General features: G+C 38.8%; 9 protein-coding genes across 13 annotated transcripts in view; 4 read left to right on the top strand and 5 right to left on the bottom strand.

The window, feature by feature from the left end:
• Positions 1-183: 183 nt before the first annotated feature.
• Positions 184-3,518, top strand: LOC144648207 (uncharacterized). Its single transcript, XM_078507828.1, has 5 exons — positions 184-191; positions 494-1,557; positions 1,679-1,785; positions 2,148-2,365; positions 3,382-3,518. The coding sequence occupies exons 1-2, from the start codon at positions 184-186 to the stop codon at positions 1,422-1,424; spliced, it is 939 nt and encodes a 312-aa protein (XP_078363954.1). The 3' UTR covers positions 1,425-1,557; positions 1,679-1,785; positions 2,148-2,365; positions 3,382-3,518.
• LOC144649815 (uncharacterized) lies at positions 3,280-11,368 on the top strand. Its single transcript, XM_078509409.1, has 3 exons — positions 3,280-3,570; positions 6,391-6,457; positions 11,235-11,368. The coding sequence occupies exons 1-3, from the start codon at positions 3,456-3,458 to the stop codon at positions 11,248-11,250; spliced, it is 198 nt and encodes a 65-aa protein (XP_078365535.1). The 5' UTR covers positions 3,280-3,455; the 3' UTR covers positions 11,251-11,368.
• A 9,338-nt stretch (positions 11,369-20,706) lies between these two features.
• Positions 20,707-23,599, bottom strand: LOC144649731 (ras-related protein Rab-35-like). Its single transcript, XM_078509293.1, has 2 exons — positions 23,280-23,599; positions 20,707-22,128 (listed from the first exon to the last, which is right to left on the bottom strand). The coding sequence occupies exons 1-2, from the start codon at positions 23,460-23,462 to the stop codon at positions 21,700-21,702; spliced, it is 612 nt and encodes a 203-aa protein (XP_078365419.1). The 5' UTR covers positions 23,463-23,599; the 3' UTR covers positions 20,707-21,699.
• A 136-nt stretch (positions 23,600-23,735) lies between these two features.
• Positions 23,736-26,605, top strand: LOC144649730 (ras-related protein Rab-30-like). The gene is made up of 2 exons (XM_078509292.1): positions 23,736-23,961; positions 25,892-26,605. Exons 1-2 carry the CDS (start codon positions 23,782-23,784, stop codon positions 26,333-26,335), a joined length of 624 nt encoding a protein of 207 aa, XP_078365418.1. The 5' UTR covers positions 23,736-23,781; the 3' UTR covers positions 26,336-26,605.
• Positions 26,606-28,980: 2,375 nt separating this feature from the next.
• Positions 28,981-35,403, bottom strand: LOC144649800 (uncharacterized). The gene is made up of 3 exons (XM_078509393.1): positions 35,321-35,403; positions 33,155-33,467; positions 28,981-31,966 (listed from the first exon to the last, which is right to left on the bottom strand). Exons 2-3 carry the CDS (start codon positions 33,323-33,325, stop codon positions 31,475-31,477), a joined length of 663 nt encoding a protein of 220 aa, XP_078365519.1. The 5' UTR covers positions 33,326-33,467; positions 35,321-35,403; the 3' UTR covers positions 28,981-31,474.
• Positions 35,404-35,454: 51 nt separating this feature from the next.
• Positions 35,455-39,277, top strand: LOC144649801 (ras-related protein Rab-18-like). Its single transcript, XM_078509394.1, has 2 exons — positions 35,455-35,741; positions 36,900-39,277. The coding sequence occupies exons 1-2, from the start codon at positions 35,559-35,561 to the stop codon at positions 37,362-37,364; spliced, it is 648 nt and encodes a 215-aa protein (XP_078365520.1). The 5' UTR covers positions 35,455-35,558; the 3' UTR covers positions 37,365-39,277.
• A 2,429-nt stretch (positions 39,278-41,706) lies between these two features.
• LOC144649796 (NADH dehydrogenase [ubiquinone] iron-sulfur protein 3, mitochondrial-like) lies at positions 41,707-47,306 on the bottom strand. Its single transcript, XM_078509387.1, has 6 exons — positions 47,218-47,306; positions 46,792-46,878; positions 44,999-45,228; positions 43,281-43,406; positions 42,728-42,847; positions 41,707-42,111 (listed from the first exon to the last, which is right to left on the bottom strand). The coding sequence occupies exons 1-6, from the start codon at positions 47,285-47,287 to the stop codon at positions 41,941-41,943; spliced, it is 804 nt and encodes a 267-aa protein (XP_078365513.1). The 5' UTR covers positions 47,288-47,306; the 3' UTR covers positions 41,707-41,940.
• Positions 47,307-50,136: 2,830 nt separating this feature from the next.
• On the bottom strand, positions 50,137-56,421 carry LOC144649732 (opsin-3-like). 3 transcript variants are annotated; one of them, XM_078509294.1, is made up of 3 exons: positions 56,152-56,170; positions 52,481-52,607; positions 50,137-51,592 (listed from the first exon to the last, which is right to left on the bottom strand). In XM_078509294.1, exon 3 carries the CDS (start codon positions 51,491-51,493, stop codon positions 50,579-50,581), a length of 915 nt encoding a protein of 304 aa, XP_078365420.1. In that variant the 5' UTR covers positions 51,494-51,592; positions 52,481-52,607; positions 56,152-56,170; the 3' UTR covers positions 50,137-50,578. The 3 variants fall into 3 exon arrangements, with proteins under 3 accessions (XP_078365420.1, XP_078365421.1, XP_078365422.1); XM_078509295.1 differs by lacking the exons at positions 52,481-52,607; positions 56,152-56,170 and adding an exon at positions 56,311-56,421; XM_078509296.1 differs by lacking the exon at positions 52,481-52,607.
• Positions 56,422-59,258: 2,837 nt separating this feature from the next.
• LOC144649734 (beta,beta-carotene 15,15'-dioxygenase-like) overlaps positions 59,259-70,212 on the bottom strand; it is a 16,575-nt gene continuing 5,621 nt past the window's right edge. For 2 of the 3 annotated variants that reach the window (XM_078509298.1, XM_078509299.1), the window contains exons 2-3: positions 67,392-67,953; positions 59,259-61,565 (exon numbers count right to left, since the gene is read on the bottom strand). In XM_078509298.1, coding sequence (XP_078365424.1) covers positions 60,490-61,565; positions 67,392-67,878 — 1,563 coding nt within the window. In that variant the 5' untranslated portion in view covers positions 67,879-67,953 and the 3' untranslated portion in view covers positions 59,259-60,489. Of the gene's footprint in view, positions 61,566-67,391; positions 67,954-68,207; positions 68,444-70,212 lie in introns of those variants that run through there. The other variant, XM_078509297.1, reaches the window with a different exon arrangement.

Raw genomic sequence — 70,212 nt, forward strand, 5'->3', positions numbered from 1 at the left:
CATTTTTGACAAAATTATATGGCTGCATTTCCTCCGCGAAGATAGGAAATTGTTAAACTAAACTACAAAGAAACTGTAATGATAAGTTCGAAGAACAATGCACAGGATAAACCTTCGACTCATATTTCATGCAAAAACGTCGATATCTCGAAGAGACTTTGATTTAATTTCCATGTTATTCACATGGTCCAGTCTTTTTATAAGCACCAGGTGTAAAAGTTTTAACATGTTTTTTCCATGTTTTTTTTTTCACAGTGTTTATTCGATGAATTGACATGTTATTTACATGGACCGTGGTTTTTGTTACAGGATTTTCTGTGTTTTTTTTTTTTTTTTTTTTTTTTTTTTGGCGTTTTACTTCAAATATTCACGTGTTTTTTACAGTTTTTGAGAAGAACATGCGAAAGGGAAACAACTGCTGTAAATTATCGTTTACAGTGACTTTACATGTTACATGTTATTTATATACTTTGTAAATTTTCAACTTTTCCAGTGTATGCAGTAGGATCCGGAGAAGGATCCGGAGCAATTACCTCAGACGATGTAGAAGGATCCGGAGCAACTACCACAGTAGATGTAGAAGGAGCAACTACCACAGCAAATGCAGTAGGAGCAACTACCACAGCAGATGCAGTAGGAGCGACTACCACAGCAGATGTGGAGGATCCGGAGCAACGACAACTGTAGATTCAATAGCAGAAATTACCACAGCAGATGCTGTAGGAGCGACTACCACAGCAGATGCTGTAGGAGCGACTACCACAGCAGATGTAGAAGGATCTGGAGCGACTACTACAGTAGATGTAGAAGGATCGGGAGCAACTACCACAGCAGATGCAGAAGGATCCGGAGCAACGACAACTGTAGATGCAGTAGGAGCAACTACCACAGCAGATGCTGTAGGAGCGACTACCACAGCAGATGTAGAAGGATCTGGAGCAACTACCACAGTAGATGTAGAAGGATCGGGAGCAACTACCACAGCAGATGTGGAAGGATCTGGAGCGACTACTACAGTAGATGTAGAAGGATCGGGAGCAACTACCACAGCAGATGCAGAAGGATCCGGAGCAACGACAACTGTAGATGCAGTAGGAGCAACTACCACAGCAGATGCTGTAGGAGCGACTACCTCAGCAGATGTAGAAGGATCTGGAGCGACTACCACAGTAGATGTAGAAGGATCGGGAGCAACTACCACAGCAGATGCAGTTGGAGCGACTTCTACTGCAGATGTAGAAAGAGCAACTACCACTGAAGATGCTGTGGGAGTGACTACAACAGCAGTTTCAGCGGAAGCAACTACCACAGCAGGCGCAGCGGGAGCAACTACTACTGCTGGGGGAAGAACAGTTGTTGCTGAGAGAACAATAATTACACCATCAACCATCGCAGTTTCAGAAGGCTCAGCACAGAGCTCTTAAGCTACTTCTTCCTTGACAGAAAAGATAACCACAACCACAACACGTATTGAGAACGAAGACAGTTCAACAAAGGCTGATCCCTCTTCTACTAAAGTATCATCAACTACAAACACCATTATGCCTAACGGATTAGGTAAGAAAGGTTTTGGTGTTTTTTATTTCTAGATCCTGCGTGTTGGACGGGTTAGTGTGTAGTGTTTGTGAACTTTTTTTATTAAAATTACTTTCAATACATGTTCCAATAACTTTTCCAGGTCCAGAGGTAATCATAACCTTGAATGTTAAGAAAGCTTGTGTTTCCAACTCGTTTGTACCATCTTCACAACAATACAAGACTTTGGGAACAGGGCTCTCGAACAGTGTAAGTAAATGGTACATTAACACAAAAATAATGTGCCATGGCCATTTTTAGCAGCCAATAGGTCAAGATTAAATAAATTTGAAGTCGGATTTATTTCGCCCAAGTTTCTTTAATAAGTTGATAGGCCTACATCAGTTATTCCATGATTAACGAGCTTCAATGAGCTTCAATATTTTGACTCAGGGGTATATTATAATGCCTCAAAAATGCAGTTGTTTTATAATAACTAAAAAACAGCTCTTCTAAGGTAATGTAGCGACGATCATCTATACGTAGCTATTAAATTCTCCAAAGTTGAACTCTATTCCCTATTGCATGAAACATTGTTACTTTTCTTTTAATCTTTGGTTTCCTTTAAAAAGGTACGTCGTTTGTACAAGACACTTCGACTCAAGAATGCCCATGTTACAAGTCTTAACTGTGCATCCCCAAACAACATTCGCGCAATTGTGAACGTTACGTTTGGCACTGGACATCCAGCAGGCACAGACATCGAGAAAATGCTGGAAAACGAAATAAAAGACGGCTCACTTTTTGACATTCCAGTTGACAGGCTCAGAATACAACGTCACGTTTAATTGTAAGTATTTTGTCTCCTTCACTTTTTTTGATGTAGTACTATACTGTTTCTGCTTAATAAATTTCGTGTGTCTTCATTGGTTTCCACTCAAGAAGAAAGCACACATGCAGACCAATTGGCATACATACCAGGCGCTCTTTACACACTACAAACCCAGTGTTGCAGGATTAACTAAAGGGATTAACCTGCTTTGACCTGACTGACTGACTGACTGACTGACTGACTGACTGACTGACTGACTGACTGACTGACTGACTGACTGACTGACTGGCTGGCTGGCTGGCTGGCTTGCTGGCTAGCTGGCTGGCTGGCATACTGGTTTCCAAACCTCTAAACCACTCAAAAAGCAGGCGCAAAAAGACCAATTGGCAGACATACCAGGCTCTCTTTACACACTAAAAACCCAATGTTGCAATGGATTGACAGGATTAACCTGCTTTCACCTGACTGACCGACTGACGGTCGCAACGGCATTTTGAAACCACTTACAACCATAAGGACTGGCCCCACGTAAAACAGAATGTCCTGTTTCCTCGAGACCTTTCATGTTCCCCAAGCCAGCGAATATTAATGCTAGGACATTGCTCATTAATTGCTTATCGGAGGCAAGCGTGGCCGAGTGGTTAAGGGCGCTGTTGTTGTAATCCGGAGGTCACCGGTTCAAGGCCTGCCCTTGCCACTAACTGGATTTGTTTCTCGGTTGTCCCGAGTTCAAATCCTCGACCACGCTTTGTATATAGCCAACTGGTCTGCCTCCTGCCAGTTGGGATTTTTAACCTTGTTATGTTCATTTATGAATTATTTGTTTCCTCTGTTTCAGTGGCATGCCTGTAAACTAGCTATCTCGTTGAGATATGAAGCTAAGTGCATGACCACTATAAACACATATTCATTTATTTTTTTTATTTTTATTATTCACATGCCAGTTCATTGTTTATAACTTCAATTGCACATGCGTTATCACCTTCCTCCTTCCAGAAGACTACACATTATTTAATAAGCCTGTTTTCTTTTAGTCGTGATTTTAGGTTTTGAGATCGAAGCTGGAGAATGCGAAAGAGTGTGCTGCGGTGCAGGTGGTCCTGTTGTTATGGTTCAAACGTGCACTCCGCCAAACCGGTGTGAAGGAATTGGAAATTCCACGAAGGAGGAGAACGGTCACTGTCCAGGAGAAGGAAAAGATACTTGCCAAGAACAAAAATGCGGTAAGACTTCATAGGCTTGATTGTCCACAGCGTACTTGCGGGGCCTATCATAGATTGGTTTTTATTCCAGTGGCCCTAAAATACAATATAAAATTGATCTTAAGAAGCGTTTTGGAGGGATTCAATTAGATGGAACAGCCTGGCCAATGTAGTCCATGAGCCAAATTTAAAAAGGGGCCTAAAAATAGGTTTTCGTAGCACCCCCCTTAATACCTAGTGAAATTGGTATCAAATTAAAGCTGAAGGTCAGAATTTTCTCAATCCACTTGTTACCAGGACGGAAAGTGGTGCATAAGGGAGATATGACATGCTTTTTACGGGGGGAAAGTGGAGATAAATTTTGCTTTGTAAATACAAGTAATGTCAAATCTCCAATACAAATCGCAAAAAACACACCTAAAAGTGATAAAGATTTTTTACAAACATTTAAAATTAGTATTTTGTCACATTTCACACTTTTCATTTTTTTGCTTTCCACCCGTTGCCATGGAAACCGTAAATAAACCCATTCCTGCTATTTTCTTGATTATAAAAGTCGTTTTCTTATGTTTACAACCCAATTATTACGAAAAAATCAATTGTTTTTGTGTTTTCCCCTTTTATTCGCCTAAGCTTGTTTGTACCACAATGTATTTTAAGCCTTTGTCCCGTCATGCACTTAGCAACAACATGGCAGGGTCCGCCATCTTGGAAATTTGCTGAATCAGCAGAAGGTGAGAAATTGCCTCTTTTTTGCAAAAATAGCCTCCTAGCTATTGGCCGCGGCCGCATTCGAGAGTTAACTGGGTTAATTTTTTAGAAACCCGGTTAAAAAATTCCACAAAACTTAACTAGGTTAAATTATGGTTACCAAAACTAACTCGGTTAAATATTTTTAGCGGCCGCCAGCTCCACAGGCTGTGATGGAATTAGTTTGCTGTGGGTTCCGCGGCAACTGCCAAACAAGGCTTGCCTTGCTTGGTTAAGGCTTGCCTTGCACAGAAGCTTGTACTTGCTCTGAAAATTGCATGAACAGTGCAACCGGCTTTAAAGATGGAGATGACGATGTTAATGACGACGACGAGGGTGAGGACAAGTAGATAAGCACTGGACTCAGGCTATGACTAAAACATATGGCATAAACGGACTCTTGCATGTAGAAAAATCCCTTTTAAGACAAATATCGGTGTTGGCTATTTCTTGTTGTTAAATACTGAAATTTGTAATTTGTTTGCAACATTTAAAATAAAAGTTATCAAGAACATGTATTGCCAAATAACAGAATAAAATGTAGTTATCTAGAAACTCAGCTTAACTTATTTCGAAACTTGCTTTGTTCCTTTGCTCCTCTTTAGTGTAACCTTAGTTTGACATTACATGCATTCTGGTGTTGCAAAAACAATTTTTATAAGCCATTAAGTAGAAAGTGAAGTTTTAAATATGACAAGAGGCGCCTTAAGAAATCATGTGAGCCTATCTACGTCCACAATTAGTGGCCATTTTGCGAAAAAGAGACAATTCCTTACCTTCTGCTAATTCATCAAATTTCCAGCATGAAGGACGCTGCCGTGTGTTTGCTAATTGCATGATGGAACAAAGGCGTATCATGTATTGTGTTATCAAACAAACTAATGAAATTACAAGGAAAAAAAACACAAAAAGAAGTATTTTTGGGGCTAACGGGCTAGTAATCATAAGAAACAGCATTTGCAATTAACGAGATAGTAGCAATGGGATATATTCATGGTTTCCATGGCAACGGGTGCAAAAAAGGCTGGTCACAAAATTACGAAAGTATAAAATATGTCAAAATACTAATTTTAAGTGTATCTGAAAAAGATTGAGACAACTTTAGGCGGGTATTTCGTGATTTGTATTAGAGTTTTTACATCACGTGTATTTACAATGTAAAAAGTATCCCCACCTCCCCCTCGAAAAAAACTTGCCCTATCTCCCTTATGCACCATTTACCATCCTGGTAACAAGTAGTTTTAGAAACTTCACACCTTTAGCTTTAATTTGATACCAATTTCACTAGGTATTAAGGGGGGTGCTACGAAAATCCATTTTTGGGGTCTTGGCTTATGGACTAATGAAACAGTTAATGCACCAAACTTGACGGCCTTTAAGAAAAGCCTGCCGTCTGACCAAGCACTTAGCAAACGATGCTAACTTTGACTTTTTTTGTATCTATTTTTATCCATAGCATTTAAGCCTTACTTTAATTTGAATAGTATTTATTTATTTTGTTAAGTACGGTAGTTATTTATTTTAACACTCACGAGAATCTTCAGTATTGAAGAAATATGATATTGCTGTTCAGAAAATCATTTCCGTATTTACTCGATTTAGCGCTGCGGCGCTCTTTAAATTTTAGTGTTTTTTTCGAGGGCAGCGCTTATTTGAGGGAGGCGATCTCTTAAAAATTACAACATTTGCAAATGATATCAAGAGAGAGCCATGAAATATAGCCACTTGGAATAATAATAATAATAATAATAATAATAATAATAATAATAATAATAATAATAATAATCTTTTATTAGGAAGCCTTCATTCACTATTCACTAAATTTCGTTAGTTGGTTAAGATTGAGTTGTACCGTCCTTGTTTTTCTTAGTTTGTCTCCTTAAACAATTCAGTCTGAGGCGTTTATTCGAGGGCAGCGCTCTTAAATATTTTTGCTTTCATATGCTGCGTTTTATCGATTAAATACGGTATCTAAATACATAATTCTTGTCAAGAAGAGTTCCAGAAGTCCTTTGGTTTTCTTAGAAGTAACTGTAAACAGTACTTCATGTAGCTCAACTTAGTCTGTAACATTTTATAAATATCTTTCAGGTGGTACCGGCGGCAACTCGCCAAGCTTCGCAATAATTGCTTTGTTGACGATCGTGTCTTTCTTCAGGTGAGAAAAACTGCTATTATTAAAGAAAGAACGTTTATCGTAGTGTCACAGGAATGTTACAAATGGAAAGGCAAAATGGAGTTCAATACACAATTTTGCAGAACACGGAATATGCATGGCTTCGTCTTTAGTTGCATGTCAGTTAAGTATACACACCAGGGACGTAGCTAGCCTATAGGCCCGTAGGTCCGGACCTACAAATTTGTTAGCCCACTCATATTTTCATGTACAATGGAGAGCAATTCAGGCTGAAGCACTTTCAAGATGAAATAGAAAGCAATGTGCATTGTAAATATCGCAAATAAACTTTCACGATGGGTCAAGTCTCAAGCAAGTAGAAAGTCGGAAGACCTCTAGAGTAGCCAAGTGATAGGGTATGTGTCGTCAAAGACAAGTGCGTTTATATATTTGGCAATGAGTGAAAGTTGGCCCATTCTTTGTAGTAAAATATAAAAATTTAGCTAGTGCTGTGAAATTGCAATTTTGAGGGTCTTTATCGGTAGGATGCCCTCGAACACCCCCCCCCCCCCCTCCCCACCTGCCGCATCCCCCACCTACATCACATACATACATACATACATACATACATACATACATACATACATACATACATACATACATACATACATACATACATACATACATACATACATACATACATACATACATACATACATACATACATACATACATACATACATACATACATACATACATATACTTTATTTATACACGGTAAAAACATCAGTTACAAAGATTAAAACACACACAAAAAAACTGATTTACATGTTTGCCGTGTGGGAGCACGAGGGAGACATCAGGCAATTGATAAATCTTTTAAATTGGCTAGGGGAACTAGCAGCTCTGACATCGTGGGGAAGACTATTCCACAACTTTGCCCCACTGTAACAGAAACTTCGTTTTAAAAAAACAGTACGGGGCTTAGGTAGAGCTAACTTGTTTTCCTTGTCTCTAAGGTTATATTCTGTGCTGAATGGTGTAAATAGGTCTTGTAAGTACTCCGGAGCTTGTTTATTGATAGTATTAAACATTAGTTTCGCTTTAAGCTTTTTCCTTCTGGTAAAGAGGGTATCCCATCCTAGCTTTGATCGTAAGGCGGTAGCACTAGAAAAGAAATCCGACTTCGTAATGATTCTTAAGGCGCGATTTTGTAACTTTTGTAATTTATCAGCTAGTTCATTGCTTAGACCATCCCACACAGGATAGCAATAGTCGAAATACGGTTCGATGAGAGCTCTATATAGCAAAATAGCTGTCTCTTCGCAAATGAATGGCCGTAGCCTTTTAAGAGCACCTATACCAGAGGAAACAACCCTGGCAATCTCATTGACATGTTTGGTCCATGACAAATGTTGGTCAATGTGGATTCCCAGCGATTTAGTGTGGCAGACTCTATTAATCTGTTGGCCTTCTATATGTATATTTGCTGAATGGTCGGCGGTATTTGCAAGCCTCTGACGCGAGCCAATAAACATAAGCTCGGTTTTAGCAATATTTAAACTTAATTTATTTACCGTCAGCCATTCGTGAAGGTTGACAAGTTCGTTATTTATTGAATGTTCTAGTTCGGGTAAGCTATTGGCGGCAATGCTATAATGCTGGTATCATCAGCATACATCCAAGGGGAGGCTTTACTCAGACAATTCGGCAGATCGTTGATATATATCAAGAAAAGGAGAGGCCCAATTAAGCTTCCCTGTGGGACGCCACAGGTAACAGGGCGCGCGCCAGATAGCTCACCATTAACTAGACACTTTTGTTGGCGGTCACTGAGATAAGAGTCAAACCACCTTAGGGACTTTTGATCAATTCCATAGCAAGCTAACTTTCGCAAAAGAATCTTGTGGTCTATTGTGTCAAAAGCCTTTTTTAAATCTATAAATACCACACCATTAATAAAACCGTTGTCTATATTAACAGACCAGCTGTTAGTGGCTTCAAGCAAGGATGTAAGGGTGCTATGCATTGATCTAAAGCCGGATTGACAGTTAGCTAGCAGATCGTTAACGTTAAGATACTCATAAAGTTGTTTGTACATTAATCTTTCAAAAATCTTAGCAACAGCAGGAATAATCGAAATCGGTCGGTAATTCTAGAAGCGGCCAAGAAGAAGCGGCCTAGAAGCGGCCAAGCCTACAACTCTTCAGAAAGCTGGCTACGCCCCTGCACACAGTGTTATGTTAGGAGCAGAAGGAACGAAAGTTTAGTTTGATTTGAGGAATGTTGACTTTTTAGTGGGATATGGAATCCTGGGTTGTTTTTCCCCTGAGGAAGGCAGTAATATAAATAAAACCGGATCGAGGTCAATAAGGTCACCTTACAAAATTTTAGAGGATTTAAAAACATAAAGAAATATATAAAGAAACATTCAAATTGACTGGTGAAGGGTTTATGACCAAAGCCTCTCAGCGAAATGGATGGCCGTGTGGTAAACTTTATTTAAAACACACCCTTTCCCTGACAAGGGGCGTGTGGAGTACAATAAGAATTGAAGTAAAAAAAAAAATTAAAAACTATTTGTTTCTTGAATAATTTAATGTATATTACTTATAACTAGACTAAGGTGCTAATTACTTAAACAAAGCTAGAAAGCTAGATAAAAAGAGATATCGAAAAACTTAAAGGGAATTTTGATTTTTATGGAGGCAGACAAGACTGATCCTACCACCACATTTCTCGGGGCTTACCGCTGTATACACATAGCACATAGCCAGAAATTCCGAACCATAGTAGGCGTGACATACGTCATTATATCCAATGCGCTGATTGGCTCACGGCTGTCAAGAAAACAAGTCACGCCAGCGCCGGCGCTGACACGCCAACTTTCAGCCGAGAAAATAAAGATTATCTGGCAAATATTTTCACTTGTCTAAGAAGATTTCCCTGAAATAAGCTCTGTAGAAACTCTACTGACACGTTTCTGTTTTCTCCGGTCCGATTTCGTACAATGAGAAGCCTTTTCAAGCGGTTTTGAGCCGCCGTAAATCAGATCAAAAATCATTTTCGATCCGTGACCGATATGTCACGCAGCACGAAAACCCTCAGGGGAATTCAAGTCCCAGGCTCTTACTCTTCCCTAAAAACGCCGAAAAGAGCCTGGAGAACAGCTTGAACTATTTTTGTGTCTAGTGCGAAGCGCAGACACTAAGCTATAACGCTAAAATTTTTCAGTAAGTACTTCATATACGGCAAATTATGACGTCATACTAACCAAATTCCACTGAGATTTCTAATACGTGACAGCGTACACGAAGTATTTTACAGAAATGCTTCTCTGCGTAATAGTAATCGATAATCACTCGTTTTGCCTTCGTTACCCCTTCGTTATTCCTTCGTGAACAACTGATAAAAACGTAGAACAAACGGAACAAGTCTAATTTGAGATAATTAAGACATTAATTACGTCAACAAACGCCAACACAATGTATTGCGCTAAAAATAATAAATTCTCGGACGTTTGAAGACTTTCGTCTCTTCATTAACGTTAAAACTGCCGTTAACAGACAGCACGCGCAAGACCCTGCATTCAAATGGGATGAACGTTGACTTTGATTTCTTGTGACAGTGCAAGCGCGCGCTTGCGGCGAAGATGCATTTTAAATTAATTTAAATGTACACGTGCGTGCTGCCTGTTAACCGAATTAGAATTCTCTACAACTATAGTCTATGCCGACAAAAACCTAATAAATGCACTACCGTGACCGAGCAATACAGTAATGCACAAAGCTCAATAAAGCTCAGCACTAGACACATGTACGCAGTGCGGACCTATTTTTCAAAATGGTGGCTAGATTTGGTGATGAAAACAACACATACGGTGAAGAAAACAGCTCGCGTTCGTCAAGAGTTTCATCCGAGCGATTTTGAAAGTGTGCAGTCAAAGATGGACAATTTTTGGGAGATTTCGGGAGTTTTATAAAGCAAAAACCGCAATGAATTCAACTCGAAGAGAACCAAAAATTATCGAAAACAAAAGTAATGGATGTGGTCTTCAAGTTCTGCATTGGAATGGAGATTCTAATCTTCAGCAAGAGAGAGCATCCCAAAGCAAAGATCAGTGGTTTGCATAAACAAGACATAATATACAAAGGTTAGTATGGCGGATCCTTGTTAGCATTCGTAAATTTTCAAGTGGAAAAAGCCGCAAGAATTTTACTTCGCTAAGCTACAAAACCCTTTCCAATTCTAAACTATTACCACATCTGAAAAAATTTTCATCGGAACAGTGAAATTCAAGCACCTCGTTCTTTGCAGCGATCGACTGAAATACGATATCTATATATTTTTCTTTTAGAAACCTGAGAGCACATGCAAACACAATTGTCACGCTTCGTGGGGGGTCGCGGTTCGGTCGTGGTTCGGAATTTCTGGCTATGAGAGGACCATCAACGTCATAGTTTTACTACTTATAGAGGTACGCACCATCATAGGTCTACATTCATAGCCTTGCTTATCACCTTCATGTCACATCAAAGGCCAAAAATTGACTAATCATCATCATCATCATTTTCATCATCATCCTCACTATGCTATCAAGCCAGGCCAGGACTGAGTTGTGCGTCGGTGCACACAAGCTATAGTCGATAGATCTGGAAGTTTTGTCCACGTGGCCTAGGCCAAGAATTGTTCATGGGCTTCTTAAAATAACACAGCCAGTGGTTCAACTTTACTTGGTGGAGCTTCACCTCCGACAGCAACAGAAAAGCTAATTACCATAAAACTAAATACACTTGTTATTCTCTTTTTTTCTCTTCAGAATGGCAGTCCATTAAGTGCCAAAAACAAAAGTATAAGTGATGGTGAAGATTTCAGCTGATCTCGGCTGATTATTGCTGAATGTACACAACTGGGATCTCAACTAGTAGAGATAGCTTCGTTTATAGATAAACTCTGTGTAACCTCCCTTATTTTTGACGACGAGTACTGACCTAGGAGGGTCTCAATGGGGTGGTGGCTTTTACGGTTAACGGTTAAAATTTGGCTGTTTTACGGCTAACGGTTAATTTATTTCGATTACGGTTAACAGAAGTTAAAAATTAATTTCCATTGTTTTAAAAAGTTAAAAATTAATTTCCATTATTGAAAAACATATTTTTGGTCTTAGGACCATTCTGGGACGATGAAGTGACCTAGTCTGTTTTATTTAAAATTACTGACCGTTTTTTGCGGTAAACATATTTTACGGCTAACGGTTAAAACGTTCCGATTTTTACGCCTAACGGCTAAATTTTTGGCCGTTTTACGGCTAACGGTTAACCCCATTGAGACCCTCACCTAGAGGATACAAAATGTAATTCTCTACTGTAAGCTGTCGCGTGTGAACGGTATATACTAAATAAATAGATCGGGATTGCAGAGATGTGTGTTCAAAAAAGATGCTTATGTCCTGCAGCCTCGATGAGCCAGTGATTTCTGAACTCAGTGCCCACGGTCAAGTAGGATATTTTTGTACTGAATTCCGTTTCTTGATGCCTCTGTAACAGTCTAAATTGATTCATTTAATTACTCACGAGTGTGCTGTATTTGTCCGCTGCGTAACATATTATATTTTGATCGCTAGATAAAGCAAATCAGTTCAGATTAAATCGGTTCCGTTAAAGAATATAGCCTGTAGTCGATTAAAATCTCATGCATTTGTCTCAAGTTTTCAATAGTTTACTATTAAAACAATTTTATACCCTGTAGTCCTTTATTGAAGCGATTTTTCTTTCACAATTTCATGGCCTCGACAGAAACTGGTTTCCGCATGAATTAAAACCAAAGTGTAGTGACGTCACCGGACGGCATTAGAGCCAGATGTGTTCAGACGTCCCTTCTGGCGAGTAGGCGAGCAAAGAGGGATGTCTGAAATTCAGGCTAGGTTTCTGCCAGCATAAAGATAATCAGCTGTAAAGAGGTGTGCGTGTGAAACAAAATCTGAAATATTGTTCTTGAAATGTGCAGCACTTTTATATCTCGCTAGCTTTCTCTTGTCAGTCTTGTAAGCCTCAGATCATAAGACTTGAAAGTCTTAAAAAAGAAGCTACACAAGAGAACGAGGTGAAAATTCGCCGAGAAAAATGTACTGGAAAAAAAATATAATTACCGTTATACCTCGTGTAGTCGACCGACAAAATATTTCTTATCATATTCTGATTTTACCCTCAAAGTGACAGAATCCTTTAACATACTTACTTTGTTAACAATGGCTACTTTCATCGCAATCCTTAGGCTAATAGAATGGTCCCTATCTTCTTCGCAATCAAGGAGCTCTCTCCTCCGCAGAGGCTCCTTCAGTGGAGGGGAAAAAGCGAAAAAATACGAAACTTATACTTTAAGGATAATTGCTCAGGCCTGGAATGCATTGTCCAGAGCAACTAGCGGTAACTATTTTAATACTTCAAGATTAAGAAGATAAAGGCTGAGATTAAGGCTCGCCACACGGTGCAAAATAGAGTGCATAATTTGGCCACCTTGCACAGCTATTTTCCATTTCCTCCCTGTTTTCTTTTTTTAAGAAAAGTTTTGTGCAATAGTCTCGCAATATTAGTACATCTTGTAAAGTGAAACTGAATATATCACGATTAATACAAATGCCATGGAGATTTTACAAGAAGGCACATTGCAGGGGCCAGCCAGTTTATGAAATATGCATGGGTTTGCTGCATTCAGGTGCCAGGTGTCCGTACTGTTGAAATAGATAATTGCACAGAAACAAAATTCAAACTCTCAACATCCGATATACAATGTTTTGTTTCTCTTCTATCTTTATACAACTTCAGCAAGTTATCAACATACAATATCAAGAGAACAGGTCAATTTTCTTCTTAATGTGCTTTTTTCATGTAAATCCATGCCAATTTATGAAGCTGAAGCAACCCGAATCATGCCAAATTTCGTATGATTTAGGATTTTAAGTATTTTAGCTTAATACTCTTGCCTATGTCCACCCAGGGAACTCTCAGTAGAAAAGCCTTTATCATATTTTCTCGATTTAACGTCGGGTCTCGAATTAACGCGTGTTTCAGTTCAAGGGGGTGTTGTAAATACCCCCCCTCAAGCTTTTTTTTTATTTTGGGGGTATGAAAAGCTGTAGTTGTGATGGCAAGATATATGACCGTCAAAAATAATGTATAAAACCCCTTTTTGATAACCTCCAGGCTCGAAAAAACTGCATGAGCCAGATAAAAGCAGGGTCCACCAGGCCAAGTCTGAAATAAACGCTGGGGGCGTTTTATTTAGAAAATAGTACTATAAGATTGCAATTACGTATGCTGAGAATATCGACCTAAACGTAATAGGCTCAATCACAAATGTACAAAGAGAAAAATACAAACGTATTGCAGTCGCTGTTTTATTGATATTCATATGAATATTCTGTTCACGTCTTTTTAAAAATTAATTATCTCAACTTGGAAGACGACTATCGACGGCGGTAAAATTAGCTAATTATAATAATCATTCCTACTGCCTGCGGTTGGTTTTAATAGATGTGAATGCAATGTTATCGCCGACAAATGAAAAACAAAATGCGTAATAATGGTAACTTGTCAATTAATGTTGAAATCAAGCTTGGAAATATTAAAGAAGTTGCTCGTAAAAAAGGCATTTATGCTGTCTTATACCGGTACTTTCACAAAACGCTAAATAACTCATTTATATCTACATTTGGCGCCAGCTAAGCTTGACAGCAGTAAAGAAACTAGTAAATGTGTTATTTGCAATCTGACAGCTGTTGGCTTATGTTAAATCTCCCATTTTCTGACGACAAACAAGTTAAAAGCCTAATCAAGTCATGTGACTGGTAACAGTCGCTACCAACCAATGGTATCATTTATTATTTTGTTATGGTGATTGAAGTTGGACGTTTCTCAATTATATGAAACGCTTTGAATACAAAGGATCTTTTCTTGACATAGAAGATACAAAGATGAATATTATTTAACTCACAAAATGATGCGAGTTCGAGCTTCAACGGTTCGAAGACGCCGAGCACAAAGTGCAACGACTGCGCTACAGAAAGAGAAGGATCTTAATAATAACAAAAACCAAAATCATGGCTCGACGCGGGTAAAAAAGAAGTCCGTGCAATGGGCTGACGACTTGGATTGCGACATTCACAAAGGCCCTCTGCGAAAATTCAATTCCGATAGCTACTTAGAGTTCGATAAGGCACTGAGAAAGCTGACCAAAGTTTCGAGTATACTGGAAAGATCGGCAACGCTGGAGAAAGATTTTGAGGAAGATTTACAGAACATCCAAAAAAGGCTCGAGACGGAACTGGATTTGAAAACCAGTGAGGAGCCCACTGAAGGGTACATTTGAGAAAGGGAAATTAAAGTGCAACAATGTTTTCTGGGGAAAGTACAACCATACCAGCCTTTGACATCTAAGCTCCGAGACCATTCTCCTCCTCTCAACTAAAAAGCTGGAAATTCGATTTAAAGAAAATAAAATTGACTTTGAACTGTGGCGGCGAATGTCAACCACCAGCTTAAAAACTGAACAGCAAATACATAGCTTTAATTGTAAAAATATCTTGACCTGAGCAAAGTTCTTCTGAAAGAGTCACCCGAAGGCGCTGTACCGTAAACTGACCTATCGTTATGAAAAAAGATTATTCGCAGAACTCGAAAAGTTAAGGAGTTGCGTTATTTAATTTACTAGGACTTAAGTGCCAAAAAGTGTTGTTCGTCTGTTTATCTCATGAGGATCACTGAAGAACCGCGTAACATTTGCATTACAGTAAATTATTCATATTTGATGGTCGATGAGGCGAGATTATGTGTGGCCAGGTTCTTGTGTTCTTTGTCGGCTTATTAAAAAAATGACAATCAGCAATTTGTCAATTCAATGCAGAAAAATGATTTTTTGAAAACTGGTTTTGTCATTTCACAATTTTAGAAAACGTCTCTCGCAACATTTGTCCGCGCGACTTTTTCAAAGACGGCCGGAAGTTTTGATTCATGAAGCTTTTTGTTGCTCGAAGTTGCTCGAGGCTAATAGTAGCAATCGAGTCCTAATGTATGTAGATTAAAGAAGAAATCAGTCGAAATCAGTGTGGTTGCTTTAAGGACTAGGCAAAGTAAGAGAATATTATAATGCATGTACATAAAATGCAATCTTTTAGGGACTTTTAAGGGGACCTTTAAAATCTGTAGTGTAATTTTTCAACTTCGTGCACTTAATTCGATTCATTTACTTTGTTATTAAATATTCCAGCATTTCATTTTGAAATAATAGTCTTGTTTCCTGCTTATCTATTCAGTACTTAAATATAAATGTTTTGATATATTTGTATCGCAAATGTCATAAGGCAACTCTCAAAATACGCCGCGAAGGAACCTAAAAAAGGTCAAAATACCTTTAAGAAAAAACGAAAATCTCGCAGTTTGTTCCCAGTTACTTACAGGCATCTTCACTGGGTTAAGGATCAACCGAATTTTGTTTTCGAGCGAAATTGAAAATGCTAATTAGTTGCGACAGAAACGTCTGCTTTTCCCATACATAACAAAACGAATGCTTATATAAAAGCGGCTACTTACTTTGAAAGGACGTAGAAACCCCCACCCCTGAAAGGGTTATCAAAGTCAGCACCCAACGGAAATTCTCCGTGCTCTTCTTGGACGTTCTTCTTGGATGTTTTCAGTAGTTCACCGTGGAAGCATTGGGTCGAATTAAGAACTTCGTCAAACCGACTGCCAAAAAAAGAGATCGTACGTGAGTGCTTGTGACGTTAAGTGTAATTGCCTTCTGAAATTGTCTATTGCCATGGTTTCTCTTATTGCTCTTTTTATAAAATGTTTTTCCCCGTTTAGGGGTACATTATTTTTTCCTCCTCCGCTTAATTAATATTCATGTTCAGAGGGACGGTCTTACGTCGTGGATGTGAGAATTAAGAACTCGGCAGACTATAAACAAGGCAGTTGTCGTAGTATTAGTATTTAGGTAGTGATGTTGTAGGAGGAAAAGAGGAATTAAAGAGAGTGCATGGAATAAATCAGATTTTAGACAAAGGAACAGTCTAATTTTAACTCTGGGTACCCAACAAATCAACAAATGGTGGGTAGATCCGTATGGTCGAATTCTATTTGATAAGCGTTTATTTGAAATCGACCTTATTCTTGAGATAAGTTCTTAAACCACTGCCAGCAGGACCAAGCTCGGTCTTCAATAAGTGAGGCTGCAAACATACTTACAGTACGTGGAACCCCTTTAATGCGGACACCAAAGGTACACGCAAATATGTCCGTATTATCGGGGTGTCCGTATCAAGCGGGCTCTGAGATGAAACGTCAACGACACACAGTTTGTAAATATAAAGGCACGCCGGTCAGACACCTGAAAAAGAAAGTTGTCAAGCATCACAAATAATTATGCTCCTCTCCTCTAGCGCCGGGGTTAACCCCTAATAAAGGGCGCTCGGGAAAAGGAAGTTCAGGGACTGGAGTACCAAGATACGTGAACTTGCCCACGTCCTCAATGATTTGCTCTTTCAGGAGAAAAGAAGCCTTTTGGTTCGTAAAAAAGCTCGTGTTCTTATATTATAACCTTTTTTACTACCTTAGTAGCATTATGCATTCTCTTCTGTATCAGACGGCACGTGATTGGCTGAGTGAGACAGAAGTCCCATTTTATTCAAATATATAGATCTTCCAACTTCTGCGTAATGTCCATTGGGTGACTGTCAGCTGGCAAGTCCACTACCAGGCGCAAAAAAATCATAGGTGATGTTGGATATTCTTGATGAATCCTAGCCTCACATCAGTGTTGACAGTCGAGGAGGATGGATACTGCTCTGTATTGTGTGTAACCTGGAACGTTGTGCCACCGTATAATTAAACTATGAACCACACCTTAACCCCTTCAGACGAAACGTCATAATGCATCAGTATTCTTAAAATGGAAGGCCCGTCGGATCAATAGTCGTTTCTGGGAAACTACCCACCTACCCCTCCCCTAACCTAACATTAACACTGACTTCTTTCTTTGGGCAAAATGTTAGGTTTGGGGAGGGGTAGGTGGGCAGTTTCCCAGAAACGACTATTGATAAGGGCTGCGTCACGGGGATTTTGTGGATTGCATTGCGCAAGGATCGAATCTCCATATTGTTCTGAAATCTATGAAGACAACAAAAAGATGGAGAGATAGGACAGGCATTCAAGGGAATGCATGCTTAATGATAACGCCATGTCATGACCTTCCTATCCTAAATCGAGCTTGTTCTTCTCTCAGTCTTGAACTAATCCACTCCAGGATCTTGCTTGGTAGGGACAGATATTGAATGTCTCTCGCAGTGACCTTGAACTAGGGGGTCGTGGGGCGCCTTTTTGTTTTCGCGTGTACACCCAAAAGCTTTTTAGAGGGGGAGTCATTTAAAAATAAATGTCTTTTACCAAAATAAGGGCCTCCTCGTAGATCCACCACTGTCTCAAATTTCGGCAGTTGCAAAAGTTTCCTTTCTCGTAAATCTTTACCTTTTATTCTGTCCTTCCTTTTAGCGTAATTTCCTCCTTATCCCATATTTCCTGCAATGGGTCATGTCTGCTGTGACCATTGCATCGGCGTTCAAGGCTAAAGCGAGGTAAGGCTAAAAAAAGAATTTTAAGGTTAAGAAACCAAGTAAGTTTGTCGCCCTTACACCAGCCGGCGTAATAGGGATGAGTTGATGTTGGTGTTTTTAATCCAGTGAATAAAAGCATAATTTATAACAAGACTGGTAAACATGATGAAGGATAAGTACTCTCCAGAATAAAATGTCGATTTCAAATAAACACTGGGTTAACACCATCGACTTTTTAATGCCCTCAGTATTTATATCAAACTTACCTCTTAATTCTCTTCAATCAGGGCCTCCACTGCTGTTTTTATCACTCCTGGTCATCCAGTGATTAAGCGTCTCTTGTTGGATCGCCACCTCCAATGTTTTCTTCTTGGGTGAGCCAGGCTTTTTTCGCGCTTTCCGGGGGTATGCTGGCAGGTTTTCTAAGGGTTTATCTTATCCTCTCTACTTCCATCGTCTGATGGTGACTTAACCCCTTCTTGTCCCCTTTTCTCTCCACAAGTCGTCTCGGGGGAGATTCTTCTTGGCCACCCTATCCTAAGATCTGAATGCCTAGCTAGAGTTTGCTGATTATGTTTAATTGTTTTGACACGGGTCATCTGCAAACTTCAAATCTTCCAATTGCAACCTCTCCAAAAGTATGCAGGTGCTCCCACGGAGGTCAAAAGAAACGCTACAAGTACACTTTTAAGGCCTTTGACCTCAATCCTGACACATTGGAGGACGCTTGCGACAGAAGCAAGTGGCGTCTGGCTGTTCACAAGGTGGCAGCTGCACACAAGGCCAAACGAACCACTGCAGCTCAGGAGCGTAGGAAGGGCAGGAAGACAAGAGCAGGAAGCCCACCATTCGCCCCCACCCCTGCCCACACTGCCACTACATCTCCTCCTCTCAGGGCGAGAATTGGTCCAGCCAGCCACCTGTGCATTTACTCCAGAAGATCTTCCCGAGCCCTGGATAACAGATGGTCTTCGGCGACCCTAGACGGACAAACAACACAACAGAATATTCATCTTTTTTTTGGATTGTCGCAGCCAGCAATCTTGCCTTTTTTGCAGGCTTCTCACAGTTCTTCTCTTCTCTCTCTTCTCAGTCTCGAGTGATTTCTCTGACACAGAAATACCTGTCCATTGTGCCGGTGGGCAGGGTCACATAGCAGAGGGTGGTGTATTAAGACCCTCTTTGAACCTCTCTCGTCATAGCTACCGTTGGTACTCGACTTTTGACGGTATAACCCCAACTTTGCTGTGGTTTGTTCCGACTGTTCCCTTTCTCCCTACTGAGACGTTTTCTGTTGTTGTGGTGTTTAATTTTTTCTCTCTGTCTTGTGTTCTTTGTATCTTTGTTGCCCGCAACCTCTTGAGTTTCCCTTGCTATTTTTTCAGTTCATTCCACGACTCGCTTCAGCTTGCGTTTTCAACGGCACAGTATCAACTTTCTGTTGTTCATGGTACAGCACAGCTGTCTGCTTGTCTCTCTTCGACCAGAATTTTCAGTCATAATATCCATTCCATTTTATCATTTCTGCAGTGACCTTTTTTTACACAATAAAAAAAAATCAAAGCTTATAGGTGAAGTCACGGTAAGAGGGGATGTCCACTTTTCCAAAAACATCCCCACGCGTTCCGCCAGTAATTGTATTACTTTTCATTTTCGAAATGTCCCTCTGGGAATGACATTTGTTTAAAAAACTCATTAATAATTCATAAAGAAATTACAAAAGAAATTAATGTTAATGAGTGTCTTTATATCTAATAAAGACACGGCTAAACTTTACGTCCAATTTTCTAGGGCAAAATAACCTTAAATCTAAATATTAGTGCAAGAATGAGTTGATCACATCAGAAGATTTTTAAGCCGCAAATTCGCAGTTCGTGTTTTATCAGTCTAAAACACTCGGCGCGCCTCGTGTTTTAAACTTGATAAAACACTGCTGCTCATTTATTAAACATTACGTAAGCATCATTCTGGGAAACTTTATTTCACCTTAAAGAGATATTCCTGGGGTTCGTCACGAAATGATACTTTTATGGTTCGTTCTAAAGGTGCACTTTATTTATCAATCACCTGAATGACAAAGAAAGATGGGACAGCTTATGTGAGGCAAACGGTCATTTGAGAATTTTAAAGGCTTTTAAGATGTGTTTTATTGTAGGTCACGTGACATTATATGCATTGACATCTTGTTAAGAAAATGAGAATTTAATAAAAGAATTCTAGAAATTTGTTTCTAAAAAGTAAACAAGTTGAGTTCTCAGTTAGAGTTTACTACTCCTGGCCTTCAGTTTACAATAAAAGCTATGCAAGAACACCTGCTATTTACAACACAATTCTGCCACATTTATCTATTCTGTCGCACATTATTTAAGTAGTTAATCTATTTTGTTGCACATGTATCTTCAGGAGTTGAAGCATGGGATCGCAGTAGGGAACATTTACAATGTACTCATATAAAAAAGTTGTTACTCCTTGCTTCACACTCAGGTCATTCATTGGCTATCTCCTAGCTGGCTGCATGGTCTTTACCAAAAAGGAAGAAATAAATCTTGCACACACGGTAAAGAATTCAGTTCTAGTGTCAATGCTCTCAAAACCTGCTACCACACAATAAATATCACAATGGTAGGTCTGTGTGTATGTGTGTGTGTGTGTGTGTGTGTGGGGGGGGGAGGAGAGAAAACCCCCCAAGTATTTCATATAAAAATATAATTATTATTATTTTAATTAAAAACTAGTAGCTATCATAACAACATATGCAATCCTGCTATTGCAAATCTATTCATAATTTTAAAATTCTCTATATAAAAAAAATTATTGACATACGTAATATTTAATTCTCTTTACTAATTGCCATAATAATTTCTGTCAATTCGAATTTTAATTGGATAATTTACTAACTCAAAACACTGAGTAGGACGACTTCTGTCAAAACTCGCAAATAAGCCATACACCTTTTTACTGACCTAAAATTCTTATTCCAAATTGCAGGTGCAGCTTATTTGCAAAAAACATCAAAAAAAGTTTCTCAAATTTCTGTTTAACTTTTAAGGAAAACACTCACTCCATTGAGAAAGTCAAATAATGAAGACTTAATTTACAAAGCTACAAAAAAGTAAGCAATAGTCAGTGAGTGGTGATTAATTTTGCAAAATTGCAGATACTGTTACGTACTGTATATTCAGATTGTCAATCATTGTCTTTTTAAAGTTTTTTTTTTTTTGAAAACCTTTCTTCTCCAAACTTTAAGCTTCTAAACTTGGGTGCAGCTTATCTGTGAAATGTTTTACAGCAAATATATATTTTTTAAAAAACTCATTAATAATTCATAAAGAAAATTCAAAAGAAATTAATGTTTAATGAGTGTCTTTATATCTGATAAAGACACGGCTAAACTTTACGTCCAATTTTCTAGGCCAAAATAACCCCCAAATCTAAATATTAGTGCAAGAATGAGTTGATCTACATCAGAAGATTTTTAAGCCGTTCAATAAATTTGCAGTTCGTGTTTTATCAAGTCTAAAACAATTGGCTGCGCCTCATGTTTTAAACTTGATAAAACACTGCTGCTCATTTATTAAACATTACATAACCCATGTATTCAACAATAATGTTATGATGATGTAATGAGAAAATGAGATTCTGATCTGTTTGATTTGAAGGATATTTGGAGTAATTTAAATTAAGAACAGCAACCACTTTTCCACTGCTTAACCATTGGCTGCGGATTTTCTAGCTCCAAAGTGTTCGACGCTGGTGATTGTTCCTGATTGCCTTTTTGAACCAACATCTCTGCAATGGTGTTAAAAGTATCCTGAATGCCTTCTCCTGTCTTTGCGGATGTAAGAACACTGAGGCAGCACTCATTTGCAGTATTGAATAACTCAATGGTTTCAGTGGATATCTGACATTCAAGGTCCTTTTTGTTACCAACAAGTATTTTCAATGCATCTGGAGAAAATTCTTCCAGATCTCGAATCCAGTGTCCTAAATAGTGTATCGATGAAGGTTCATCCACACTATAAACAAAAATTGCGGCATGTGATCCACGATAGTAATTATTTGTTATTGTGCGAAATCTTTCCACTCCTGCTGTGTCCCATACACCAAGCTGTAAACAAAAAATACCCAGATCAGATAGACTTCATTTCAAGAGAAATAAAAATAAATAAGAAAAGGAAAAGAATGCACACAACATTAGTTGTTTACCATAGTGCACAAACCACACACCCTTTTTCAGACCAAAACGGTAAACATTTTTAAATTATTTCGGGGGCAAAACGGCACAAAAACCAAAACCTTTGGTGCTGAACATACCATACCCACCCCCTGGGGGGTAAAGGTAAGGTTAAGCCTGCATACGAGCCAAGTGGCTCATCAGGTCAGAGCATATCCCGGTTTCCGTAGCATTAAGCAGCTAGGAGTATTTCTACTCCCCCCTGGATGGGATGCTAGTGCATCGCAGGGTTACCCTCCAGCAGTAAATTCACCGGCACCCATTTATACACCTGAGAGTAAATAAGTTTCTTGCCTAAGAACACAATGCAGTGTCCCAACCAGGTCTTGAAACCGGACCACTCGATTTGGAGTCTGGCACACTAACCATAAGGCCACCACACCTCCCCTGGGGGGACTTCCATACTATTTATGAAAGAGACAGGATTCTCATCAGAAAATTTGAATTAAACTGCTAACAGAGACCAATCTAGGTGTGCCTCAATCTTTTTCGATCCCTAAAAGACACCATTTTTCATGCCTGATTGGCATTTTATATTTTTTCACATACAGACCTCGACACCTAAAATCATTGCCTTTCTTTTCTCAACAAACTATACATGAGACCACATCTGTAATGTTCACCCCTTAGCGAGACGATGAGCACCCTGTCCCTTTCATATAATAAAGATCCTCCCATCCCCCCTCCCCAGGACCCACTTTATGTTATTAATCCCCTGGGATAAATAACACAAAGGCCAGGCACCACTGCAGAAAACATCAGAAATAGAAGAAGTGATCAGATGACAGTCATCACAGCCCCTGAATTATATTAAGCTTACTCATATTCAACTGGTGGAAAATATAAAATTAACTGATAACTTGACAGTCATCTAAAAAATCCACAATTGCAGATCAAACAAACCAGAAGGATAACCGTTCCCTATTTTCGATAAAAAAAATGTCTTAAGCTTTATACTTAAAGTTTAATTTACCAAAAAGTATAATTTCTGAATAAGCTTTCAAGAGCTTAAATCTTTCACTTACCGTCACTTGTTGGTCGCCAACCTTCACGTACAAAGAAAAGCTGTCAATTCCCACTGTGGTCTTCCTGCCGTCGTTAAATGAGTTTTCCTTTGCACGGTGAAAAATTGCTGTTTTTCCAACCCCGGCTTCGCCCAACAAGATAACTTTGAAAAGCGGACCCTTGTCTGCGCTTAGAGCCGCCATTGCTTTTTTACATGTCCCCACAGGACACGGGCCTACAAGTTCATATCAGGGGGAGGGAGACGGGAAGTTGTTACAGGAGATAGATGCCTTTATTTCCAATCTACTATATTAGAAAAATATAATTAAGTCATTCAAAGACGTAGATGAATTAAAATGGACTGTACCTTTTGTGAGAAATGAAATTTGTTTTCTTTTTCTTTCGATTTGTGTGCATTGTTTATCCACCCCACCCCACCCTGCAGAGTATCCACGCGTTGTTGAGCCCGTGATTTCTGCGAAAAAGGAAAGGATTGTATTTCCTTCATTTCTGAGCAAAGAAATGGCGAAAGAGGAGGGTGTTGAACTTATGTACAAAATCGTGCTCGCTGGAGATCTTGGTGTAGGCAAGACCTCGATATTTCAGAGGTATGACATCAACAAGTTTTTTGAGAACAAGGAGTCCACATTTGGCTTAGACAAATTAACGAAGGAGGTCGTAATAGATGGAAAGCGATGCAAGGTTAGTGGAATCTGTTCTTGTGAGTGAATGTGTAGACGACAAACTATTATTAAACGCTAACATACAGGTAGTGGCGGGGTTTTGATACAAATACTGTAAGTTTCTTAACAAGATGCATTCAACATTTCGCCCTTTGAAACATCAATAAAGGCCTCAAATATTTTTCAGCCAACCATAGAGCTATTTAAGCAGATTTAAGCTTAGGCTTAAATTATAAGTTTGTACACATTTTTCCTAAGCCATTAATGTCTTTCAGTATCAAGTTTTATGTAAGCTTACGTGTTTTGGAATAACTGTGTAAATACAAAAAACGTCATGCAATATTAAAGATAATATTTGGGATAATGTAATTGGTTGAAGCATATCATGAAACAGAATATGGAACCATTTTGGGCATTTATTTTATAGAGTAAATAAGTAAAAAACAGCAACATAATTTCCATGTTTTCGCATACATGTATTTACACTGCACCTTTGGAAAACACATTCACTATGGAATTCAAAACTCGACAAATTGATGCATTTAAACTTATGTCGATCATCACCATGACAACAGCCAATAGTCTCTTGAATTGAGATCCACATACACCAATCGGCACAACTCATGCAAGTCGGCTGAAATGACTGATGGCAGGGTGTAAAACAAGAAAGTCTTTGGTTAAAATTGAACTTCGAGGTTTGCATGTTTTTAAAAGGTGCATCAAAGGGCTGGGAATGAGACATTTGGTTTAATTGCTAGTGTCTTTATCTATTTCATTGTCCCTAATGTCCATGCAGTATGTGTTGCCATAGTTTCTTAAGACGGATTCTGCTGAAAGTTCGAGCAATAAGTGCAAAAATTACGTACCAAAAGCCTACTCATAATACGGTAACATTTTATATACTATTTGAAACACCTTACTTAAATTCATTTGTGTCAGTGACCCCGGGATTAAACTCTAAAGCATTCTCGAGAAAATTCAAGTCAAACCTCGTAAAAAGGTGTAAACCGCGCCATTTTGTTTGAAACTGACGTGAAACGTCCGTTTTAACTGAAATGTAGATAACTTCAAATCCATTTTCTCTCTAAAAAGTTGATTAATTGCCAGGCAACTGGAACAGTGTATTTCCCTGAGACTAGAAACCTTTATGCTAATGCTATTTTCTACTGGGTTCCCACCCCCTTACCCTTACCCTCCCAGCAACTCCAAAGCACCAAGGGTAGGCGCTCTGCTCTGCTATACCTGCCAACTCTTTCTGGGTCAATGGCGTGAGATTTTTATCCTGTGATTGCCAGTATTTCCGAAGACAATAAAACCATGTCTGAAGTTTTCCGAAGATGTGTGTTCAGAATTCTGAAGGCTGTGTGTGGACGTGTTTTGCTAAACATGACCGCGTTCCCAATGCCTTTCTTGTCAAAACTGAGATTTTGGGGGAAGTATTGTCATTTACTCATTTTGCATGGAGTTTTCTTTTCTCGCATTTGTTTGAGTTTGCATTTTTTTGGAAAGTGTGTCGGTTATGGCTGTAATAACTCACATACATGTATTTCGACTAGGCATGAGAAATTGGTTGTAAGCTTGAGTTGGCGCGAGATCGAAGTTTTCAACTCGCAGGTGTGAGACTCACGCCTTAAGCATGAGAGTTGGCAGGTATACTCTGCAGAGGCCTCTTTTCTTTTTCGAATGGGCTGGGCAATCATCGATCCTTATCGCGCCATTGGACGCATAAGGCCTCAATAAGGCTGGGCAATAAGGAAAGATTAAAAGTATGTGCATGGAGCCTGGCCGGGGAGAGAGAAACAAAAGTGCACAGGGTTATGGAGCCTCTGCAGAGGAAAAAGCAAGGTAGGATATAGCTGACTGGAAGCAGACTGATTGGTGTGGTCATCGAAATAACTGACTTAAAGATGTTAATTGACGTTTAATTGCTATATTTTGATCTTTACAAGATTAATGTGTGGGACACAGCTGGAATGGAACGGACACGGTCCCTAACATCAAACTATTACCGCAGTTCTCAAGCAGTTATCCTTGTGTATGCTATAGATGACATGTACTCTCTGACTGTACTGCGAAGCTGGATAGAAGACATAACCAAGGATGCCACAAGTGCTCTGAAATTTCTTGTTGGGAACAAAATAGATCTTTCAGATGAAGGGTCTCAAGTTGATGATCAGCTAGCAGAGTCGTTTTGCAAGAACAACAGAATAGAAAAACTGTATAGAGTGTCAGCCAAGACTGGTGCTGGAGTTAAAGAGATGTTTGATGACGTTGTAAAGATCTTGATAACTAAGAAGAAGGAGTCCACCATACGGGATAAAAATGCTTTTTCACTCTATGAAAATGGCAATGAAAATGAAGCTGCAAAAAGCAAAAGTAATTGCGGTTGTTGATAGGATTACAAAAATTATACATTTACATTATTTTAATTATTATTTAATAGGTAAATGTGGTATTCTCACACTGAAGTGCAAAATAATAGAAAGCATAAATTTTAAAGTATAGTGCATCCCTTTAATTACTGTGGTAACCTTACAAAGTGATTTAGGGATGAAGGCAAATGCTGACAGAAATTGCAAAGAAAAGGTACTGTGCCTAATGAAGATAACATAACAATAACAACACAAACACAACATAATGATAACATAACACAAACTTCTTTTAAAAATTATTTTTTTTTTTTTTTTTTTTATACAAAAAAAAAAAAACTGGCATAATGTATAGGACTGTGTGGAAATCTTACCTCCGAATTTTTTATATCAGAGTGAATATGATTTATAATTACATTTTTTACATAAAAAATAGCAGATACAATATTTATCTCTAAGCAAAATCAATGGCTATTACTGAGCCAGGCTAGTGACAGAATTACATGTAATCAGCTTTGCAAAAAGATGATCAATGAAAATTATTTTTATTCCACACTGTGTTTGCCTTGTGTTAAATGATCCGTTTCATTAATAATTACTGACCCTCCAAAATCCTATTGTTTTCTCTTTGCAATATCTCAATGATTGCAGCCAGCCATGTACCAAAACATCTAAGTATGTGAAAGCAACTAAAATTGTCAAATGCAGCAACCCTTCAAATTGAGAGCATTTTGGAGCTGGTTACTAGCAGTGGTGGATCCAGACCTTCAGCTAAGGGGGGGGGGGGGGTCTGCTTGACTATGAATATTCAATTCTGCGAAGAAAATTCCGGCACTTCAAAGAAAATGCGCTATTTCCGAAAAAATAAGGGGGGGGGAGCGGGCCCCGCAGCACTTCAAAGTGGATCCGCCACTGACTAAATTGGAACGTAAGTTGCCAGTCTCGTGACTAAAATTGAGAAGAAGGATTGAAAACGCGATCTTATTATTTAGCGACTAAAGTTTTTTACTGGCGACCAAAAATTAATGGCCACTAAGGAAAAAAATAAACTTGGAGTGGCATTGTGCAGAGAGATCAATAATTACTTTGGTTCACATCAGCCTCAATCAGCTGTCTGCATTATAACCAATAATGAGGCCCTGCCAGGGGGATCCCGTGTTGCTGGTCTAAACTTAAAAATGTCCTGTGTCGCTGTTTTATCGGACTTCCTGTCGCTGTCAGTAGTTGAATTGAAGGAAAACTGCTTGTCCTTGTTGGAATTTAAGTTTTTCCATTAGGGTTGTCGTTTGTCGCGATTTTAATTTATGTGCTGTCACTACTTTTTGGGCCATGTCGCCTGTCGGAATTTACCCTGGCAGGGCCTCAATAATGCTGTGAACCTCAGTGAATTCACTGCTGTTTGGTAAAGAAATTGTTTTGTTTTGTTTTTTGTTTTTTAAGTTTTTTAGGTGGGGGGGGGGGGGGGAAAGAGGTACATTCGCATAATTTTTGTGACTACTGCGCATGCGCCAGTAGTCACTATTGCTGTCATGTCCGTCCCGAAAGTAAGTAAGTAACAATAGAGTATACTTCGGAGCCAATCAGCACAAAGAAATACAGATATGTGAGTCTCTTCGGTAACACTTCGTAACAACGATGGCCTACCGATGGTCTACGATGACAAACGAACATCTTTGTAGTGATCGATTACATGTTCGATTGCGAGGTCTGTGTTTTATATTTTACAACATTCACCTCTCACAGCTTTCGTATTTTGTTTCTAACCGAACAGATGAAAGGTTTCGTGAGAATTTTTCAGCTTTTAGGTCGGTATAGAAAGTATACGACAAATTTCTCGACTTCGCTTCGCTCTCAGCTTTGGAACGGATTGTTCGATCGCGAGTTAAGTGTTTTTATATTTTACAACATCACACAGCGTTCACATTTGCTTCCAACCGATCGGATAAAAGGTTTGGTGAGTACATTTACGCCTTTAGCTCGACCAGTTATTAGTGTGCGACGAATATGTATTGTATTTTAACCTGATTTGACCACGCGTGATTAACAACACGTGCGCTTGCCGATACTCCAACTCCATAATTGTAAAGTACATTAGCCTCGTGTGAAGAAATTGAACCCCTCTTTAGGAGAATTCAGCCACTGCGGATGAATATTTCGCGCTTAAGTTTTAGGGAAATACATGATCCTCTCTCCCACTATGGTAATAATATAATATTGTGTCCGTTTACGTAGCAAACAAATCTGAGCAAGTGCCTGCTATTGACCTCTACGGTCGAATTAAATCTTCTAGTGATCGAGAAACTATCGATGTGAAAGCTGTGGTGAATCATTACTCCAGAACTGTGATTTGTTAGATGTATTAAAACATAATGATCGTAAACCGTAGTAGTTCGATCAAATAAGCGATAAACTACAGTGTTCATCATTCAAGCCCTCGCAGCCTAAAGTTCAAGTCACGCAATCGCTTTAATACAAGTACTTTTACATATATACAACTCCACAGTACGCTTTTATTTGAGATTTTAGTCTTAATATCCGCTTTTTAATTGTAATTCTAATTGTAATATTTTACTAATATTGCAACCTTTATTTACTAAATTCAGCAATAATTATTTCTTTATTGCAAATCATTCAAGTTAAGTATTTACAGGTAATTAAACAACTTCCAGGCATAGAAGATGAATGAAAGTTTCCGGTTAATACAAACACAGTTTTTCTCCTGTGTATACAATTAAAAAAAGTTTTTTGATTGCCAATTACAAGGAAATGAACAAACAAATAACCTGCAGAGCAGTGTGCCTCTCACCAAGAAAGTGTGAAGTTTTTACCGATTACAGTAAAAAGAAAAACCCATTTGTATATAAGTTAAAAAGTTCAACGCGGACACCTTTTCGAACACCAATAATATCTTGATGGGTACAGTTGTAGATACTATGATATGTAGCTGAACACTATCCACTTGACTTCTCAAGATCAGAAAATGAGAAATTCAAACCTATTGTGCTTCTATTAAAGGCAAACCAAAAGCAAATATGAATTGTTCTGCAATGCTTTGAATAATTATGTTCTGTTCTTGTTACCTATAGATATACAAAATAACGATGTAGCAACTTCTGTTAAATAGATCTCACTAAGTTGTTGTATCATTCTTGTTTGATATTAAAGTTTATTAAATTAATTGAAACTGTTTTTGATTATCCAATAATTTTTGGGTTGTATTTTGGAGCCGATTTTTGGTTACTTTTGTGGGAGGCGCAGTGGCCTAATGGTTAGTGTGCTGAACTACTGATCAAAATGCAAGCAGTCGGGGTTCGAGCTCTGGTGCGGCGTTTTGTTCTTGGGCAGGAAACGTAACTCTCATGGTGTCTCACTTCACCCAGGTGTTTAATGAAATGGAAACTGGAAAATTGACTGCTAGGGGGTAACCCTGCAATAGACTTGCATTCCATCCAGGGGGAATAGAAACACTTCTAGTTAAATGCTAAGGAAACCGGGATAAGCTTCAGCCTGATGGGCTACTTAGCTCATATGCAGACTCTTCCTATTATCTTCTTGATTACCACTGATTTATACACCATATAACACTCTGACCGACAGTTTGACAATAAATATAGCCGCATATATATGCCAATTCTACTTTCGTAATTTTCATCGTCTTAGCAGTAGTCACACGCGCCTGTAGGCGCCTATTTTTCTATTTTGCTTTACCGTTTGAGACATTTTTATTGTTATCAAACAGATTTGCATTATTCATTATATAACTCCCATCTAGCAAATAGAGTATGATTATTTTAATTAACCCAAAGCATATTTTTATGGGACGCTTTGCACCTCTAATAATTTATGGACTGTATTATTTTGAAGGCTCTAGCAACTTTTGCCTTGCCTATAATTTTACTGACTAAAATGGAGCTGACGTTCCATTATCATTGAACAAAATAGCTCAATTCACGCATAGCATGTAAACTGGCATCTCCCTAAAGCCCCAATAGGGTGAAAAAAAAATGAGAGAGTAGAGTGAGACGAAAGAAAATCAGACAGAGATCTTCCTACCCAGACCATGCTTGGGTAACTTCTCTGACTGTTGTTGTTGTTGTTTTTAATTTTGCTATACCCCACTATGGAGCCAGCCCTGGCAGGCTAAATCCATGTAATAGACCAATTCGGCTAACATGTTTACATCGTTGTTGCCCCCCACGACAGATCATGTCATGATTCCTTTGGGAGGTTACAATTGTTCTGTTCGTTCATACTCCCATGCGCTCAGTTACGTGTGACAAATATTGCACAATTGTAACCTCCCAAAGGAATCATCACATTGTCTGATTTGGGTGGCAACAACGATGTAAACATGTTAGCTGAATTTGTCTATTATCATTTTGAAATTTATTTATTTTTATCCCTTCAAATTAACTTATAGATAAAGCATAATTTAAATAGATTTAGCCAAGCTTAAAAGCGAAGCTCCCCGGTTATTTACTTCACCCTTTTCGAAAATCCGAATTTACTGACCGATAACAGAAAAAATAGAGCACTTGAGCCTGGGGTCCAATGTAAACCATTACTTGGTCAGCGGTAAACTTCGAAAAAACATTCGACCTCGATGAGTTCTATATGTGAGCCCACGATATGGTCATGTGATACTGGTCAGCAGATACCTTGTTTTGACAGCTGTCAATTGACCATGACATGGATGTCCAATATCAAAGATGTAAGCTGATATTAACCATAACCTTAAACCTATTTCTAGAGTATGTCTGCCATGTTGGGGCAACATCGTCGTTGCTAGGGCACACGTGCCCACGAACCATACCACTAGCCATGATGACCAAGAAAAACCAAAAGCATGGGTCGATTAATTTTCTATGGGTATGGGGCTCTGCTCTGCGGCCCTTTGGGCCACTGGGAGCTCCGCTATTAATATATATTTTTTTCGGTAAAACTTAAGCCTTTATTACACATGTGTACCTGTTAACAACAGATACCGGTAATAAAATTTTGTTATTTTTAAAAAGATATTCCTACATGCAAACATATTTTATTGGCATTTTAAGCAGTCTGATTGGTCAATCTTAGGATATTCAATACTATCTAACAGTAGATACTTGGTATCATGTCGAGATTGATGGGTTAATAATAAATTATTGTAAATTGTTTGTCATGTTAGTGAAAGCAGCATCTCTTTCTCCTTCGAGGGCTATTTGCATCATCTTCTATTTGCAAGGTAATAATCTCATTAGGACCATTACAATTGTACCGAGCAGTTTCCTCAGTTGAACATGCGGTGCGACCTACATGTGTAGTTTTCATGGGTGTGGCTTTCTTTATCAAATGGGAGGCCACTGATTGTAGCATTTCTTGAATTCCTTCATTAGTTACAGCAGAAGTCTTAAACTGAAGTGTAAAGGCATTGGGTGGAATTGATGCCATTGCGTCATCTTCACTGACAGTTGCATCTAAGTCAATCTTATTTCTAATAAGAATGCAGCAAGCTCCTTGTGCATTGATTTTGACAAAGTTTAACAGTTCAATGGCTTGGCTGAAAGAATCCCTATCAGTTGCACTGTATACAAACAGAACAACTTGGCTAAGTACAAAGTGAGAGCGAGTTAACTGTGCATGCCTTTCAAGTCCACAGGTGTCGCACAGAATAAGCTGCAAATCAAAACAATGAAACTCGTTTAATCAGTTACTTGGTAGGTACTTGCAGATTGAGAGTGCATGGTGACACACAGGGTAGTAGAGGGGAACAGGGGGCGGGAGCCGGGGAGAAAAGGGGTGGGAAGCAGGATTCTTAAGGTGGCGGGAACCAGGAGAAAATGAGCGAAATTTCGTAACATTTCATTATATTTTGCAATAGACATATGCATGGAACAAACAGCTGGAGAGAACAGCTACGGAAAGGGGCAGGAGGCGGGAGTAAAAGGTACGGGAGGTGGATTCTTAAGGTGGTGGGAACCAGGAGAAAATGAGTGAAATTTCGTAACATTTCATTATATTTTGCAATAGACATATGCATGGAACAAACAGCTGGAGAGAACAGCTACGGAAAGGGGCGGGAGGCGGGAGTAAAAGGTACGGGAGGTGGGAGGTTCAGACCCCCACTGTCCCCCCCATAGGGTAATTACCCTTCTTTTAGTAACAGACTGTTGGTTTTTCATTTATTAAAATCAGGTTGCGTGTCTGCTTACCCAACTTAGCTAGGACTATTTGTCTGCTTCCTACACCGTACCTATCACATTACACTTATATGCTGACATACCTTGCCCAGAGCTATACACATAGGAGTGTTTCTCCAATCTGCTGATGTCCCTATGTCACACAAGCCCAACCGCACACAAGCCCCACCCCTCTCCCTCCCACGACTGTGCTGGTGCCATAACATAAAAACTTTCACTACTCCCTATTCTCTCTATCTAGTATAATTACGAAAATATACCAATTAGGGCCTCTTTGCATGAGAGTTTTTGTCCCGGGATGACTTTCGTCCCGGGATGAATTCATCTCGGTGTCTGATCATTTTCTTGTTGCTGTTTACATGATGATACATGATTTCGTCCCGGGATGAGTTCATTCCGGTACGATTTCATCCTGGGATGAAACACCGGGATGAAATGTCATCCTGGGATTAAACGTGATGAAAAACCCCATGTAAACAGCCCTTCCCGGGATGAAATGTAATGTTATGTAAGCACAGGCTAGATGAATTCAACTCGGGCGGGACGACTTATCCCGGGATGAACACGCTCATGTAAAATAAATTTTTTTCATCCCAGGACGAAACTCATCTCGGCTCTCATGTAAAGAGGCCCTTAGTAGGAAAATGTTACCAATTCATCATACCTCAACTGTTGTACCATCTACTTCCACTGTTACTTTACGCTCATGATCCTTTAAAGTTTTGCTTGGACGTGACTTACTGTCCTGCAGTGGTAATCCACACACGCGACGGAAAATGGACGTCTTTCCCACACCAGTCTTTCCACATAATACAACCTTGTATGTATTGACCATTACAGGGCCCGGAGTCAATCTTATTTTAGTCACCAATACGCTTAATACAATGTGGTGCAATGCTAATACAACGTTCTTTGCACCATTTCATGAGATGTACAGCAATGTACTGGTATCATCTGATGCACAGAAATCCTCACTTCTGGAAGACATAATTATACAAATAAAATTGATTACGAAACTGATCTCAGTTCTCAACTACTAGCACTGTACTAAATTCCCTGAAGTCAAACCATGGTCAAAACAGCCATCTGCATTAATTTTGGTCCATTAGGCAGGGTCTAAAGGAGGGTGGCTATATTAGGCTATAGCCCATCATGAGGCCTAATTTTTTTCACCATGGAGCCTGATCGAATCCCCAGGGGGGGGGGGGTACTCAAAAAAGTTTTATATGGGGAGGCTCCGCTCCAAGTTCTAACCCCTTACCCTTTTATATACCATTTTTGACAGAAATTGTACCCCTTTTGTATATCTTTAACTGAAAAAAGGCACCCCTTTCATATACCTAAGAGACATGGCGTGGACTTAAAATAGGACGTTTTCTTGTCGACATTTTTATGTAGCGCTTAATAAATTAAAATAATACAACCATAAATTGTGTCTGTTCGAAATATTTTAATTAAAGGCCCTTTTAAATAGCCAAATGACAGATTTCCATACCCTTTCATATACTTAAACTCGTGAAATCCCTACCCTTTTATATACCTGAAGGCTGAAAAAGGTACCCATTTCGGGCGGAGCCTCCCCGTATAGGCCATTATAGGGAGTACCCCCCCCCCCCCCCCCCCGGGATCGAATCATGAAGCCCCATCATTTTGCCCAAAACATTTGCTACAGAGCTTTTTGCAAGCCCTGGGAGCTGACTTTTTTGGGTCCAGAGCCCTGGAGCCCTAAACTTCTCTGGGACCCTGATTAGGGAAAGGGGAAGGCATAGCAATTTTTCTTTTCACTTAGGAATCCTGCCAATCAACAAAAAAGACATTTATTAACTAAACACTTACATTATGATGACACTGTCATGAAGACATTTACATGAAGATCAATTGTGTGTGCTAACCTAGCCTCCTACGCAGATGTCCTTTGGACTCATCATGCGGAGGAACGTGTGATGAGCCCAAAGCAAGTCTGCGTTGGAGGCTAATGAGAAGAGGGGGAGACATGGGGGTTTGCGATGTTGTAGTATTGCTAATTTATATGGCAGTGTTCAGTGCAGTGAATAAAATCCCATCTAGCCTGTGTTGCAGACGAACTAAACCCTGGCAGGCTTAATCCCATCTTGCAGCGAATCTCAAACCATACGGTGTGCGATGTTTGTGTTTTTGAGCCTACAGTGTTCGGCGAAACAAAATTGCACAAGAAAATATGATGAAACACCGTCACCGCAATATAGTCAAGTTACTTATCAATGAAAACGGATTGGGATTGGCAGCTTAAACGTATTTTGTTACACAACATGGAACGTATTTTAAACAATTTTATAAGCACTGTTAATGAAGATATTAGAGCTAAATTTCCATAACACCGCTAACAATTGCGGTGTTTTATGTGGTGTTGCGGTGTTGAGGGTCCCCCAATTGTGGGGAGGAGTGAAATACGATCGCCCCTAAAAACGACTGCGTGGGAAGCTAATCCTAACCCAGATAAATATGATGTCAAATGCCTGCCCAGGGGGGAGTGGGTACTGTCGTGCTGAGACAAGTTTAATTTTGTTCTAGCTATAAATTTTTCAACAAGTCTAACAATTTGACGAAATATAGCTGTGTGCATTAAAATATTGTCAAAGGCATTCAGAACTTTTCAACATTTCGTTATATTGCACACTTCAAGCGGCGTAAAGCTGCGAAAACAAAATTTTGTCTCTTCGGGAATGCCCCTCAAGTATGCCCCTAGCTAGGATCGATTTTTACCAGCCGTGTCGGACCAGTAGAATCGGTTAATTTTACGTGAAACTACAATATCACTTCATTGTGTTCACTAACCCTACAAATAACTCACCAAAACATCAATCAATTGTAGAATTTCCGAGGCAAAATGATCCGCAAAATCTTGTGTGGAACACACAAGCTTAGTAGCCTGGCCGTTTACCTAATCGACAGTGGACTGGAAGCTAGAAATTACATGTTGTTAGTTTTGCAACATGGCGGACCGGCGGACTGTGGAACTGCCTTTCTTTAATATTTATCTGTCAGTTTCATTATTGATTTGACCTTGCTCTTTAAAACAAGAGTAGAGTATGGGGGATAAAGACTGCAAGAAACTACCAGTGTACAAAGTTGCTCTGTGTGGGAAAACTGAAGTTGGAAAAACGTCCATATTTCGCCGCCTTCGAGGTGATGGCTTCAAAGACGATACATCAAAGTTCGATAATTTGGCAGAAGACAAGATCAAAGTCCGAGTTCAAGATAAAACCATTAAAGTGAGGAATGAGCTGAGTAATAAATAAATGATATGCAATCACGTACTGGAGGCCAGTTAAAGATAACGCCACCTCACTCCCATAAGCCTTGAGAACAAATGGACAATGTCCATTTCTACATGTAAGCTTAGTTCAGGTTTTGTTGTTGTTGTAGCAGCTTCATCTATCAGAGCATTGCAGTGCGTGGCTTTATCTTAAATTGATCGAAGCAATGTAGACAAGTAGTTTTTTTTTTTTGTGTATTATCTGCACAGTTGCTGCATGATGACCTCAAGGGGTTTATTTTCAAAGTAAGCTTCAGATAAACATTAACTACATACCGGTAATTAATATAGTAGTCAATAACTTAAATTGATACCCCCCCTCCCCTTCTTAGGATGTGGCTCTTGGCTGGTCAGTGTTGTCATTTATCACTCATTGATAATATTCTCCATTCATTTGGTATATTTACCTCTAAGGGGCAAAATAAGCTAGAGACACACCCTCAAAAGTGGATTTCGGTTTCTTTTTGTGATGTTTCTCAAAATTTCTCATGGGTATTTTCAGCTCTATTATATGGGAGCTTCTTGATCCCCCATAAATGGTAGGGGTGTAACAATACATCAAACTATCAATGCATCGTGATTGGGGGTGTTCCGATAGCAATGCATCTTTCACAAATTCAATTTTCGATAGCAATCGCGATAGTCTCGTTAACTATCAATAGTTACGATAGTTTTTCAAATGGTGTCCTGTAGTACATTTTCCGTAATTGAAAAATTGCCTCGCTTGTTCTCTGCTGTCCTTTCTTGGCTTTCTGTTCGTTGTTTCAGAATCCGTACTGTTTTACAAGCCATAAAAGCAAACTTCACAGACATCGCTCTCTCCAGGGCCTTATCCACGTTCAAAAGGAGAAAGAAATGATTACGATGCTTTAAAGTCACTAATTACTATCACAATACTTTTGCAATAGTGTCACTACTATTGCAATAGTATCGCAATTGTGTCACTACTATCGCAATAGTATTGCAATAGTAATTTGACTATCGCAATACCATCGCAATAGGCAAAATGACCTCAATAGTCACCCCTAATAATTGGTTTGCAGTTGACAGTTGCAGTTAAATAAGTGTTTTTTTAACTTGTCATTTCTTTTTAAAATTTGCTTTCTACATGTAGATTGATCTTTGGGACACATCTGGAATGGAGAGATACGCTCGTCTGACCCGCCAACACTACTTTGGAAGTCATGTTGTGCTCTTGGTTTATGATTGTGATGATACAGAATCACTTCAAGTGCTTAACGATTACTACACAGATGCCAAAACGAATGCTAATGGCGCTGCAATGGTGTTAGTGCGTAATAAGATTGACAAAGAGGACCAGAGTGTGGATGTAAAAGAAGCTGAAAAGCTTCTCTGCAATCATGAGGACACGGGCAGATCTGTTTGCAAGTTTAAATTCAGAGCAGAAACGTCAGCAAAGAACAATACAGGAATTAAAGAACTTATACGAAGAGTGGCTGAATATCTACTGAAAAATGCAGAACCTAGTAATTCAAGGAATGAATTCGACAAGATTAAACCTACAAAACCTGAGCCACCACGCACGCCGGTACCTTCCACATCAGGCGGCTGCTGTTAGAAAAATGTCTTACATTCATGATGATAAGAAGTGTACAATTCATGTCCACATCTGTTTCCTCTCATGGCCAGCATAATCAGGGTTGCCACAGGTCAGAAAATGGTCAGGGAAAAATAAAAATCTCCAAGATCAGAGAAAAGTCAGGGAATTTTATTTTTAGTCACTGGAAAAATTGACATTTTGAAGAAACGTCAGGGAGAATTGGAATATTTACGACACCCATGATTGCATACAATTGATGGCTGGAAGAAACATTTCAGGTCAATGTGATCTCAGCTATATGTTCTTTCTTGGAAGCAGGCGCTAGAGGCCGCTACAATACATGTAGCTGAAATTTTGAATTTATTTGGTCAGGGAAATTTTATCAGGAAAAAGTCAGGGAATTTTGAAAACCAATGTCTGTGGCAACCATGATAATGTGTTGGAGGTTACAAATTTGTAAAACAATGAGCTTGCAAATGTACATGTAAGTTTGACAACTCCAACTTAGCTCATGGAATGTGGCTTCAAGTAAATTGTAGGCACCCATTGCCAACACAGCTGACATTAGTATATCTTTTAAGGCAATTAAATAAAAGGGCAGGATCGATCTGTTCAGAACAGTAATAGTCAGTAGAGTTTATTTCAGCACCACACTAGGCACTGAGTCAACATGTTTATACACAATTTAGTCGGTTTTAGGTTAAGCCAGCCGCACACTAGAGCAACTAGCTGAGCTGTTCACCTCACCTGCCTGATTGCTCAGCCATTACTCACTGCACATTTCACCGCAGACAGTGAGGAAAGTGCTTAAAAAGTTTGATCTGGAAGCCACCATGTTGAATCACGTGAGCATTCTGCCTGTTTATTGGTCAGTTAATATTTTTGGCTGGGCAAGTATTTCATGTCGCCCACACATGTTGAGGATTTTTCCACTTGAGGCAAAAAATATCAAACACGATAGATATTTTCTTCAAGGCTTCCAGAGGTAAAATTCTCACAAAAAATGTCTGCACACGAGAAATCTGCTGAGCAAAAGGGCTTGCGAGGCAGTTAGCTCAGCTAGATGTGTGTGCTGCCAGCATTAGGTTCAAGGAAGCATCTACTACATTGATAATACAGTCAATCTCCTCTAAAACAGACACTGTCGGGACCGGCTCCAACTGTCCGTTTTAGGGAGGTGTCCGTCTTATAGGGAGTTTAGTTACAGTAAAATGACTGAAAAAGGCAGGAACGGGACCAACACCAGGTGTTCGTCTTAAAGAGGTGTCCGTCTTATAGGGGTGTCCATTAAGAGAGAGTTGACTGTATAAAATCAGTGTAGTCATAGTAATGGGGGAGGGGGGATTGGAGGTTCCCGCATCCTGTACTTCTCCCTCCAATACAACCCCTCAGACTCCTGGATTTAGTTGAATCATCATACTATACATTCAATGGTTCATCTGATCTACAGTAAGCGTGGGAATGGGGGGGGGAGGAAATCCCTGGGATTTGGAGCAAAGTCATGTTAATCTTGAAGAAAACTCAACTTGATTCGAACTGGTTTAGATTGAAAGGGACTGCATGTGGTTTGTGGTTGTTTTTTATCTTTGAATTAAATTTTTCAAACCAGTTTGATTTTTATTTTAATTTCATTGTCTCATATTCATTATCATAATCTGGTTTGAAAAATTTTAAACTTAAGATAAAGTTTAATTAATAAACCTCAACATAAAGGCTAAAAGCCCGAGAATCATCCCTGCTTCATTTCTCCTTGTTTGTTTTCCAACCTTAACAGTTGAATAATAATAATAATAAATTAAGCGGACTGGATTTTGTGACATAATCACCAGTAAAAGGATAATCAGAATATATTTTTTGCCATAATACTGGTTAATTTTGTCAGTCAAAATTAATAAATAATTATATTATTTTAACAATTAAAATGAATCTTTTTGCACTATTTTAAGTAATAAAAAGTTATTTATAATAAAAAATGTTAAAGAAATCAATTGTGAATGTGCTATTCACATTTTGTCATCAAATGTCAACTTCTACTATTTCATGTTCAGTCAATATTCTAAGTGTGTCTTCCCTTAAAGATGGAGGTGTGTTTAGCTGATAGTCAGACTTGTAATTTAAAGGATAAGAACAATTAGTGTGAGCTCACTGGGGGTTATTACTCGCATCTCTTCCCTTTCTGGGGAGGGGATCAGAGTGTAGTAATCTTTCTACAACTTTAAAAAGTCTACATGATGCCATGCCATGACCTGCTAACATAGGCAACCTGCTACGCTACATAGGTCACCTGGTCTGTCACTGTAAAATCCTGGTTATTAGCACCGTTAATAATAAAGTAGCCCAGTTAGAAGCACCACCATCCCAAAGTGAAGTAGAATCTCTTCAGTTGCATTGTAGGTTATTCATTCCAGTTATGGAATAATCATTTAAGTTGAATGTTATGCTTCAAGTTGAAATGTGTGGAAGTTGGGAAGAGTAGTTACCTTTCTGAAAATTTCTTTTAGAATGGCTTCTTTGACTCCACCCCACTCTTCCCCTTGCATGTGATTTATTAAGCTTGTTCTCTTTTTCAATTGCTTTCAATTAAAACTGCCTGGTTCTCTAGTAACTTATAGCATGCATGAAGGGTCCAAATTAGGTTTGCAGAGATGTGGGATGGGGCTTAAGTCAAGGCAGGATGTGCAATGAGAGATAACAATAATAATACAGTCCGACCTCTATTAAGCGGCCGCCCTCGGAACTTTGAAAAGTGGCCGCTTAATAGAGGTACAATATAACTTGGATAGGAATGGCAGTAAACATGATTTTATTGACTCTATATAGCAAAATGCTTTAAAAAAAGTGAACATATATAAAGATAAATCCAAAATTCATTGTAACAAAACATAACAGCGTATTTCCAGCCCATGCATAGTTCTAGCTCTAACACAGAGGGCACGTAGTTGAAATGTACAGTATTTCTTCAGGTTGAAAATGAACAGAAAAATATGAAAAACATCGTTGACAAGTTTGTTTGGCCTTTTTGCATCAACAGTTAGTATGTAAAAAAATTTAGTTCAGACAAGATATTTCACTGACGATATATATCATCTGTCACCATTTCACTGGGCGCTTAATGGAGGTAAAAACCCATATAAATAATACACTTCCAACAGCAAAAAGGTGGCCGCAGCCGCTTAATAGAGGTATCAAATACACCAGTTCAGTGACAAATAAATCGGGACTTTGGAAAGTGGCCGCTTAATGGGGGGTGGCTGCTTAATAGGTAGCTGCTTAGAGGTTGGACTGTACTAATATTAATGGCGGAATATGGGATATTATTAAAAACTAGCAATGGTATAATTTGCAATTCCTGCATTTTGATTGGTTAACAGGCAATGGTATATAAGCTCATATACCATTGACACAAATATGGTAGCCGATACGCGTCCACAAAATCACCTTGGGAGCTCAAATATTGCAATCCTTTGGGCGTTTTTAATAAAACAATTATTATTCCACTCACGATTGTTGGATATGAGATCGTTATAGCCAACTCGGCGCTACGCGCCTCATTGGCTATCTACCATCTCGTGTCCAATGTGCGCTCATGGAATAATTGTTAAAATTATCTTGGAGGGATCAGAATGCATTCCTTTTTATAGGCGGTTTGGGATGTTTTGAAATTGATATTGGAATGAAGGATCAAGCATTCGTAGACTCTTTCTTTACCAACTTTGCCTAAAATAGGTTCTTATAGAAATGGTATAATATTAGTGGGACTTTAGGCTACTTAGGTTCTTAGTAATTTGATAGGGGCACTAGCAATCAGCACAGATAACTACTACAGGGCATACACTGTATGTGGTATGGAATATATTGCAGTATTAAATAATTATCTAGAAATAATACAATTTACATGTAGATGATAACCATACAGTAAATTTATCTTTCCAAAGTACCAGCATGCAGGTCTAGACTAAAAAACTTTTTCTGTATTTTCATCTGTGCCTTCATTTTGTAAAATAAGAAACTGTTAAAAATTTTAGGCTGAATAGGTTCTTATGAAAAGGGGGTTTTAAATGAAAATTTAAGCCCAACAGGTTCTTACATTTTGTGTTTGTGTGTTTGTTTTTGTAATCTACAATGTAAATCTTTTGTAATCAACACTAAGGATGGCTGTCCAATCTTATTAGCCAATGCTGGTTATTTTAAGCAGCCATGCACTTTATTTTATCTTTATTATTTTCTGCATTGTAAATTTAATTTAATTAAGTGTGAATAAAGTTGTTGTTGTTGTTCTTATACACAGGTTTTTACTGTAACTTGCAATACATGTGCATGTACTGAACAAACTGAAGTTGTAATGAACATTGACAAAGTATATTGTACAGGAGAAACAAACTTTATTGGTACTGATGGAATACACAATTTGTTTAACAAGTTATTTACAATAAAAATTACCACCTTCCATCATTAAAGAACAGTACTTGATGTACTCATCCACTGACCAAATAACACATACATGTAGTACAAGACTGTACGTGTACCGGTAATACTGTATTAATATTTTTGTTACAAAAGCTAATTTTAAACAACTATAAGAACAAGCAATCAATTAACTCTTCTCTGGTTTCTCCCCTTTTGGTAGTTGTTCTTGAGCGGCTTCTATCTCTTTCCTGTGTGCTGGGAAATTTTCCCATGGAGTCTGAAAGTCAAACCTGCGGAATTCTTGAGCCATTTCAATTGGTTCACAGACAACACGCTTTAGCTCGTCATCATACCGTACCTAAAAAATAAATACCAACACAAATTTCATTTCATGTTTAAAGACTAAACTAGTGAAGACATTGTTTAGTAAAGGCATGTTGCCTACATGTATATAATTTGTGGTTTTCTTTGGTTTAAAAGTTTTTTTTTTTTTGTGGTTGTCTTTGGTTTTTGATTTTTATTTCCTTTTGTTTCAGATTATGATAATGAATATTTTTATTATGAGAGAATATGAGGCAATGAAACATACATGTAAAAATTAAATTGGTTTGAAAAATTTTAAACCAAAGATAATTAATTTAAACCACAACATTAATGCACTGTGTACAATCTTGCTATGCACTCACACAAGAATTAGACTGTACAGATCGCTCCAGCAGTTTTTATATAATTATTATAATGAGTGAATTACTTCTACTATTTATAACAGTGATTGAGCATTAATCTGACTATCAAATTAAATTTCATGCAGTACAATGATGTATATAATTTTTAAGAGTCTGAAAAGGCTTGTACAAATTTACAAATGGAAAAATGAAACAATCTTTTAGTTTATAATATTATAAACTAAAAGATCACATGAAAGTTAATGTTACAAAAAAGGCCAAAAGTATAAATCGCCAACTGCTTATTACCTCAACATAACCAGTAAGGGGGAAGTCCTTCCTAAACGGGTGTCCTTCAAACCCATAGTCTGTCAAGATTCTACGCAAGTCTGGATGGTCCGCAAAGAATACACCATACATGTCCCATATCTGCAAGGTAACAGACGTCACAAATAAACAACTTTTAATAAAATGTAACTGCCATAGGCATTGCACATTTATTTTCTCAAAACAGCATACATGTAGCAAGAAAATGTTTTGTACAGTTGGATAGTACATGTAAGTAAAGGTAGTGAAACTTCACTTAAACATGGTACATATATTTCCTACAGATAAGCTCACATCTTTTAAAATATGAGCTTTGTTTTGCCTTCATTTGCTTCTTAGAAACAGGGAGGTACATGTAGCTAAGAAAACACTATCTCATCAACAAGCCCAGGTGGCTTTTCTGGTCTTTGCAGCTATAAAAGTGTACCTATTAAGTCTTTATTTTCATGTGAAATTTCAGCCGGCAAATTAGCCAGCGGCTGGCCCTTAGCAACATCCCTGTAGAAATAAACATTTGTATACAATGTATACTAACCTCTCTTTCATACCAGTTTGCTATTTTAAACACTGGATCAGCAGAGTCGACTGGTGTGAGTTCATCAGTGTACGTTTTTACTCGGATCCTTGAGTTGTACCTCAGAGACAGCAAATTATACACAATCTGTAAAAGACCAACAAAGACACTTACTGTATGATTGTACATGTATTCAGTACCACAATGGTCAAGACACTTTTAATTACTCTCCGTGCCTCTCTTCGCCCAAGAATATAAACTTTATTCAGGCAGCCAGATAGAAAGGAGTAGCACGTGGTGGACTACTTCCAGTATCTAATCCTACTGTACCTGCCTCACGTTACAAGAATGGGAGTTAGAGCGGTTTTCACTTGAGTGTGGAAAGTAATTTGCGTTTGCTTTGGTTTTGCATTACTACGCTTTGTGATTGGTTTAAAACCCTCGCGCCACTTTCTCAGCCAATCAGAAGTAAAACCAAAACCACTCATGACCCGCTCACGCACGTTTTCCCGCGCTTCTTGCCGGCTTCATGTATTTTCTTCGAGTTTTGATTGGTTTACTGGATTGCCTGTGTTCTTTGTGATTGGCTAGAGTAATTACTTTGGTTTTGGTTTTACGACACTCAATTGAAAACTGCTCTAAACGCCAGGAATTATGACCCAGGCCACAAGGCTTAAAAAGGCTTTCCTTTTTCTTCGACTGTACAGTTTGTTTTTGGTTTGAAGTCAGTTCATACAAATTGAAAACCAGTCAAATTTTTATTTTCTTTTAGCCAAAATAATAATTATGATTCATTGTAATAAATGATAATTATTATTATCAACATTTGATACAAATTTAACAAAGAAAAATCCCATATCAAAGGTAAGTTTATTGCAGTTTTCAGTGATAAATTTATGCAAACTCTGAAATTCAATCCTCAAACAATGGTTTAAGCTTTTTGCTGCCGTCAATCATCTTAGCTGACCTTTCAGGAAACAGAAGTTCACTTCAACTGGGTCAAAGTGTCACGTCGGTCAGTTGTGATTGTTGGTTTCTGATCCATTTTGTTTGTTTCTGTTTTTATGGCTCGTTAGCTGTAGCCATGATTATGATTGACAGCAGCGAAAAACACAATCATTAGTTGAGTTTTGAATTTTAGAGCTGGCATATCACTGAAAACCACCATAAACCAGTACATAATTTATACCGTAAATGATCTAATAAACACCCGGGGCATCTATTAAATTTTTGGGCTCCTAGGGGTGGCGTTAAATAGATATGAGGCGTTTATAAGAGAGAGTCGTTTATTTCAATTTAATAGTAATAACATCAACAAAACAAATTGGATGCGTAGTTTGCTAGTGGAGTAAGATACAAAACAGAGTTTTTGGGTAGGAGACTAATCTATTCTGCGCTAATACAAAACCTAAAGATGTCGTTCAAGTTCAATATGGACGTTTTCATCGTCATCGGGGTCAATCATGTTGGCGTACTTTCGAACGTAGTTGGTCTCTTCGATGTCGGAGTTAAGCAAGAAACTAACTATATTGCGTGATTTTATTCTATGGAGCATTTCCTTGGTTTTTGAGGTGATTCTTCGATTGGGTGTCTATTAGACAGAGAAGAAGGGGGTGTCTAATACAAACTTAACCCTTCAGGGGGGGGCGTTTATTAGATAAGAGGCGTTTATTTGAGAGTGGGCGTTTATTAGATCATTTACAGTAATCATATTGTTTGGCCTGGTTTACTGCACGCACCTCAAATCTATAAGGTTTTCCTAGTTTATCCACGGCTGTGAGATCTGCCATAGACTTGTACTGAGCATTAGTATGGTCTTTCAGGAATGTCAGGACAGGGATGATGCCCTCAGGAGCAATCAACAATTCCAGTTCTTTTGTTTGTGTCATCTGTGCCTGCTGAACATACTTCGGCAGTATGCTAGCAACATACTGTCCAAACTCAGACAGTTGAGCTACAGCTGCATCCTCTGAACAACAGACAAGATGACAGAAGGTTAACAACAACACATGAACATGAACACATGTACATGTATAATATCAAACCTAGCCATCCAGCACCTTTTATTCACATTTAAATCTTACAATTTTTTCTTACACATACTTTGAAACCTCTACAAAATCTCACACTTAAGACATTGGTGATCTAAAAATTGACGACCTTACTAATCATCAAACTCCTTCAATTTCTTGTAATAAACATGTATTCCTGCTTGTGATTTAAGATTGACAGAGTCTTGTAACAGGGCTTGACTAAGGGCCCATTATGGAAAGATTTGTTAGACATGTACTGTACATTATAAATCTACATTCAGAGCCAGACTCTGCTACATTGTATATCTTGACTTTTTTCCAACAGAATATTTATCAACCAACTCTTGTTTGATAAACAGTTGCTTCCTGGTGGAGAGATAGCTCAGAGCTGGCCAATGGCCATTTTCATCAGTTGAAAGAGAGCTTATCACCAGCTGAAATTTCACATGAAACAAAGACTTGGGGTTATTCTAAAGGTGCACAGGCTAGAAAAGTTAGCTGGGCTTGTTAGCAAGCCTGCTTAGCTTAGTTTGCCTTATCTTTGTCTTCTGATGGTAATTATTTTAGAATATTGCTTTCTTTCTTGTTTCTCTTTTCCTATGTACAGTAAAATTTATTTTGAAACTGAAAGTTTTACCAAATAATTCACTAAATATTAAAGCAGAATACATGTTTTTGGCTGGTTAAATTAAATTTTATGAATATCAAAGATTTCTGTGGCAAGAAATTATGCAAAAGGCGAAAAAAGGGAAGAGACTGCTTTCTGTGGCCTTAGTTGCCCATGCCATATGTGAAAGATAAGGAATTGTCTAAAACATAAATTTTATGACCATTTTATTTTCCAAGAAATGTTATCTACACGGAAGCTGCGGGTTTCGCCCAGAACGAGTTTCGCCCAGAACGAGTTTCGCCCAGATAGAGAATTGTTTCGCCCAGACATAGACTCGATTCGCCCAGACTGAGACTCAGAGATCGTCGAGACTAAGGTCCTATTCAGATGAACCCGGTAACCAGGACGAATTTTGTTTTCTGTTCATATGTGGGAAATTTTGAGAGTCCAAACTGAAGCAGAGTATAAGAAGAAGAAGAGTTACAAGTTTTATCTTTCAAAGACAGAATAAGGAAGTTCGTGCTCCATCGTCCGTGAAACTGATAACATGTTCGTTTCAACAGTGAAAGTGATAACTTGTTCGTTTCAACAGTGAAGTGATAACTTGTTCGTTTCAACATTTCATGGTCTCAGGTCAAAAAACTTCATTATGTTACGGACGTTTAATATTTAGGTTGACGTTTTTTTAGTTAGATTCTAGACGTTTTAATTCTGGGAGAAACCATTCACGTTCTGGGCGAAACGATTGTTGTTATGGGCGAAACGATGTGGGCGAAACTCGCAATATCCATCTACACATATTATGTAGACTCCTGCTTACGAACATCAACTAAGGTTATTTGTCACACCATGACACTGTGAAAGAACAGTTTTAAACAAGAGGAATTACCTTTGATTGCAACATCAGTTGAGAGTTTTCTTGACTTCTGTGAGAGGAAAGCAGCAGTGCAGAAAGGCGTGCTGGGTTTGTATTGATCTATAAAACCACAGAGAATGTAGCAAGTTATTGGGAGCTGAATGGTTGTAATCTAAATTTGCTTAGCTTGCCCCTAGTTATTTTACATTAAATGTTCTGAGGAATTATAATAACTTTTGCTAAATTTAACAGTGTGCAACAGTCATGTAAGCATCCAAATAAAGATTACAAGTTAAATTTTCCAAGCACACAGGAACCATGTACATGTACATCCTGTGTACATCGATGAAGAAGAGGTTATTTCAGGGCAACTTTGCACATCTTTTTGGCAATTTTCGACGTTATAAACCAAACAGAGACATGAAAATTATTTCAAGGCTCAAGAAACAGAATACATACTTCTCAGTATTAGCCTAGGTCCTGCAATTGCTCCAAACTTTAGCAGAGAACGAACCTTCATGGACGCCATTTTGAAAACGCGAACGTTCTGGTGCGGCTGCTCATTGTGAGAAACCGCTGCTTGGGATTTTTTTCGCTTGAGGGCGCGCGTAGGTGGAAAATAGCCGCGCGGGATCAGGAACGCGGGGGGGAAATTTTTTTTTTCTTTTTTTTTTTGGTATTAAAAAAAAATAAAATTTAAAATTGCGAGCAGAAAAATTTTTTTTAAAAAAAATATATTCTCAATTTTTTTTAAAAAAAAAAAAAAAAAAAAAAAAAAAAAAAAAAAAAAAAGGACATAAGGGAGAGAAGCGGACAGAAAAAAAAAGAAGAAAAAAAAAACAACCACAAACAAGACTACGAGCAACTCCTTATTTTATTATTTTTTTAGTCGGTCAAGCGCGTCTATCTGCCAGAGAAAAAAGAGGGGCTGCTAGTATTCTAGCAACAAATAGCGATGTATACCAACCCAGTGGGATAGATTATGATCATGCATTTGGAACTGAGAAGGCAAAAACAAAGCCTGACCCGATCTCATTCGACCACTTTTACACTTTCTCGACATGAAACGTTCACAGCTTTTCACTGACACGATCGACACCTACCTTTTTATCGATCCTTTGATAACAACGGCTCAAGCACGCAAATCAATCGATCGATCGCTTTAATTATATGGGACCTTGGCCACGAAATAAATGCCAGAATGAGGGTCTGAATGGGGTTAACCGACTACCGATAAAGCGCGAAAAATATAACCGACAAACGACAAAATAATTAAATTTTAACTGACTACCGACATGAGGACCCTCCACTTCATACCCGACTAGCGACAAAGGGCGAAAAATATAACTGACAAACGACAAAATAATAAAATTTTAACTGACTACCGACATGAGGACCCTCCACTTCATACCCGACTAGCGACAAAGGGCGAAAAATATAACTGACAAACGACAAAATAATAAAATTTTAACTGACTACCGACATGTGGACCCCCCCCCCCCCCCATTCAGACCCTCCAGAATAACTTGCACATTACGTTGAACGAAATCTGAACCTTATCACTGATAGCAAGTTGGATTAATAATATGCATGTTAAAAAGTATTTCATATTAGACATATATTGCAGTGTAACTAATCCAAGCAAGGCCACCTAAGCAAATTCTTCACAGATTGACCAATAGTGTTTGCTAGTTAAAATAATAAAAATGGTCACAAGTTTATTGCTTCTGTAGCGTGCAGCTGGTGTAGATCCCGGCATAACTTGTGGGAAATCCATTGTTAAAATACAATGCAAGTCCATATTTTGCACAGATTTTGTCAGGTCGCCTTGTTTGGAGTAGTCGCACTGTAACTTGTTCGACTATTCCAGAGCATTTAAACATACATTGGTGAGACAGGAAGAAGGCGATCGCCTTCTCCCGGTTAAACGTAAAAACAGCGCCTCTAGCCTAGATGAGATGCTAAACATTTGAATCGTGTAAAACCTCTGTCAAAATTGAATCAGGAACTTTTACAACCGTATATTGTCTTTTTAAACTTGATTTAGTTTTACAATGAACGTTTTCCTTCTTTGGGGAATATAACCATTTTTGTTTTGTTTTATTTTTTTTTTTTTATATTCGACGGGTAAGGCGAACGACTAGTTTATTGTCAAAACCGACAAAAGGCTGGGTTTGGAAAGTCAAGCCAAACCATTTGTCAGAAAAACTTTTGGGATTCTAGACTAAGCAGATGTTCATCTGATTAATGGAAGCAAGAACTTGTCCCATTGCCAAAAATGCTCCCTTAGGGACGGACCATTATTTTCTTGGAGGGGGGTTGAAAAACTTTCCTCTGCAAACCTTTTTTTTTTAGTTTATGCACCTCTGCAAACATTTTTTTCGAAATTCTTACTATTTTTTGTTATACATAACGTGTTTGCAAACAATTTTTTTTCAATATTTTTCATCCCCCCCCCCCCCTCCAAAAAAAATAATGGTCCGTCCCTTAGTACAGCTTGGGCCGAGAAAACAACAAAAGCATCGATCTTGTCGCCACCCTAAATCGCTATGCGCTCAGTATGGGTTTGACGGATGTTAGGCGGGGCGGGGGGTGGGGGTGAGGAGAAAATTACAGATATATGCCAGCGGAAACCCCATGTTTAAACTAGTTTTTCTTGTCATTGCTATCTTCTGGTGAGCCGATAAAGGTCCTTTGTAGCGCTCTATATTGCACCCGATTTTACTAGGATTTGTACTGCACCAATTATAACCTCATCGTATGAAAAAAAGTTTATCTTTCACACACACTGCCATTTCACTTGCTTGTTTGTTTTTTTATTTCTCGCATACTGCCTTAGTTCAACAAAGTTTCAGTTTTTCAGATTAATGTATATTGATATACTACCTCTGGAAAAACTACTAAAATTAGTATTATATGTACATGTTTAGAATAGTAAACTCCAAATGTGCAAAAAGAACTCAAGAGACTTGACTTAAAAAGTCTGACTCCGTCCTTTTCAAATCAGGCCACAAACAGAAAATTCTAAACATATATGGCCTTATGTAAGGCAAGTAACACAATTTCAGTTTACTGGTCTTCATATATTTTTTTACAGTACTGACTCGTACGACTAACTGAGAGAGTCTCTTCTGATAGTCACAACATAGGCGATTAAACAAGCTATTTTGTTTGCCTGTTGTTGTTTTTTTGTTTGTTATTATGGTAATTCGTTACAAGGACAGTAAAAGCTGAATTAAGCCTTAATTTAAGATTTTTATCGCCATTCTTTTTAGTTTTTAGGGTTGCGCCCCGCATGGGTTACTATTTTCCCGTTCGCGCAATTCCTTTTTGGTCCTTTTGGTCCTTTTCTTTTTCTTTTATTTGTAAAATTTTTTAAGACCAATAAAGTTGATAGATAAATTACAATGTATGTAAAAAGGATTCACTCCAGCTTAGAGTTATCATCATTCGATTAAAAAGACAGCATGTTTATATGCATAAGCGACACGACTTCTCCTTTTAGACTTTTCTGAACTATGGATATTACAATCGTACAGTTTCAAGAAAATACGTTCATGATTTACAAAATATACTTATCAGTAGTTTAAGTAATTAAGTTTAGAAAGTTACGCGATATAAACAAAGTTAAGAAAGATGTTACTAAATCAGTGAGAGGCAAACGTTACTCGGGAAACTCAGAGTTCTCCAAACGGCAATCGACCCTATGACCTACTGACCTTCTAACAGTTTTCAAGGGTTAATTAATAACTTACTTTCCAGAGTTCCTTCAAGCTCGTGCCATAAAACTTTTACACTAACACTGAGAAATGTGTACCATTTACTGCTGGCGGAAAGTTAGCCGCTTGAACAAATCGCGCAACCTGAGTCTGTAGTATGGATTCATGATAGCATACAGCACTGGATTCACCGCTGACCCAATGACTCCAATACCGGACGAACAGCCGTGAAGGTTAAAGTGAAGCTCTGTGTAAGTACCGAAGATGCCACCCAGTTGGACAAGAAGGAACGGGGTCCAGAAAGCCGTGTACACGATAGCCACCCAGAAACACAACTTGGTGACGTGTCGCTCGTCTGCGGAACCGTTGACGCCTTCTAAGGGAGTGCGCAGGGTGCGGAATATCTGGAGGTAGATAACGGCTGTCACGAGGATGGAAAGGCCGTACAGCGACGCTGAATAGCCAAGGAAGACCTGAGCGTACGTATCCAGTCGCTGGTTGATCAACAGGCAGCGATAGAGCTTCGGGGTGGGGTCGCCGCTGGTGAACTCAGCTCGGGCCATCAGGACCATGAACACAGAGGCCAAGGCGCACAGGAACCAGAATATGTACATTACCAGGCGTGTTTGCGCCAGAGCGAGCCTTGGTTGTTGCGGTCGCAGCATGACGTCTTTTCGATGATACGCCAACAGCGGGAACACGAAGTACATCAGAGAAATGCTGAACATGGAAAGGAACAGGCTTATTTCGCACACTGGCGTGTACGATATGAGCTCGGCTTTCGCGTACACTCGGTAGATGAACAGCATCGGCGTGAAGAGAAGACAGATGAGTAGATCGGCGATGGCCAAGTTTGTGATGAGGAAGTAGAACGTTTGGTGGATGGACTTGTCCGTCGCATAGGAGTAGATCACCATTCCATTACCGAGCGAGCCGAGGACCATGGTGAGGAGATACAATGGACAAACGAACGCTGTAGTGGCAGCGTACTGCTCATAGTGCTCCGTATCAGTCATCTAGCTTTGTTCAGTGATCTGATTTTTCACCTTCTACCGCGGTTTGGATGTTTACACCGTGAACAGAACGCTGTGAAATGATCCTCGCGGCGGGTGGATCTGTAAACGAAGAACAGCGAACGTGATTTATAGCACAATTTACAGGAAAGCATTAAGCTGTAGTTTATCAATTCACTCTTTCTTTATTGTCACTATGAGGCACACGCGCGCAGGTGCTGCGCAAACTAGGTCTTATATGTAAATTTATGGAACCGTAGGATCCTGTCTTCACTTTCTAACATCCTGTTGTTTGACTTGTATCGAGACTCGTGTTTTCACTAACACGCCAAAATAAATTAAGTAATCACCTTGCAGTCATATTGGATCGGGTTTGCAAGTGGAAAGACCCGCGCCTCACTACGCAAGCAGACATTTTTTTTTTTGTTACTACCGATATTTTTAATGCCTTCATGTTATCACCAAACAACTGATGCATCAAAACATGAAAGCGCAATTCGCTACGCATCTGCCGGAAAGGTAACTATTATTTTATGCCCTGAAAACGGCGGTAGCTGAAAACACGTATCTGAAATCGTCCAATCGCAGAATCTTAGGTGTAATTATACTCTGTCACTTTAAATGTTTTTTTTCCTCCCGAGGAGGAAAAGTAGATCTAAATGATTCACTTATAGCGTGAAATTAAATATATCCAATAAAATTTGATCTACACGGTAAATGTTGACGCAAATGTATTGCTTGAAAAAGAAAATCGACAATTCTTATCTCTCTTGATATACATTAGCATTTATAAAGATGTATGCCGCAGCGAAGGTATAGAAAAATAATATATGTCGCTGCTAAACGACTGCAGGCAATATTCGAAGACTCAAACATTATAACATATATAATATATATACGTCTGCGCTTAGCTAGGAAGTCCAGAAACATTACAACAACCACTTCAAGTTTCTCTACATCAACAAAAATCGCTTTCCGTCTATTACTAACCTTTCGTTTCCTCAAAATTTTCCACTTGCCTTGGCAATCTTTTGTCCTCGCCTTTACTAAGGGTTTTCAACTGTAGCACAAGCGTAGGTATAGACCGTTATAGAAAAAATTAAGGAGATTTCTTTTCCTGAAAAAAGAGCAGTGTTTTTTTTTTTTGTCAGAACCTGTTCCTCACCCGCGCACGCTGTATGCGCGAATTGCGAGAAGATTTAGAGATCGTAAAACTATTATAATCTCAGCGCGGTACTGTTTGATTTTTTTATTATTCAAATATTCTTAAGCCTCTGAACGAAAAGCCACCTTTCCTCTTTTTGAATTTTTAATATTGCATTATTCATGTTGTTATTGTACTTCATATGCACTTTAATTGCGAAAAACATCTGATCCAAACTGTCTTTATTGCCGGCGAGGAAGGAAGTATATATTTAAGTCGCTTGCTAGCGGTCAAAAAGAAGATAAATTGTGCATTGGTACATGAGAACTGAACTGATATTCCTAAAAAAAATCGAGCGGAAAACGTTTCTATAGCTTTTTAGGCCTTAGGATATATTCAGATTGCGAAGTCTCTCCTTTGCTCGAAAGTCTGTTTGGGCGAACGCAAAAATTGTGAGCGAGCGCGATGTGAGCGAAGCAGCGGGATGTGGGTAGCATACTCGCTCGTTATTTTAGCGTTCGGCTCCCTGGATTTTAGAGTTCATAAAACAAAGACTGCTCAAAGTCTGTTACAATGGACTCAATTGCGTCGGCTAAGCTTTTCAAATCTTTTGATCATTTGAACAGCATCATAATGATGCCTGCAACTGGACGACTGGTGTTTTTGTAAATGTGTCTCCTTTTATTTTCTTTTTCTTTTTTTTTTAGTCGGCGGCCACGCTGGTCTGATCACTATTAAATGGAACATGAATATATAATTTTAGAAGACTTTAAATCCCTCATGCAGCTTGTTAAAAGCCAACCAAATCGATCATTTCAAAAGGGACTCGAACGCTCCACAGAAGTTTAGCTTCTTTTACCAGTTTACCTTATGCTTTTTACAGCATATAAAAATCCATCTGCATCTGGTCCCTGGTATTAGACCCTTGAGTAGACTCTATTGTCCCGATCAAATAAGCGCAGGCCTACCACGCAGGCTAAAGCGCAGACAATTTCTTTTACTTTTCTATTTTTTAGTCGACGGCGTCAAACAACAAGAGCTAACAGGCTGGTCTTTAATTCTAAATGGAGCATAAATATATATTTTTTTTAGAAGACTTTAAAAGAAACACAAAATCCATTGTTCGCACCAAAAATGTATCTGACAAACGAAATAGATGAGAATGCACTTAGACTGCACCGAAAAAAACTAAATAAAATAAATAAATCAGGCCCAGCCAGGGGGGGTAGTGGGATACCAATATACCCCCTTTTTTCCCCCTGGGATACCAAAATACCTGAAAACTGAAAAAACGTTGATACCAAATACCTAAAATTATTAAATCTGATAACAAAGGCTGGTTCAACTAGGGGACAGACAATTATTCGTTTGGAGGGGAGGGATCCATTTTTTAGTGGCCTTACTTGGTTATTTTTGCATAGAACTAAAAACAAAACATGTCATTTTCCTCTTTTTTTAAATGTTTGCAGTGAGCAGCACCTGCATGAACTACTTTGTGAACATTTTTGTCTACTATGTGTTTCATGTAACCAGCGCTCACCTCTTTTGACCAGGGTGTCTTACAGTTACACAAACAAGTAATTCAGGGTTTTCAATGACATTTTTTATGAGCAGCTTCCGATTGGAAATAGGTTGTTGTGACCACAGAAGGGGCCCCTTACAGCCTAGGGGGGTCTGGGGGCATTCTCCCCCAGAGAATTTTGAAATCTAGAAGATCAGAAACGCAATTTCCAGCATTTTGGGCATCAAAAAGAGTGCTGTTGATCATATATCTTGGCTAACTATCTATTGTCATCAAACTATCAATTTTCTCCTTCTCATGTCTGCAACAATTTATTTGAGCCTTTTTGCTCTTGCAAACAACTTTTTTCAGGATTTTTGTTCCCCTCCCCATCTCCAAAAATATAATAGTTTATCCCTAATTAATTGCTTTGACAAAGTCGAAACCACCTTTCATGACCACTCACAGCATGCACTCATGCGGGATGTAGTGACGCAATAACTGCAGATTTTTCATATATTTTTTTAAATGTGATACAAGCACTGAGGATAAGACACTTTAAAAAAAATCATAAAAAAACAACATTTACGCTTATCTACAGAATACCAAAAGTTCAGGAAAAACAAAATACTTAATACCCGTATTTCAGCGAAAAGATACCGAATACCTTGGTTAAAAACACCCAGGATACCGTATACCCAAAACCCCTGGCCGGGCCTGATAAATGGCTTGAAAATCTCTTTAATGTTACAGTGATAAATTTCATAGCTATATTTACACATAGATATTATCGTCGAGCAGATAAAACTCAGGAGAATTACAAAGTTTTTTTCTTTCAATGCAAAATTTAGTTTCAGATTCCGTAATTCGTGTAAAGCGAAGCATAAAACTTGTTTTTAATCATTCTCTGCTGCGCGAACTCCTTAAATGTACAATCCCTAAAGCCCTACACACTCAAGTGAATTAAGGAATGGGTCAGGGAAAATTTTGGAGGGGGTGGTCTAAACTAAAAGTTATTCAAGCTTTCGCTTAGAAACTTGCATAAGGTAAAACGTTTGTACGAAATGTTTCAGTTTATGGTTTAAAGGTCATTCCTGCTTGGTCACGTGACATACCACACCCAAATTATTGATATAAATTTCAAACCAAGTTTACGAGAACTTGCAGTGTAATGATTGACTAATTTTGATTTCTGCGAATGGCTGTAACTACCAAGTATGAAGAACTAATCGGGGATTTACAAATTTATTTCTTTTGTTTCAATTACAACGTCTTTCCCTTGGAGAGGGACTGGGACTAGGCAAAAATAGGAAATAATAGAGAAATAATAACGTTTGGCTAGGTGAGGTTAAGGTTTTGAGAGAAAAAACGAGAGTTCTCTTGTACATTTACATCCCGTAACTTAAATGCTCATAATTTTAACATTTAAGGGCGTGGCCAGTCACGTGACCACTTTGGGCTGAGCCAATCATTGGAAAGTTTCATTTCCAATATAAACAAACAAAAAGAAGCAAAGTTTTTGACAAAAGGAACAAATCACAAAGAAATGACCAAAACGTCGCATGAGAACAAGAACCATTCCTTAATTCACATGAGCACCTCTGTGCACGGACTAAGGTAAGATGGGCATACTCTTGTACAAGATGTAGATAAAGGGGTTTAAAGTGGGTATGGCGATTTGCCTTCTGTTGTGTGAAACTTGATCGCAAGCACTACCTCAGTCGACGTACGGTCCGAAATCTTGTAAACTTCTAAAGTATCAAAAGTCTATGCCATTTGGTCCGGTGTTTGTGTTTCCGGGACTTAATTTGAAACTCTGAAAGTGCCTCAGGGGTTTTTTCAAACGCGGTCACTGATTACTATTCAAAATGTCAGTTTCTCTAGCCACAATCTCACAATGAACTTTTGCAATCGAGATCGGCAAGAAATCAAATGCTTATAGCAGCTGAAATGTGGCTAATGTTGCATGAAATCGATAGACATGATAGAATTAGAGTGGCAGTAAAGCATTCTTACCTGATTTTGCGTTTTCCTAGGTAAACGATTTACCAGATCTTTGAGCAATTAGTATAAGGGGTAGTTTGCGTGACTTACTCTACTCGCTCACAGAACGAACTATTGTTCCCAGGTTTCGCCGAAAATAAAAGAAAAATAAAGAAATTATTGCACTTTTACCTGGATTGAAGTCTTGAAAGGGTATCAAAAGCTTCACAGAAAATCAGCTTCTGTTATCTTATGCTGTAATAAACTATTTATAGCGTATCAACATTCGTATATATGTATCGCAGTGATCTTGGCATCCCCCAAATTTAGGCACCCCCGTCCCAAGATCCCTAGTGAATTTGGCATCCCCTCAGGGGATGCCAAGATCACTAACAGCAGACTGGGGCAAGTGAAGCAAACCACAATTCCACTCAAAAACCAGTTTGCTTTATCACAAAGCTTTGTTTATAAATTTAATCTTTCTTAGCAAACAATATTAGCGTCTTTGCAAATATTCACAAAGGAAAACAAACCGTTTGTCGGTTTGATTCAAGTCCGCGCAATTATTCTTAAAGCCGAATCACGCGCCGGAATCTCTTTATACTAACACGCACATAGTGCTTATCGAGACACTTTTCAAGGCAGGTTAATGCTGTATCACCAGGCGTGAAAACTGACCTCTGGAGTCTGTGAACTTATCTCTTTTGTTTGTATTGTAATGAGCAAAAGGTTTTATGGCAGGTTAGGGTTAGTAAATACTGGGTTAACTTTAATAACGACTTTGACCTTGTGATTTCGGTTATTTTCGCGGGACTTAATTTTCGCGATTGAAAATCGCGAAATTAAAGACCCGCGAAAATTAATTTTAAACGATTTCTATTGTATTTTTTATGCTAATTACGTATCTTTGGCCAAATCGCGAAAATTAAGTCTCGCGAAATATTCCTGTTCCATTTTCGCGAACATAAGTAACAATAAGGTATATGAGTATTCGAGCATCGACCCAAGGTTTAGGACATTTACAAACAGCTAAGGCACGAAGATGAAAAAAAATCTTTAAAACGTTTGGAAAGAACATGGGTATCCCTTCCTACTATATTTTCTCCGATGAGTATTCTGAGAATTAACCTATAAAAAGTAAGTTACGTAGACGAAAGGCTTTCAAACGGGTACAAAAGTGAGGACGAGGAATTTTGGGGGACACCGAAATCCCTAGTGATATCCGTATCCAATCTATATATTTGTCTGTGGTGAGAATTCTGAATAGAAAGTAACCAACACAAAAAATAAAAGGTGTGTTACCTAGACGAAAAGCGTTCTAACCGGTAGAAAAGGTAAGGAGGGAGGAATTTAGCTAGGGGGATACCAAAATTGGCAACAATAAGCACATACAAAACAGTTTGTGAGATTTTTTTATTTGTCTACCCTACATTTTTTTCTGTACCTCTTACTTTTACGGCGTTCGATTTTCTACAGAAGAGGGTATCGATAACTGACATATTGGAAGGGGATACCCATATCACTAGGGATTTAGGTATCCCCCCAAATTCTCTCTCCTTGCCTTTTTTCAGCCCGTTTGAACGCTTTTCGTCTATTTAACCTACTTTTTATTTCTAGTATCGATTAGTTCTCTCTTCATCATACTCATCAGAGACATTATAGTAGAACGGGATACCCATATCACTAGGGATTTCGGTATCCCCTGATCCCCAATATATCTCTCTCTCCTGACGTTTTAATATATTTTGTCCTTACCACGTTTTCAACGTTCGAGATTTTTTTCTCCATCTTTGTGCCTAAGCTGTTCGTTGTACTCTTGGGACGATGATCAAATACCTATAAATCACTAGGTGCAGGAGTAAAGGTCATTACCATGATTACGTTATCCCAATAAACTAACGTCTTGTTTGTTTACACATACCTGTTTTATTTGTTACTTAACTATATTGTTAATAACGATATAAACAAAAGGGATTAGTTCACATGGAATAAATGAACATTTAATAAAAAAAAATCTTTGGTCTAAGGTTATTAAAATCTTTGACAGACTCGAGAGGTCAATTTTCACAGCCAGGTGACCGCATACATATCGAATTTCTATTTCGTGACAGTCCTTTGTCAGTTTCCCGGGGGGGTTATTGGGGCCCCTTTTTTGGGGCCCCCCCCCCCCCCGTCAGTTTCTTGATCAAGCATGTTCGTATGTGAAATTTTCATCCACTGAGCAAATTGGAATCTCTTACAATCGCTTTTTATGTTTGAAATATTAACCTGCCTTGAAAAGTGTCTCGATAAGCACTATGTGCGTGTTAGTATAAAGAGATTCCGGCGCGTGATTCGGCTTTAAGAATAATTGCGCGGACTTGAATCAAACCGACAAACGGTTTGTTTTCCTTTGTGAATATTTGCAAAGACGCTAATATTGTTTGCTAAGAAAGATTAAATTTATAAACAAAGCTTTGTGATAAAGCAAACTGGTTTTTGAGTGGAATTGTGGTTTGCTTCACTTGCCCCAGTCTGCTGTATTCAACGCTGTTAGTGATCTTGGCATCCCCTGAGGGGATGCCAAATTCACTAGGGATCTTGGGACGGGGGTGCCTAAATTTGGGGGATGCCAAGATCACTGCGACATCGCCATAGGCAGTGCTATCTCACCCCAGTCTCCCGATATTAGACACGTGAATACACTCTATTGTCCTGGATAACATAAGCAAAAACAAAGCAAGGGGCAGGGGAGGCGAAAGACAGGATAAAAGATAGGTTTTCTCCCTTCTCCTTTTACGTCATCTCCAGTGTTTGAAAAAATCATCTGGATGAATTCGAGCAACCCAACTATAAGGTCGGCACACGCGAGAGGACATGTACAAGTCCCTGTGACTAGCCTTCAGTGAAGAACCTATCTTTATCAATAAATCTAGTAAAGTATGTCGCAAAATTTGCCCCGCGCTCTTCCCCCTTTTTTTTTTCTTTTCTCTCATTTTCCTTCTTTGGGGGGGTTAAGGGGGGAGCTGTTCCTGGGATAGGCTCTTATGACCAGCCCCTCACCCCTCCCGACTTGGTACAGGGACTATTGCGAAGTACTTGTTCCTACGTGCGCTCCGAGCTATAACATTCAAAAACACCAAAGACAAGGAAGAAAAGAAATAATAAAAATAAAAATTTGTTTATTGAAAAGTAAATACATCTTTGGCAACAAATGTTTTAATACGATGCAATCAAACAATCTAAAAATTCAATGCATTTAATTTCAGTTCAATAATAAATCACTTCTTTGAGTTAGTAAAAACCATATTTGTAATTTAAACAACCTCAGATTTAAATCTATAAATTAGATTATTTCCCAAAATATACTTCACCTTTCTAAGAAAGTATCTTATAACTCTTGATTGTGTAAAAACGTTACTTTATAACTTAAAATGCTTAAAATAATTTTCAACGGCAGCAGTGGTTGTAGGCCGCTTTAAATAAAAGTTACACACTGGATAACGCGTTTCTATTTCAATGAAACCATTTTGGTTACAAGGTTTTTTTTGTTTTTTTTTTCTTCTATTTTTGTTTACAACATAGTTCTAGAGCGAACAAGTATCATTTTAGACCGAAAAATACTCGTAGAAATACCCGATGACTGACGAAGTTTACCGTCCAATCAAAATGCTTCTTGACGAACACGAATATTGCCACGTCAGCTTTAACGTCACGTTGCTACGAAACCACTTCGCGATAACTGCGCGCATGTTCGTGCGATATTTTCTTGGAGACACCACACTAAAACCACACTTGCTTGGAGATAAGTGTATCTATTACTCAAAAGCTCCTATAGTTTCACACATAGTGTAAACAAATAAATTTGAACTATATACTCATCTTAGACTCTAATGCTATCAATATGTGACACCATTACCGATATAGTCAATAAACTTGTTTTCAAAACTGATAATATAAAAAGGTAAGCGAAAGTACATTTCTAATAGCATTGCCTTATTTTTTTCATTTAGCGGCCGTTTGTCTTCAGTTTTTTATGCCCTAGTCTAGTGAAGGACAAAACCTTAATAACCATACACAGATGGATTTGTCGAGCTTCTTGCTCGACCATAATCCATTTTAATTTCGCTATTAATCCTCAATAAAATATAACAATAATAATGGATTTATAGAAATACACAACCCTAAAAATGTTCTGTTCATAATCTGACAAATTTGTCCAACTACCTCTTTAAAACGTCTCACTCAAACCTCTATCAATTTACTTCGCCTGCAAGTTCAATTCTCTTTCTTGAATATGTCATTGTGAATTGGGCGGTGCGCGATGATGAAAGCACTCCAAAATCAGTTAGAGTTTGTCTTTTCTGTCACTCAAATACTGTTCGTGATGATTTAAATTTCAGCCCAGGCTTTTCGGCACTGTCCAAGCATAGCTGGCGACCTCGGTCTAAACATACCATGTAGCGAGTGTGCCATCGGGCATAACACTGTCGCGCGGGCGATTTCTTTGAACGTGGATCCATCGAGAACAAGCAGAAATGACTTCTTTCCACGTACACCAACCACAGAGGAGATTATTACTCCGTCATCTTCGGTCTCGGCCCCTGGCGCTGCTACAAACACAGGCTCGGATGGGTAGCAGTTTGGCTCATGCCAGGTCTTAGCCTCCTTCCCCAAGACGTCTACCTTAACTAACTGATTCAGGAAGTCTCCACGTCTGTGCGGTCCCACCCCATACATGTACCGGTATGGCTTGCCATTGGAGAATCTGTAGTTGATCTGGGGCAGTTCCACTCCGTAGTACAGCACTTTGTAATCACGGCCGTCCGAGAAGCTGGGCAACCTTTGCCATGACTTCGACACTGCGCCGGTGGGGATAGGCAATCGGTAGCGACGGAGGGCGGGGTCGGGGAAGCCCTTGCTCACTTCGTTCTCTGGTTTGGTGCGCAGATGATGGAGGTAGTACTGATACACGATGCGCGCATCCGGGTAACAACACACATCCATGATGATGTCTGTCTCCGTCTCGTAGGCGTTCACGTGGTGAAACGAGAAGAAGTTCTCGGTCCTGTACTGGGCGACCACTTTGCCCGTCTTGCGCTCAATGACGTAAAACCGGGACGGCTGCTTGTTGTCCCACTTCATGCACTCGTGGAACGAACGCCCCTTGACCTTCATCGTCAGCAGAGCCCACACATTCACAACGAAGGGATTCTCGATGAACACGAAGTAATTTGGTGTCATAGCGAAGCTGTGGTAGTAACAGAGGCGATTCTTTGGGACAAACGTTGACACGACGTTGACTCCTTGAAGCGGGTGCTGGGCGCTGTCTCCAGGCGTTGAGGGTCTGGGGGGCACTTGTGTTATGTTGTAACGCGTTCCTTTCTTGAGCGACACTGCCACGTTATAAACGTTCCCCTCCTCGTCCTCGTGGGGATGTGGTGTCATGGAGAACATTCGCACGGGGCCTGAAAGATTAAGAACAGGAATCCCACATGTTAAAAATGATTACAGAGCTCTTCTCGTTTCATGGTTTAAAAGGGGGAATGGCCGGAACCCGGGGTCCTAACATTTTCGCCGTGGGGCCTGGAACCCCACCCCTGCTTGGAGCTCTTATATTATTTAACGTCACCATTTGATCTACGTTCTAGCCTTGGACTAGCAAGCTTAAGCGCAAGCAGAATCAGTGTCCATACAAAGAGTGAAAAATGCAAGCACATAGACAAGGATCAAATTGTTTTTATTCTTATTATTGCGCTAGCACTTCAGCTCAGTGTTTGGAAGGAGTCTTGACCTGGCACTTAAGCCTGCGTTTATTTTAGCGTAGACTAAATTACAGGCGCACTAACTCTTAAGGTGCTAGCAAAACCCGAGCTAAACTAGCCCATTCCAGGCCCTCAGACTGTAAAACAATTAAAAGGAATGGCCCAGCGCGCTAAACCAAACTAGTAGCTACTACGTAGAAAAGGGGATTTCCCCCCCGTTTTTCGTCCTCGTTCATTTCTTTCTTCGTAATCTAATTGCCGGATTGTAGCTTCACAGTCTTGGAGTAGAGGAGTTGTGCGAATGCACTGCATTTAAAGCACATGAAAGGGTTTCCAATTTCTACTTATATTTTACCATCAAATCGTTGGCCACTGTCAGGAAATGGATGGTTGACGAAAATCCGCTTAGCCAAAAAGGCGACTTGGCCAACGAAATGAAATGACGGAGACTGTTCACGTAATGGTTCATACGGACATACAAATAACTGTTTTGACTAGAACAATGTGTTCAACTTAGAGATAACTTGATGAACCACCCATTTCACTATAGCATTAAAATAAATGTAAAGTAATCGGGACCGTTCGTGAAGGGTTAGAATTATAGGACTGTGTATAACACTTTGGAAGTTAATGTCAGCAAGCCAAGTTAATCGAAAGATTTCTTTCATCCCACACTATAGTGATCTGTTGATAAATAACTTCCGTTGCACGCAAGGAAAATGATAATTAAGAGCAAATACTTATCTTAAAGATATTTATCTTATTTTTGTAATGGCTTACCGCATCGTGTCACAAGGAGAAAATTCAATGATTTTAATACAAAGAGAAAATGATTTTGTGGCAGTGTTTTGTTTTGCTTCGTTTTTGTTTCTCTTTGGTTTGTTGTTTAGTTTTTTTGTTTCTTACAAGAGTCTAAACTTCTGTGAAACGTAAGGATGAAGCATCTTCAATTCAGTATTTCGCCTCTATGTTTTTTCAGTGTTTGATAGTCGTTCATAATCCGTCTAAATCTTTGCCAATCTTAAACACCCTTCTTCCTTTTAGGTTTATTACTGAATACACCTTTGGTGTTTTTCTAACTCTTTTGGTAGCGGGAAAGGTAAAAGCCCCGAACGAGAGCTGTTATAATCTGCCCGAGACTTAATCCTTATCTGTGCTGACTGATGGTGCAAGGGTCTCTAAGACAAGGATTTCTTAGACTGTAATAATTAATAGGTACAATTATCGTCTTTTGTGTTTTAATATCTTTTAACACAAGACGTTTCCGGCAGATAGTTTTGAGTGTCTAAGATCTTCTCCTTAACGCTACTCGAACTTCATCTCTCTTTAACAGCCCCCTCACATAGTTCAATAGGTTACCTAGCCTGGGGGACAATTTTACGCACATAACACTTCTTTTAATTTAGCCTGGGAAATGATTTTATCGAAGATTCTGTGAGAACTCGGGGCCAATTAGATTTCAACTTAGCCCATTAAAATGAAGGAAACTTGAGTATACTGGACTTTAAACTGTGACACGCAATCCTTTGATAATAGCACTGAAAAATTCCTTTCCATGTAATTTCCGTACAAAACAGTTCTTACATACAAAGCTCGTAAATCTGCGAGAGAATTTTTAGAGTACAGCACTTAAGCTTCAATTAATATATTTTTACATGAAACTGTATGATCTTCTGCTTTTTGCTCATTTGTTTGTTTTTGCAACTTTTCCAGAGTCAATTTGTTTTGTGTTGGGCCCGTTGTAACACTTCAGACATGCATGACAGCGAATAAACATACGGTTTGTAATGTTGGATTTGTTTATCCCCCAAGTGTATGTTTATCATCATTTGTAAGGATTTTGATATCAGAAGTTAATCTTCTTTATCTAAGCCCTTTGTGAAAAGAAAAACTAATAAAATACTTAGAGTGTTCCGTCAGTTTTTGATGGGCCAAAAGCCGGATGCATTTCAAGCATTCTTTTGATGTTAATAAATGAAGTCAGTTCTCGAGTTCTTTAAAAATGTCAAATTTCGAAAACACGGTTTGCTAGAATAGAAGGTCTAAGAACAAGCCGTTTTTCCTTGCAATCGTTCACTACATCACCAACCTTCATTGTATGTTTACAGTTTACTGGTTGGAAACTCCCGTTTTTTAGCTCCGATCTTATACCGGTCAGTACACCGGTCAACAGCGAAATGAACTTCTTTTTCTTATGTATTTGTAGCATCTTTAAACCGGAATGAAAGATTTTAAAAATAACTTAACCATTTGCTTAACTTATGAGTGCCATCCCTTGGTTATACAAAGCATGCAAAATTGAAGCTCGGAACCAGGGCAACGCACAAAAAAATTCCAAAAAGCTTTGCAGTTATTTGGACTAAAATTCGCAAAAGAAAATGAACGAAAATTGAAACGTGCCAGTGAAACACAATCTTGTACAGGAAATAGGAATTTCCTGCTGTTAAAAGAAGACTTTTTGCCAAGTACAAGGCTGCCGATAACAATTACATAATTATCACTTGTGCCAAATGATGATGGCTTTTTAATTAAATGATTTGCAAAAAAATAATCAAAACCACAGTCTCGCTATAATTAATTCCTTTATCGTGCTTTCTCCTACCCCTATACCCCCTTGCATTCGGAAATGCTTGCTTTTGTTTTCCTGCTCAACACAGTTAACTACAAATATTATTAAAACGCGTGAAACAAGTACAAATATTTCACGATATTAGTACTGTGGGAAACCGGCTAAACAGGTTGCTTTGTAGTGTTCTTAGTGTTGCTGACCGCGGTGATCTGCTATAGTACAATGTTCTCTGTTTTCAACCAATGTACGTAAATGGTTATTGATATAGCTGGACTTTTGTGCGTTATGTATCAATTTGTTTACATGATTTGGCCCACGTCTCAGTAAAGCTCTCAACTACAAAAAACCTTTTTCAAGTGCATCGCACGCGATCGCCATTCACCTTCCGAAGTTTATTTCAGACATTAGCCCACTAACAATTAAGATAATGGCAAAAGGAGGCGGACGGACAAAACGAAACCGGAAAACAAACGAATCTACAGGTTTATGCTCACATGCGGAGTTATTTAATCTCCGCTGATTAGGCAGATTTAAAAAGAAAGAAAGCTCATTGTTATCAAACACGCAGCCCTTGGTGTCCTTCCGGCTAATATTTTTACAAGTAAAAACAACTCCGTAAGCCTTCTTTTACTTAATACCTATTTAGCGTATTGTTTCAGCGTTTACGAAATCAATAGCTTTCTTTCCTGCTCTCGTTTGTTTATTTTTCCTTCTTTGGTTATAAAGTTATCCAAATTATCTCGACGGGACGTTTTTACTATTCATACGAAAGTCGGCATAGGTCGCGTGAGTCAGCACGTGCAAACGAAATGCCGGACTCTTTTAGTTTTGGGCTTTGTTCAAATAGTCGCACAAACCAGCACGAATTCATTCGACCACAGACCGCAGATCACTTATAATCCTTTTCACATTTCACTTGTAGCTGCACGACTTAAACTTGAGAAGAGACTGTTGAAATATTAAGCACTTGGCTGAAATTTGCTCGATGAAAACCTGTACTCAATATCCATCGAGGCCTGACCACAAAACGATAGTGAATCGCGAAAAAGGACAACTAGATAAACTTTAAAGCTACTTATATATTTCTGTGGGTGATTTTCGATAAATTCTTCAATGGTTCGCAAATTGGCATTTTATACCGACCGGCCGGTAGTTGCTTTTGTCTTGAAAGAAGCCAAGCCACAGGCCGGACACAGAGTTAAGGATATATAGTTCCCAACTAATTGGCTTTCGACGATAGGTTTTGGCCGACCTTTGACCTATACCAGATGAACTCAAACACAATTTAGAGCGATTTAAGCACTAATTGATGAAAGATCTTGACGAAAACTGCCACGTTTGCGGTTTTTTTGTGGCTCTGCGATTGTGTTTTACGACTTTACTACTTTAAATAAGCCACTTTTAAGATAAGTTGAGGTGGAATTTGCTCAATGTGCATCCGAACCCTGCCCAAAAACTGCCCTCTCTTATTCTTTGTGTTTGTTTAAATAAGACAAAAGTCAATACGGTGTTTTTTTCGGATCTCCAATCGAGTTGACGATCTGCAGTGATTTGTGTTTTGTTTTGTTATAAACACAGGTTACTTAGTAGCTTGGTTGGTACGGATGTAATGAACGTTATGCAAAGTACATTCTGGAACTGGCTGCTAAAAACCCCGCCTAATCCGAAGATGGGGAAATTTATATATGCTTTTTGACTAAAACTAACGGTATTTCAACTTGAAATCCTCCCACTTCTCACTGTATTCAAGCGACTAAACCTTGAAATTCTTGTAATCTATTCACTTAAACTATTCAGTATTTTTGCAAGCAAGTATTCCAGCCATCTATTTGTACCAAAAGTGTTTATCACTCTCGTGTACAGAGTATATCTTATCTTAGCACCCACCCAAGCTCGCTAATTAGTTTATCAAAAAACAGGTGACATTTAATTTACTATCAAATCATTTCATGGACGAAATCACGAGTTTTTAATTTCCGGAATCCGCTCTGACACTCTAATCTGACAAAGGCTTTCATTTCTTTTTCTTTGTTTTTGACGAGGGCTTTGTACATCGTGTGTTACCTATCTGAAGAATGTCATATTATCAGCTTGTTGCAACCAAATGTTATTTTTTCTTATCTTCAATACGCTTGACTTGTCAAAACTTTTTTGACCTTAGAGGCCTTTCAAGAAATTCCACATTCTTTAAATCATTTTAGCCAAAATTTAACTACTTCTTTGCGAAAAGAAGCTCTATTTAAAAGCAGTGATTCTTTAAAGCAAAACAAACATGAAAATACGAGAAAAATTTAAAAGTGTTTTCTGAAGTCGACTTTTTGACGTCGTGTCCAGACCATAAATAAAATGCGTGTTTTTAACGCAACTGTAAAAACTAGGTGTCAAAGTTGGAAAGTTTCTTTCGTAACTGCAAGTGATAAACGTTTTCTGACGTAATTCCGTGCGGATCTCCTAAACATCCTAGGGGAAACCTTTGTTTTACTAATCCGATTTATTTTACTGACAAAAACCGCCAGGAAATCGGCACAACTGCAATAGTAGCTCAAAAAAAGCCTTCCGTTTTGCTCAATCAAATTGAAGTGTGAACATCAAGCCTAAAAGCCACATGTTAAAGAACTTAGCTTGGTTCAGTGCTGATTGTTTGGCTGATTGTGTAAACATCGAAAATTTTGAAGAGCGGCGACAACCATAAATTAGCACCCCAGAGCTAAGTAGGGTGTGGGGCAATGGAGGCGTTATCATGACATCTGTTGTGTTGTTTTCCTTTCTAGAAGAATCTTTAACACAAAAACACAAGTTACGTAAAGAACTAACTTTCCCTCCTGCCTGTTATTTACGGCCACTTCTGTTCTTCCAGTTGGAAAAACAAACAGACAAAGTTAAACAAATATAAACTTACACGGTATTTTTTCCCGTGGTGTAAAAAAGTATTAAATAATAATATTTTTATCCAAACATACCTGGAAAATCGTTTCTTATGTTGTACTCGGAAAGAGCTTGTAAGCTACCTGGGTCAAAGCCAATCAGAAATGGCGAGTCGCTGCTGGCGAAAGTTTGCCCGTTCATTGTAACAACGTTGATGGAGCAGTTATCCGTGCGTTCGGGAGGCACGAAGTAGGAGAAAAACCGTGCAAAAATATTCTTGCACGGATCGGGAGGCAGTGGCGTCCCGAACTCAGCGTACGCGATCCCTCTGCGCGCCTCGGCGCGGACGAACGCCTGACTCCTCAAGTAGCGGCTACAGTACGTTACTTTACCGTTTTCCATCTTGAAATTCTGTAGCATTCCCAGGCCGTCGAACCAGTGTTTGTACGCTTCTGGTCCGACTTCGTACATAGCTGGGCCATTTCGTAGTAATGATCCGTTCAGCCAGGGAGGAATAACGCCTTCGACTTTGGCTTCCACTGGCCTGACTTGTTCTTTGACTGTTTGGTACAGCTCATCCATCTCGTTCTTGCTCGCAGCTCAAAGTGCAACTGGTAGGATTGAGAGTTCTCTGTCCGTATTTATGTCCGTTGACCCCTGCAATACACAATTGATTGATGACAGCACTGATTGATATTATATAACAAGTGGCATAAGTTTATCGTCATAGGACAGTTGGCAACTCCTTATATACACGCGGAGTTCCTCCTGTTACATGTTAAAACTCTAACAAGACATTATTCAGACAAAAATCTCTTGAAACCAGACAGACAACGGATACTTCTGAGTAAAAATTCCTCTTGGAGTAGACACTAGACATTTAAATAAAGAAAACAAATGCGGAGAAATACCTGCCCAATAAAAACAATGTCTTGACCCGCACGTTATTCAGTACCCAATGACCACAAAACGCGCTGAAAAATGACAGAATCTGTCACTTTTTTCTGTTGCATTTTGTCGTCCATTTATCTGTAACATAACTCTAAAGTGCTTTTAACAGCACACGAATCGACCCTTGCCAAATTCCGTTTCACTCTAGAAAGTGCTCGATGAAATAACCTGTCCTCCCTTCATCGATTACGTCATATTGTTCTAAGGCGGTCCTCGTTTTATTGTTACAGACTTTTCGACGTCTGGCGTTGGTGGCCCGAACGCGGTAGAAATGAAGGGAGTTGACAGTAGATTTCACTGACCTCTTGGGAAAGTTCTAAGATCTTACGTCTCAATCTTATATTAATTAGATTACATTCGGCTAGTTAATGAAGCCTAAAATTTCAGTTGTTCGTTGTTGAATGTGTTATAGATATCAGATTAGTCTTCTGGGAAAATTCCAAACATTAGCGCAACACAGGTGGAAAACATTTCTCGGATTGCAAAAGTATATAATGACCGTATCGCGTGTGTTAGTTGATCAGCTGATCTGAAGTTTTCGCGCAATAAAAGGGGTTAACGTTAATGGATTTTACGTGCGTTGCCAGCTCTCACGTGCGTTTGAGTAAAAATAGCGAAGATGTATGGACCGATTGCGTCTGCGGACGGAAAAAGTCGAACGTGGTTTTAGACGCAAGCAGTTGATACAAGATCGCACGTAAAATAATGCGTCGTATATTACGTCTGGTCCGTGACGAGATATTTGAACTGAGCCCAAAAACTTAAATTGGGGGGAAAAAGAAAAAATTAGGCATGAAAAATAGGAAGCTAAGATTCCTCAGTCGCTATTCGGTGCCCGGCTCCGATTGTCAAATTTCGGTGTTGCAAGTGAGTTGTTCTTGAAAGCGAGGTGCAAAACTCATTACACCCACCCACCTTCCGCCAGCAGCTATTTGAGAGGGTTCCGGTTTTCTAAGGTTGTCTATCAGAAGAAAAAAAAGGTCTCTGGTTTGTTCCCGGATCCCATGCCTGTTTATGATTGTTTGGTATGTAGAAAGAATATGGGGTAAAACTCTCATTCTCGGAGTTGTAGAATTTAAGCGATTGCAAGAAAGCATATGTTTACTTTACTAAGGCATATGTTTACTTTACAAAGCCAACTTCCGATAAAAGATTTTTTCCCAGTCTCAAGAACCAGGAAATGCGGACCGCCTTGTCAAAACTATGTTCTCAATTGACTCAATTCGACTCTCGGAAGCGACTTTAGGCCGACTGCAAGTGCCCGTCAATTTTAAATAATTAACCTCCTCTAAAGTTCACAACTTTAGTGAAAACTCTGTGGTTATCTAGTTAGTTTAACAGAGTGCATTTAAGCAAGAAGTTCTTAGTTTAACGACAACAAAGGAAAAGTACGAGTGGTAGATTTCATCGACGGCAGAGCTTCGCAGACATAATTCGTTTGAGCGCGTACGAGCAAAGCTTCAAAGCCCGGGCTCTGCTTCAAGTGCATGGTTTACCATTTCCTCGATCTTTTTGTCCAAACTTCCATTAACACCCTCCCCCGCCTTACGTAGCGCATGTCATGGTCCTACACCCGAATGAGCGCTCCGAAATTTTAACAATAAAGGAACTAGGTTTACTGTACTTATTAAAATAAAGGGTTGTTTTCGAATTTTATTATCAAACTGCGCTTATTAGAAAATAAATAAGGCGAAAGCTTGTACAAGTTTATGCTTCTTTGGTATTTTTACTCCAAAAGACCGGTTTGTTTTCTGTAATGCTTTTTCTGACTGCGCGAAAGCGCCGTTAAAACGGTTCAAAGTCTAAATATCGTTGAAAGATAAATCCCTTATTAGACATAAACTCCTTATTATAGGCATTTGGCAATAGTCCTCTTATTCATTCTAACGGTGTCAGAAAGCACTAAAGAAAACAGTTCAAAGTCAGGATTTGGGGAAAGAAATCGTTGCTGATAGCAAATCCCTC

Source organism: Oculina patagonica, chromosome 4 (genome assembly GCF_052425735.1).
Source record: "Oculina patagonica isolate OP01 chromosome 4, crgOcupat, whole genome shotgun sequence".
Classification (NCBI taxonomy): domain Eukaryota; kingdom Metazoa; phylum Cnidaria; class Anthozoa; order Scleractinia; family Oculinidae; genus Oculina; species Oculina patagonica.

Excerpts from the sequence above, each read along its gene's own strand:
- LOC144649801 (XM_078509394.1), top strand. The coding sequence starts at position 35,559 with ATGGGGGATAAAGACTGCAAGAAACTACCAGTGTACAAAGTTGCTCTG. Across the intron at positions 35,742-36,899 it reads TTCAAGATAAAACCATTAAA|ATTGATCTTTGGGACACATC; the intron begins GTGAGGAATGAG and ends TTCTACATGTAG.
- LOC144649815 (XM_078509409.1), top strand. The coding sequence starts at position 3,456 with ATGGTTCAAACGTGCACTCCGCCAAACCGGTGTGAAGGAATTGGAAAT. Across the intron at positions 3,571-6,390 it reads TTGCCAAGAACAAAAATGCG|GTGGTACCGGCGGCAACTCG; the intron begins GTAAGACTTCAT and ends AATATCTTTCAG.
- LOC144649731 (XM_078509293.1), bottom strand. The coding sequence starts at position 23,462 with ATGGCGGCTCTAAGCGCAGACAAGGGTCCGCTTTTCAAAGTTATCTTG. Across the intron at positions 22,129-23,279 it reads TTGGCGACCAACAAGTGACG|CTTGGTGTATGGGACACAGC; the intron begins GTAAGTGAAAGA and ends TTTTGTTTACAG.
- LOC144649800 (XM_078509393.1), bottom strand. The coding sequence starts at position 33,325 with ATGGTCAATACATACAAGGTTGTATTATGTGGAAAGACTGGTGTGGGA. Across the intron at positions 31,967-33,154 it reads TAGATGGTACAACAGTTGAG|CTTATTCTGTGCGACACCTG; the intron begins GTATGATGAATT and ends TTTGATTTGCAG.
- LOC144649730 (XM_078509292.1), top strand. The coding sequence starts at position 23,782 with ATGGCGAAAGAGGAGGGTGTTGAACTTATGTACAAAATCGTGCTCGCT. Across the intron at positions 23,962-25,891 it reads TAGATGGAAAGCGATGCAAG|ATTAATGTGTGGGACACAGC; the intron begins GTTAGTGGAATC and ends GATCTTTACAAG.
- LOC144649796 (XM_078509387.1), bottom strand. The coding sequence starts at position 47,287 with ATGGCGTCCATGAAGGTTCGTTCTCTGCTAAAGTTTGGAGCAATTGCA. Across the intron at positions 45,229-46,791 it reads AACTGATGTTGCAATCAAAG|AGGATGCAGCTGTAGCTCAA; the intron begins GTAATTCCTCTT and ends TCTGTTGTTCAG. Across the intron at positions 42,112-42,727 it reads CCCTTACTGGTTATGTTGAG|GTACGGTATGATGACGAGCT; the intron begins GTAATAAGCAGT and ends TTTATTTTTTAG.
- LOC144649732 (XM_078509295.1), bottom strand. The coding sequence starts at position 51,493 with ATGACTGATACGGAGCACTATGAGCAGTACGCTGCCACTACAGCGTTC.